This window comes from Hyalella azteca, unplaced genomic scaffold (assembly GCF_000764305.2).
Source record: "Hyalella azteca isolate HAZT.00-mixed unplaced genomic scaffold, Hazt_2.0.2 contig8798, whole genome shotgun sequence".
In the NCBI taxonomy this organism is placed as follows: Eukaryota; Metazoa; Arthropoda; class Malacostraca; order Amphipoda; family Hyalellidae; genus Hyalella; species Hyalella azteca.
The window spans coordinates 30,510-96,886 of record NW_025938883.1 but is presented as its reverse complement, the minus strand read 5'-3'; the positions used below and the strand labels follow the sequence as shown (position 1 = coordinate 96,886).

The 66,377-nt window shown below is 37.6% G+C and overlaps 3 protein-coding genes across 3 annotated transcripts; 1 reads left to right on the top strand and 2 right to left on the bottom strand.

Moving 5' to 3' along the window:
- The first annotated feature begins 16,925 nt into the window (after window positions 1-16,925).
- On the top strand, window positions 16,926-27,997 carry LOC108665988. Its single transcript, XM_018152800.2, has 7 exons — window positions 16,926-17,053; window positions 20,737-21,491; window positions 22,481-22,806; window positions 22,983-23,143; window positions 25,419-25,484; window positions 26,028-26,193; window positions 27,251-27,997. The coding sequence occupies exons 2-7, from the start codon at window positions 20,751-20,753 to the stop codon at window positions 27,450-27,452; spliced, it is 1,662 nt and encodes a 553-aa protein (XP_018008289.1). The 5' UTR covers window positions 16,926-17,053; window positions 20,737-20,750; the 3' UTR covers window positions 27,453-27,997.
- Window positions 27,998-34,419: 6,422 nt separating this feature from the next.
- On the bottom strand, window positions 34,420-38,285 carry LOC108665987 (coiled-coil domain-containing protein 124; the record flags this gene model as incomplete). The annotated part of the gene is made up of 4 exons (XM_018152799.2): window positions 38,127-38,285; window positions 35,411-35,551; window positions 34,601-34,785; window positions 34,420-34,477 (listed from the first exon to the last, which is right to left on the bottom strand). Coding segments are annotated over exons 1-4 (543 nt in total), but the record flags the coding sequence as incomplete, so codon positions are not given.
- A 98-nt stretch (window positions 38,286-38,383) lies between these two features.
- On the bottom strand, window positions 38,384-39,212 carry LOC125178307. The gene is made up of 2 exons (XM_047881764.1): window positions 38,632-39,212; window positions 38,384-38,451 (listed from the first exon to the last, which is right to left on the bottom strand). Exon 1 carries the CDS (start codon window positions 39,157-39,159, stop codon window positions 38,632-38,634), a length of 528 nt encoding a protein of 175 aa, XP_047737720.1. The 5' UTR covers window positions 39,160-39,212; the 3' UTR covers window positions 38,384-38,451.
- Window positions 39,213-66,377: the final 27,165 nt, after the last annotated feature.

Here is a 66,377-nt window from a genome sequence, read left to right as displayed (position 1 = left end):
AACCACCGAATGCCTGCTGGGGCTGTACTATGTCATAGTCATCACAATACCGTTCTTCAAAGCCAATTGCTGGATTAATTCACCTTACTTCGGCTTATAAAAACATGTACGTTAAGAAGAAACGAACAAATTCTATTCGCTTTGCAGTGAATATGTAACGGAGGACTTTGCGAAAATTGTCTGTGCCAAAAAATTTAAACGTCGCAATAATTCATTCCTTTTCCTAAATGCAGAAATGAACGTAGGAAATTTTCTAACCATCGGCAATGAAAATTGAGACTATTGACCGGCTGACAATCGAGACCAAATATAATTCTCAAATGTTACGCAATTAGGTTTCGTCAGTAATTAGATCTTAAAAAGACTTTCCCCGCAGACCATTTTACAAGTGGACCTCCTAATGATCATCGTTTATTTCAGGGATAATCTTTGATCTACGGCAGATCAAGGCGAGGCAGGAACACGCAACGGTAATTGGGCATCGACATCAAAATGCTTGCACTGCGCCCAACGTCGGCCTCAGTTTCTGGTGCTCACTCTGCAGAAATTTTATTGCAGCGCCAATTTGCAGTAAAATTTGAAGAATATTTTTTTACAGTAACTAAAAATGTAATGACCGTTATCAAAACTAATCTCGATACCAATACATATCCAGTATGAAGAAAAAAATTTATATATAAATGATATTCAAATAAAATTAAAGAGGATATATCTAAAAGAAATTCCATCAAAGATTGACAGTCATTTATATTTGTGAATAATATATTAAACATTTTTCAACTATTTATTATGACGATTGCATGACAGTTATTTCCAACGTCAAACCCTATCACGATAATTTAAGTTACTAAACCATGTAATTTTGTTTAAACCAATCCTTCTTAAAACTCATTTCGACTATCAACAAGTGCGGACAAGTTTTTCTACCGCTGATAGTTAATTCTTCTCCTACTTATAAACCGTAGACTAAACAAAGAAACTTCAATTCGAGTGGAATGAAAATGTGCTAGAATTTTTCGTTGTCATGAAAGAAAACTCATCATTTAGACCACGGAATTCACCCGAATCTTCCAAAAATTTTAGTTGCATCTATATTCAAAGTAAAAAATTACTTGAAAATTACCTACCAAAAACAATTGATTTCAAGGAAAGAAGGTCTCGAGAAATTTGATTTGATATCAAAGGTCTCGACGCTGGATATCAAATGCCGTTGATAAAAGTAAGAGAGTCCTCGTCGGTCCATCTCCATTCTATAAAAGTTAATTAATTTGCAACTTGTGATAATGATAGCGCTACTCTGATTGTCATCAATGGTTAAAGTTTGGTTATTTGTCCTCAAGTTCAATAATTATTCTGAATCGCTCTAAAAAGCTGACCCTAACGATACGCTGACTCACTGCTTGCGTGCCGTCCCCACAGCTTGCAATTTGCCGTAGACGAAAAATGAAGAAGTGCAAATGTTGGAACTGAGAACTTTGCAGTATTCGAATATTGATCATCTGAGTATTTAAAAAATAACTTAAGGAGTTACTTGATCTAATTCATTTTCTTGAGGAGTTAGCTAACAAAATTTTATGGGAGCACATATATATATATGGATCTGTTTACTCTTTAGCACTCGTTTTCAGCACAGTAAACACTAAGAATGCATTTTTTATTAAAAAATCTTTGTCTTTTTTCTTACAACGTTTTTGGTTTTATAGAAAGCATCTTAATCGCTTCATAATTTCAATCGTTGCTCACGGAAGCGGCTTGACTTCAACCTTCACAATTACTACGTCGCCGGAGTGCTTCTTTGCCGAGCTTAAGTCGACTCGTGTTTTGATGGTCTATTAAACTTAATTATTTTGCTCTACCTTGACCCGGTGTTGATTAAAATTTTAAATTGACTAATCTGCGATCAATTGGAACATAATTACCAACTGTATGTACGTCGCACTAAAGAAATTTTTGCTCTGATTTTCGTTTTTTTTTTTTTGTTTTTTTTTTGTTTCTTACTTTCATTGAAATCTGATCTTTAAAGTCTAAACTAAACTGTACGGTTGAGACCAGACGGCCGTTAGGGTGAGATGTTTGAGATAAATGGCAACTAGATCTTAGATTTTAACACAACGTTGGTTTCTGTGAACATTATTCAGCATTTAGTCCACATTTTGCGGTTTAAAATCGAGTTGTGTTGTAGAGAGCTACATGGATTTTCCTCGGAATGGCGCTAATAAAATCGATTTTTAGCTGAGAACAAGAATGGAGGATTGACGATAATTTTAATCTGTCATCAGACTCTGTGATGTTCCTTATCTTGTACATAGCAGGACTGGCCGAAAATTTCAAACCAGTAAAGATTTCTAACTAAATTAAATCGTATTCCTATTTATCCTATGTTGCACTATCGTTGCGCGCTCGTACATATAATTAGCACTTCTTGCAGGATGTCCTTGCATGTTCAATACTACTTGGCCTCAAATCTATCAATTCATACATCAACTGGTTGCTGTGACCGATAAAAACGTCACTTTGAAGGGCCACATCGCGAGAAGTTTAAAAGGATGCTTGTAGTTATAGTATGATTCATTATGTATAAGTGAATAAAAGAGAAACTTTAATTAAATTCAAAGTTTAATTAAACTCAATTAATTGCCTTTCTCAGCTGAAGTCCTGAACATTTATCAAGGTAATCCCGTGAAACTATGTGCTGACCAAAAGTTGGTCTGAATTTCATGGTAATTTTTCACGCAGTTGGAAATGTATTACGTGCTCGAGGCTACAAATTACATGAAAATCTAAGGAAACGCATTATGCTTAGGAAATAATTACAAAATTTGCGGATATCAGACAATAATTTCCATTTTAAAGAAACTCGGAGAATAATGTATAACCTCTGCATAACCTAACCCTCGCATCCGTTCGTTTGATTTGGCACCTTTCAGGCGAATTGAGCTCAGATCACAAAGAACCTATGCAGACTGAAGCATGAAGCGAACTCAAAGCATCGACAGAATTATAGTGAATACAAGAGGTTCGTGTCAAAATGAAAAAATCTTCGATATTCTTGATGCTAAGCGGTGGCGTGCGCACATTCGTATCAGTGAATTATTCGAGGGCGCGGAAGAATGGATTCAGATCGCTTCGTAAGACGTCATCGCCTTGCGAATCTCGGGAATAAATTCTTGTTTGGACGCACGGACGATCGTTCAACTTCCCTGAAGTACTTGGAACGAGATTGCATCGGACAGAAATATGAGGAAATTTCTCAATTTTACCTATACTAAATAATTGATAGATTATTGGCCGGTGACCGTTGGCCTCTTTGTGGCCTCAGATAAGCCGGCGAAAATTTTTGAGGGAGGCAACTGAGCGAAAGAAAGAATAATGTTATCAATTCTACGAAGACTCTAAAAAAACACGTTGAAGAATCGTTGGTGCCACACTTAAGAACAACCCCGTTCCAATATTAAACAGTATTTCTCATCAATGTGATATAAAAAATAAACGAAAAGGAATATAATAAGAAAATATATTAATTCAAAATATGGAGAGAGAAATAAGAGAACTCAAACCAATTTTTAGCCCAAGATGTCCTTCACTCTCTGATGTAGGTTGCAGCTTTAAATATGTTGGATATGGCACCAAATATCATTTCTGAAATAATGATATTCAAATTTTCTGACTTACACGTCTCCCATTAGTCGCTTTTTATACACTACGGAGTGGGAAGCGACCATGACCGCAGGGCGCAGGCAGTTTTGATTTTTCATTTTAAAAATTAGGTAATCTATTATTTACAAGCAGGATAGACGGGCGGTACCCGAGCTTGCTAATTCCTGATATTTCAGAATACTGATATCCCAAATGTTATGATTCCCGTTATCCCTAATCAAGTTTAAATAAAAAAATTTTTTATTCTAATAAAATGTAGACCTATTCTAACCCACATCTTTATTATACAGAAAAACACACTCCTATTTTAATCTCCTTTTGAAATTTGAATAAAAAATTATTTAGTGTTATTAAATTAAATTAATCTTGAAAAGTCGAAAATTTCTATTTTTGATCCAATATTTTCCCATCCATTACTTTATCGTGAAATTTCTCTTATAGCGCCCACATGTACATAGTATTCCGTACTATAGTTCCTACTAGTAAGTTACTTCGCTTTAGAACTAATGACCATCGTAAGCATAGACTCGGCTCTTGTACGTTTATAACGTAGTACTACGGTTCTCCTTGTAGAATATAGGTATTCCATAAATTGTGTCTTGATGTGTTTGACTTGTACATAGGAATATTATCCCATGCCGATACCGTTTTCCTGTTATTTAGTAGTGAATGATGCTCCAGTATGTGGCGTTCTTGTTGCATAAAGCTCCTGATGGGTTGCCGCGGCTTTCGCTTACAACACACTATCGAAGAAAGAAATTCCAGGTTGACGTTACTCTCCGAAACGTGATGCATTGTGTATACTACACGCCCGTACAGCCCCTATATATTAATTTTCCAGGCCGCAATCTAACCCTTCCCCTTCACTAACAAATTTTGACGAATATTTATAAGATCTGTGAAAATTTGGGCGTTTGTTTGAAGCTTGGCTTCGTCTAGATATATTATATGGGCTATTCGAGAGCGTGTCCACGATACCAATTTTATCGAATTTTACCAGGACAGGACGTGGAACATTTTTGATGTTGGAATCGAGCGGCACCGCAGAACAAGCAGTTGAGGGCCGAATCGAAAGGTGAAATTCGCCTTCGAGTTTATATCTGTAAATTCAGGTTAGCCTAATCATTATGGGCTGAAATTTTGAAATGAAGGTAAATGTGCTATAATAAGAGGATCTGTGTTTGAATAGTTTCTTGAACAGGAAAATATATTGATAGCAAAATGCAGTCTAGTCAAAATCGCAAAGCCAAATTAACGATGTCCTAGCAATCAAGTTGAGATCGAATTGATAAAAGTAACTTGAACGATACGTGATAGGACGGTACTGACTAAAACCCGGACCCGGACCGGTCCGCCGGACCCGGACCGAGTGACTAAAACCCGGACCCGGACCGGTCCGGCGGACCAGTTTCAAAAAAATAAATGGCTGCAAATCATCTGAAAAGTCGAGAAAACTTTTAATTTCACATATAAAATTTTTATATTTACTTGGAAAAATTTCATCGCACCAACATATTCGGGTCACAGAAAAGTTCATTTCTCGATCGAACTAATCGATAATTGCCTTTCTCAGCTGAAGTCCTGAACATTTATCAAGGTAATCCCGTGAAACTATGTGCTGACCAAAAGTTGTAAAGATGTAATCTTCTGAAACGTCCAAAAAACATAAAAAGTTGGTATCGAATTTTCGAAAATTTACTTGGAAAAATTTCACTTCAGGTCCGGGGAGCCCCGGACCAAGTGAGTCATATATTCGGGTCACAGAAAAGTTCACTTCTCGATCGAACTAATCGGGAAGCCCCGGACCAAGTGAGTAAAACCCGGACCCGGACCCATATATTCGGGTCACAGAAAAGTTCACTTCTCGATCGAACTAATCGATAGAGGATGTTCTGAAACGTCCAGAAAACATAAAAAGTTGGTATCGAATTTTCGAAAATTTACTTGGAAAAAATTCACATCATGTCCGGCGGACCCCTAACCCATGTAATGGGACCAAAGAAAAGTTCATTTTTCGACCGAACTAATCAATAGAGAATGTTCTGAAACGGCTAGAAAACATGAAACTTTTTGCTGGTTTTAAACGTCAAGAAATTATAAAACATTTACTTCGAAAAATTCAGTTTACTTAAAAAATATTTGGTCAGGTTCGGCAGACCAGACAAGTAACCTGAAGTAACTAACACTCACTATCGACTAGTGAATAATAGCTATTTGATCACAATAATCAATTATACGTCAAATATGTCGAAAAAGTAAATTATGTCAAGTCCGGCAGCATCTGGCTTATTATGGACCTAATTTTTCACCATCATTCCCGAAATGTTTGCGCTGTAGGCAAACATGTCGATTTTTAGGTAAACGTTCGCGAACATTTTTGCTGTTAGGTTGAATTTGCATCAACTCAAATATTGTGCGAAAACTATGCTCAGCTTTTGATGCATCGACTTCAAGACAAATTCCATTCGTTTATCAAATGTCACAGATCTCACTGTGTTAGTTTTGCACGAATGAATATGTCAGAATTTGATTAGACTCAGACGAGGCTGATGGCAGCAGAACTATAAGCGTTTCCAGTCAGAAGTTGAACTCAGAACTTCAGAAGTCCACTGGATGCCCAGTTGTTCGGTTGTGTCGTGTTGCGCAATGTATTCTTCGGATGATGCCAATTCAGACGATTCTTTGCGCTCCTACCTAAGTAAGTTAATAGATGATGACTCTAAATTGGGTAATATTGTTGCTTCTAACATTTATTTATATATAACTCTTTAAATTACATCTAATAAATTTCAGCAAGCATTTCTTCCATGAAAAATTAAGGAACTACCAATTCAAACCAAGCCAATCGTAGCTCGGTTAGGTTAGTGTCATACTTCTCGTTTGTGTATAGTGTGCATTGTATTATGACATGGAATCATAAACTTCCCCACAATAGAGGATTATCAGTCACAAAAAAAGATGTAATTAAGAGATGTCATTATAGTTTTCGACCACAAACTTCGTATACTCGGCAGAGTGAACTGCCCATGGATATTAGCCTAATTACTTCTTTCAAATGAGAATGAAATCAAAAATATCGAAGCGGTTACTAACTGGTCGCGGTGGATATTATCACTTAGGATCTTAACACTGATCTAAATTAGAATTATCTTTTGAAAAAAAATAAATATTCATATAAGGCATGAAAAAAAATCAATTATAATGTGATACTTTTATGTCGATGTAGCTATGCCTAAGATTATAATTTGTTACATTTAGATACATAACATTCGTCAACTTTATTTGTCTTGCTCGTTGTTTTCATGGCGAATATGAACGATAAATAATTAGCAACATAAAACGTTCCAATAATACTGATTTTGTGGCTCAGAAACATTACCGTCTCAGAAGCTCGCTGCGCTTCCCTGCACTTGATCACGAGATTGATTTATGACGCTTGACAGCCGCAAACCGGCGCCTGCAATAATGTAATCGCCAAAACAACCTCTATAAACAGAAATTTTTGTTTCGTAACTGTGGCTAAAGGTGCTTATACACGGCATGGTTGAACTACAGTATATAAGGTTGACCCACGAGGATTCCCGTCTTTCAGTTCTGCTTTCTTATTACGTCACTGAGCACGAGAAACTTAAACAATCCCGTCATTCCCATGACGGATTGGTTGACTGGTTTGATCGCATTTCGGTGAATGGCTAATGCCTGTGACGTGACTGACGTCACTTGTTCCCAACTTCCCGGAGATGAAGAACGTGCTAGCGACATATAGTTTTCACAACGACGACGAGCTCCGGGCGAGCGTCACTGAGTGGCTGAGATCGCAGCCACTCAGCTGCGAGACTCGGCGGATTTCTATCACGACGGAATTTCAAAGCTTGTTCACCGCTACGATAACTGCCTTAGTTTTTTGGTGACTATGTAGAAAAGTAGCATATTAGTCACTCTTTCAAATGTATCTAATAAGATAGTTTTCCTCTACCTAGTTTTTTGCTTTATTACAAAAAGTTTCCTAGTTTCTGAATGGCCCTCGTATTAATTTGTTGCGTTATATTGGTGTGAGGCAACTATCAAAACATTTATCCCTGTAACAAATGCATTTTTAGGCTAAGTTTTAATGAAATGTATATGGAGTTTGCAGTGTTGATTTATGAACATTACTATTTCATTCGAGTATTAATCAAAAAATAATGAGAGTAATTTGTTAGTGAAGTATTATTTTAAATTTTGAATAATTGAGTAGTGAAATATTATTCTAAATTTAATTAGTACCCAACTACCCATTAATGTAACTATATTTTAATAATTTTTTTAAATGGTCTGAATCGGACCATTTTCATGATTTTGAATAATAGAGTAGTGAAGTATTATTCTAAATTTAATTAGTACCCATTAATGCAACTATATTTTAATAATTTTTTTAAGCCAATTCGTGAACTGATGGCAAACGCTAACTCTTGATATTCTTGATTGAGTCGTAGCCGAAAATTAGCATGAAACAAATTTTGTATATTTATTATGGAAGATTACCAATATATTGCTTGAAATAATAAAATTTCCTGTCTAAATTAAGTGTTCGTGTCAATTTTCGTGGTAAAAGCGACCTGGAGGAAGGTCGGATTGATGTAGAAAAGGTCACAATCAGCAGAGCTCTAAATCGTACTGGTCTTATGTAAAGATACCCAGAGCTGGGCAGCGCTACTTTGAAATGTAGCGGTGCTACCGCTATCGCTACACCCACTAGATTGTAGCGAGCGCTACCGCTACAGTAAAATGTAGCGCCGCTACAATGGCCAAAATTATTGGAAATCTCTGAATATTTATTGTTCTGCTATTGGGATTTACTCATAAACATTTAATGAAAATTAAACATTTTCAAAACATATCAATGCAACTTTATTGCAATTAACCTAACCGAACTAGTACGGGTTAGATACAGTAAATAAAAGTTACAGTTACTTTTATGTTTTACCTTCCCTACATGGATGTCTACTCTAATCAACCAATCTCAAAAATTATCCACATATACTTATAAAAAACCAGTCTTTTATTTGTATAAAAGTGGATTATTTTTGAGATTGGTAGATTAAATTAGACATCCATGTAGGGAAGGTGAAACAAAAATAACAGTGTAAAAATAATTGTACGCAAACTGAAACATGAAAAAATACCTGTAAGTGGTAACGTAACAACAAGGGGAGCGTCTGGCCAAAATTTTTGTATATGGGCTTTTCTGGTTTTTAGTCTCATCTTAAAGCTGACATTCTGCTCTATCCAACAGTACCAAAATCATTTCTGTACGTTGATTTATGCGTTCAGGACAGATCGTGAAAGGGGGGAGGGTGGGGGAGTTCTTTAACAAATTAGATAGGTGGTAATTATGTTCCCAGCACTTTAAATACAGTGTCTGCTTGAGGTGCAGCTTAGTTACTCTTTTAGTCTCATCTTAAAGCTGACATTCTGCCCTATCCAACGGTACCATTACCATCTCTGTGCGTTGATTTATGCGTTCAGGACTGGTCATGAAAGGGGGGAAGGTGGGGGAGTTCTTTAACGAATTAGATAGGAGTAAATTCGGTTCATAGCACTTTAAATACAGTGCCTGCTTGAGGAACAGGGCCTATACTTTCAAAAAAAGTTAAGAGATCGTAAGTTCATCAGCTAATCATTGACCGCCTTTAGAGCAAAATCCACTAATCATAGACAAGGAAATAGAGCGTAAGTAATTACGTTCACTTAGCGAGTTTTTAAAGTATGGCCCCTGCTCAGTAATCCGCCTGGCTTCGCACGATGAGGTGTGCATGCAGTCGCTCCCACCATCCTTGAGTGGAATCGAGCTCCAGTAACGTTTAGTTTCGTATCCTTGCTACATTGAGTGCCTATTGCAATGCGCGCGGGACTTAATCGGGCTGTAGTGAACATTCGCACTTATTGTCACGGCAAACCTATCTCCTACAGTTTTGAAGCTACAGCAATGAAACATATTCCATTCGATTCGCAAATAAAATATCTATCGATTTATCTTGTCATTTTTTCAATTTCTTTATAGTTTTGGAAATATTTTGAAATAAGGGGGGGTAAATAGGGGAAAATCGAAAAAACTTCGAAAATTTTGCAAAAAATGCTCCCCCATCCACCAAAATTCGAATTTCGAAAAACGCCAAGATAAATCGATAGATATGGTCTTTGCGCATCGAATGATATGTGTCTCGATGTTGTAGCTTGAAAATCCTAGGAGGAGATAGATTTCTACAGTACCCCTTTTTTGGTCGTTTTCTAAGAATTTCACGTTTTCTTTCATTTTTTCAAATGGACATGATTAAAAGCTGTCTGTTTTTCGGTTTTACAATGGTGTACCAAGTTTCAAAGTGATCCATCTGTAAACAGCCGAAAAAAAAGTGGCCTGGCGCTCCCCTTAACAAGTAACAACTAACATGTTGACACTATAGTGACAGGCTGAGGTTGACAACATTACACCGAAATCTTTCGTACAGTTTTATTCTGTAATTTATATTATGGAGGTACCATGCTGGTTTTTAAATAATATTTAATGCTATTGAGTAAAATCTAAAGGCTTTATCTCTGAATGTAGCGGTAGCGCTGTAGCGGCAAAACCTCGTATCGCTACTTAAATATGTAGCGGGCGCTACCGCTACCGCTAGAATTGCTTAAATGTAGCGCCGCTACCGCTACTGAAAATGTAGCGCCGCTACCGCTACCGCTACTGAAAATGTAGCGCCGCTACCGCTACCGCTACTGGAAATGTAGCGCCGCTACCGCTACATGTAGCGCGCTACTGCCCACCTCTGAAGATACCCACGAAAGGCTCCTCTGTCGAAGTACCGGCACGTGAAAGCCCGTCTGAATTATGTTAAAACATTTGTGCAGAAACCACAAAAATTGGGAAATCGTACAAAATCCTGGTCGGACGAAACGAAAATCTAACTTTTCAGAAGAAATTTGATCGAATCATGACATAAGACCAGTACGATTTAGAGCTCTGCTGATTGTGTCCTTTTCTACATCAATCCCATCTTCTTCCAGGTCGCTTTTAATTTCACCACGAGAAACAAACGGGTTCTTCTCGGCCTTTCTGCTAATTCACCTTGCATTACCGTCTGTTAGTTTCCTTGAACTACCAGGTCTTGACAGGTTAGCAGCAGCATGCATGCTCTGATGATATCATCAGGATGACTGCTTCCTGATGATTTTTCCAACTGTACTTAAAGAGAGATCAAGCTTCTTGGACAATCGATGAACTTTTGTCGCAAATCTGTCACCAACTCCCGAATTTTAGCTATTTCAAATTAAATTTTAATGATGAAGCTGAATAACATCTTTTTCTGAACACAAAATCATGTAAGTAGTTGCAAACTGCTCTGATTGACCAATTAGATAACGAACCCTGTGGAAGTCTAGTAGCTACATCAAACTATCGTCAGTCATGAAAAGATCCGGTCAAATGACACGAGTTTAGATCTATGAACAAGGCACGAAAAGGAAAAGAATCGGCGACAGGCCACATCAGGCCTACACTTCAGCGCCGACATCACTATGTTATGTTATGTTATGACATTAGTGGAACGTCTAAAGTGAAAAGCGAATTTTGAGTACCCTAGAGAAGTGGTTTTTGTTCATTTTTGAACATGTACCCAATACTTTTGCGTGGGTACATTTTTTATTTTGTTGAATAAAATCTAATACTGCTTACTTTTCAATATCCTTCCTACATAATGTTTCTAGTAACATTAGCCATATAACGACCAAATATTACGTAAAATGATAAAATCTCGCACTTTGTAAGTTGATATATAAAGAAAACTGTAATGTATCAAATACTTTTGCGTGTCACTGTACTTTTGCGTGCTTTGGGTACGTTTTTCATGGACGTGTTGGTACATATTGCCAGATACTGTTTTTTGCATTAATGTTTTTTTTTCGTAACTCAACGAATTAAATTTTTTTGTACCTACCATCTCATGCCACACCTCGATAACACTTTGATATTTTCACGACAGATTCCGAAACTTCATCTAAATCCTCAGCCTTCGAAGTTCAGATACGCTCACCAGAAAAGAGCGATAGTAGCAGTCTGCCCAGTGAGTATTATGTGTAATTAGTTAATATCTCAAAATGAAGACATTACGGTAATTCTATTGTACGAGAATTGCTATTGGCCCGGCGGAATGATATCGCATTTTATAATTCATAGAATATAACCATTGCAATGTTCGCTTTGTCTAGTCACTCTTATAGTCCGAATAAATGTGATTCAGCTTTCACAAATTAAACTTACCTAGATCAGAGATTGTATTTCATCTAGTGCATAAGATGTCAGAACAAGCTGAATTATGTTGTGAAAATACTTACGTAGATTGAATTAGGAAAACACTTACATCATCTTGATATCATCAACTGCTAGTTTTTAATTTTACAGAAGTACACTGTATAAACGCAGCCGATCTTATGAATTATTACGAAATGTGAGCACAGCAATCTGCCTATAGTTGCCTCAAAAAGCGTTTGTTTCCCTTATTTGATACTCACATTGTTTTCAGAAAATTTTCCATTGGCCATGATTGTTTGATTATTCTTAAAACCATTGTATACACTAATATTTTTCAATAAATCCTTCCTAACAGATAAAGCGGGCCTGATAGCAAACACAAAGGAACCGCTGCATATCGATCAAATTATAGAATATATAGCAAATGCCCAACTGAGCGCGGCTTCGGAATGGCCACACTTCAGCCCCAAGAATGGAGATGTCTTTCTCTTCAGAGGTGTGGAGGAAAAATCCAAAGATTTCGTTTCTGATGGCATGCGGTGGATAAACCAAGGAATAAAAGTACTCCCGAAGCGTGTTACATAGCTGCTTCTACGTTAGCTGAAGCAGCAGTTACATAGCTGCTTCTACGTTTACTGAAGCAGCAGTTACATAGCTGTTTTTACGTTTGCTGAAGCAGCAGTTATGTCCGGTTGTCTTGCGTCACGACCATATCTCAGTAGCATTACACACGTCACCTTCTGTGAAGTCATGGTAGCAAGTCTTTATAAGCTCCTCAAGCATCCCATTTGGCAGTCTCAGACGAAACTGTGTCGCTGTCGGAGCCTGTCCTCTATAGTCTATACCCATCTGCTACAGACGGCGCTGACACTCTCCCATTCACTCGAGAGGGTGTTGGTATAGCTTTTTGATCTATTCCTGCCATAAACTTCGTGTTAGATTCTTTGCAAGTTGAATTTTGAAGGGAATACCTATGAAATTTACAGTTCACCCTTGGACGTCAGAAGACAAAGGTCGCCAAATGCGTTGGGTGTTGTTCGGCTCAGAGATTTTGCTGTAAAATAAGTTAGTTCGCTGCACGACAAGCGTTGTTTTGTGGTAGTAATGATGACTTTCTGTTATTGCTTCGTATGCGAGGAAGAAAGTGGACCCTGGCTTGCTGCAGGTATCTCATTGATACTTCAGCTGTGAATCAAGTGCTCCTCACTAGCTGTATTGTCATTACCGCCTTAGGTCCATGAAACGCACCCATAATTAGTTGGTAAGCATTGCACACTAAACTTCAGAACAGCTAGGCTGCTATGCTAGAAAAAATAAACCAACTGCTTGAAAAATATTTCTAATTGTTTTGTCAACTGGAAAAGATGCCCGACATGCAATGCGCTATAAATGGATGTGATGCAGATGACAGCGGCGCCATTCATGAGCTATCCACTTGTGTCGAAATATAAAGTAAGATATCACAGGAAAGAATAACAAAAGAAAACTATTAAACCCCCGACAAGATAAGAAAGCCTGACCAGCTGCCTTAGTTTTACAACCACTTTGCATTCTCGCCCAATTAAAACCAGTCTGCGTGGAGACCTCATTGAAGCATACAAGTATACTCTGTACTCGTGGCTTAATTATACGAGGTCCCAGAAGGATTACTAGAATTTGAAACAAGAACCAACACTAGGGGCCACGGCTATAAACTAAAAAAATATAACTCAGTGCTCACTGCAGTGAGTGACAGAGAGTACATTTTCTCGTCGACGAAAACATGAAGTCACGGACGGACAGACGGACGGACATGGCGAGCACAATAGTTTTTTTTTTCATAAATGAGAAAATGCGCTAAAAACTGCGTTGTAACACATCCATGCGACAAAATTTCTTCTCGCTTCGAGTCACCGACATGTGGAACAGCCTCCCTGGTAGCATCGTTGACGCTCCGAGTATGAACGCCTTCAAAAACAGACTAGACGAAGCTATGCAGGAGCATATGTTCAGTTTTAAAGTGCCTAGCAAATTACGGACCTAGGTAATAAGTCCAGCAGCTACCTCAATCAATCGTCAGTTATGGAAAGATCGGGTTCAAAAGTCCGGATCCCTTGTGAATCAAGTCACGAAAAATTCAAGAATCGGCAATAGGCCATGGGCCATAGTTTTACTTACACCTTCGAGTTATACAAGTTTTTTGCTGCTGAGCTGCTTTGAGCATCGAAACAGCTGTGTCGACCCATAGGCAACTCCTAAGTTGCTGAACATCGGCCTGTGTCGATGCTCAACAGCTCAAAACTTGCTTAGTGTTCGTGTTGATCGCCACTGTGTGAAGCCATGTCGCCGGTTATTGTTCAGCTGCCTCACCATCCGTTCGTTGAATAACAAGTTTCTTCACATCTGTCGCTCGGGCTCACTAGATGTTGTCTTCCTGACCGAGACCTGACACGACGCTGACTCGGTTTGCATCGCTCGTTTTTGCGCTGAAGGACTCCAAGTAGTTCAGCGCGCGCGGCCTCGCATGAAAGCCGACACCCTGGCCACGAATTACGGTGAGTAGCTACCGTCGCCAGTGGGGACGTGCACTACAGCATTCTTGACATCGGCGCCCGACCCACCACCTTTCAGCTGCTATGTGCTAGGGTCACATGCGCCTCGTACGTATACGGACGTTGCAGTCACCATTTATCGTGGATCGGTTGATGTGACGCGCGATTTTTTTTTGTCGTATTAAGCAATGTCTTAACCAGACTTGTGACTTTCCCCGATCATGTCCTTATCACCGGCGATTCAAATTTTCGACTGGATCGCGTCAACGAGTACGACTCATCGGCTCGTCAGCTGAACTGCTGAACGACATTCTGTCGACCTTCTGCATGGTTACTCACGTAACCTTGCCGACGTACGACATGAGCGGTCTGCTGGACGTTGTCATCACGCTAACCCTTCTTCAAACGCAGTCAGTCGACATAATCGAGATTGCAATATCCGACCATCGAATACTTCAGCATACGGTGCCATGAGGGCACCCGGTGCCAGCGTACAAAGCAGTTATATACTTGTATTCCGTGGCGCGGTCTCAACGGCGACGTCGACTCATGGTTGGCATTATCAGTCAACGACCTCATGCAACTCTACAATACCGAGTTGGCCTGAGCACCCGATGACCTCATTCCTGCACGCAGAGTTCGAGTACCCCATCGAGTCTCCGACTCATGGTTCGAAGATGAATTTCGGGTCTCAAAGGGGGGGGGGGATAGACTGCCCTAGCGGGCTATCGCAGCTATCTTGCTGCTGCAGCTTCTATGGCCTCCACCTGGCGAGATGCTTGGCGCCAACGCAACGACCCTCGAGCGCTGTGTCGTTTGCTGTATAAACTTATGGGAAGAGGTCATGCAGATGCTTCGGGTGACGTAATCACGGAGGAATTCCGTACGGTTTTTTTGAGAATTAAATTTCTGCAGTGCGAATTTGGTAGCCGATGCTTCGTCGGAAACATTTGCGCCGTGCCCGTTCGCCTGCGTGCTCCTAGAATTCACTTGCACCACAGCTCGCGATGTCATCGCTACAGTGCGCGCGCTGCCAAACAAGCAGTGTGCCAGCGATCCACTGCCGACGTCATTGCTTACGGAGTATTTTGTAATCCTAGCACCTATCATGGCCAAAATATCAACCGCTGCCTCACTGACGGTATTGTCGAGGAGTACTTCAAATCAGCTTACATTACGCCTCTTTTGAAAAAAAACTCTCCAACCTTATCGACTCTTCTGCAACATGTCGATTTTGTAGAAATTCCCGGAACGCGTTGTGGCCCGACAGCTGAACAACCAACCATCTTCAGCAGTTCGGTCTCATGCCTTGCCTCCAGTCTGCATACTAGCATACTATCATCTCTACTCTATGGAAACCGCTGTGCTGAAGGCGCTTTCAGATACTCGGCAAGCAGTACGCGATCATCGACCACGCCACTTTATTTGTCGACTTAACGTATCTTTCAGCCTGCACGGCGTAGTGCTGCGGTTGTTCGAGTCTTATCTCAGCAATATATTCCAATGCACTCGATGCAAGAACTCTTCTTCAACGCCATCGTTGTTCACTTGTGGCGTACCACAGGGATCAGTTATCGACCCAATCTTCTTCCTGTTATATACTGTTGACGTGTTGGACATAATTGATTCACATGGTTTAAATCCGCATATGTTCGCCGACGATGCCCAAATTTATGGTCACTGTGTGCCAGCTGACGCTGCAGCGTTGCAGGACCGGAAGTCTGTCTGCATGGACGCAGTCTCAGACTAGATTTCGCTCCAACCGGCTTCAGCTCTGCATTGGTAATAACTAGTTATATCCTGATTTTGAAGCGAATCCGTTCGTAATCGAAGGATTTATGAATGGGACAGTTACGCAAATGTAGCGTTCCAACGTTTTAATAAAAAACGAAATTAGATAGAAATCTGTTATAATTCCTTTCACGCCGTATTGGTAATTAGTTATATTCTGAATTTGAAACATATCTGTTCATAATTTAATGAGTTGTGTTTGGGACAGTTGCCCGGACTAATTCGAGTGCGATTTCACTGGTGAGTTTGAAGAGTGTCGAATGGCGATCCAGTGTTTAATTAAATGTCGCCTTCAGCTCCTATTTGTCGATCCAGTGTTTGATTGTCGAGTTCAGCTCTATCCTCTCGAAATTATAAATAGATGGGCCTGTCACCTCATGTTATTTGTCTTTTCTTGTGTCAATTTAGGTTTTTATCTTCAATGTGAATATCAGTTTTCTGATTGATTCTGCTTGTCTTGTTTGATTTAATAATAAAATCTTTAATTTCGAAGTTAAATTATATATAATTATCATCGTGCTAAAAAAACGTTTTTCGTAAGCAACAAATATTGCAACTCAATGAATAAGGAGTGGGTTACAGCCTTGAACTAAATTTGTTAACCATTGTTCGGAACTTCGGAATATTAACCCTTCAAAACTCGTTAGAAGCCCGTTCAAAACTCGTTACGCACCCGAGGTTCGTTTCGTTCAATCCACTGCGCGGTTCTCCGTCGAATCTCCGAGATAATGCGAGATTCTTTACTCTCAAACACGTGAACAAGTCGATCTGCAATTGGAGGAGGCAGCTTTTGGTATGTATTTCTGTTTCTATAAACGTAGCTATATCTATATGTATTGTAATTCCCCGAAAAATAGTTTCATAAATTCATTTGTGGGTAAAATAATTCATTTGTGGGTAAAATAATTCATTCTAGAATAAAATTGTTGGGCTGTAGGCTAATTGAATCACTCCTCTGAGTCGAAGATTAGGAGTTGGAGTTTTATTGAATTTATTTATATATTGAATCACTCCAGCACAGAATGCTGTGCTCAGTGTGCTGGCAATCTAATTTAGGAGGACTAATAAATTTAACATTCTCATCATTATCTCATGCACTGATGCACATGCAGAGATGCCAAGCTTTGCATTTGTCAAAATATACTTTCATTTTTTTATGCCTATTGCTGTGTGGAAGAAATTACTGAATTCTGAAATGTTATTTGATATGTTGAAAATCTGTCAGACAGTCAGAGCATGACACATGAGTTGCAAGAATGGTGAAGAACCTAGGCTAAAGGCTTGAATTTTGAAAGCATTAAACCAATAAACATGGACAAGGAGTCAAGGACTGTGCACTGTACTGACTCAGTCTGACTGTAGAGTCCATGAGTCCACTGTCCATGACCAACCTTATTGCTGCCTAAAGTTCTATAAATTGCAGAAAATCTAGTTATACTTAATCATCTTATAGCTTGGCAGCCGCAGCATTCCAGCAGATGCTGCTCTCACTCTCAGTGCTCTGAACTTGCTGGGGCTGGCCACTGCTCAGCTCATAAAAGATATGCACACATTGACTCATAGTCATAAAAATACTTATCATATCATCATGATCAAATAATGATCAGAAGTTTATTCAGAACTACCGTCAAACAGGGTAATAAGTAAATAAGGGACGGTTTTGAGCGTTTTTCCTTAATAACTTTAAACTTCTTGCCATGAAACATTTCATAAACGAGTTTGGAGTAATTTTAAAGGTATTTGCGAGGGCTATTGTATGGCATCTTTGAAAAAATTCCATATGCTATTTGTAAGGTGCCAGATGCAAAATAAAAGCCTCCTGACTCCTGAGCCTGTTTTTACCCTGGGAATGGGGTAATAAGGGACACTCAAAATACAACTCATTTTAAAACATTTGAAGCATGCAGATTGCAGAGTGTACTCATCCTGTCATCCATTACTAACAATACTCTGAAGTCTTCTTCTTCCTCCTTTGTAGTTTGTAGATGATGTAGATGTAAAATAAATTATATTTTCTGTGATTTTTACTTGTTTTTCCTTTATTGATATGATATTACCATTCTCCATATATTACTATATTAGTATTGATGTGATATTACCTAATCCATGGACATGCCATTGAGCATTGACAATAACCTTGTCCCCTGCAAGCTTCATATCAGCTGCCATGTAGCATTTCTTCTGTAGGTAAGCTTACAGGATGTCTTGTAATTTTGCATCATTTTAATTGAGTCAAGTGAATTCACTATAACAAAAAAGATTGTAAAAAACATACCGTAAAATGGGGTAACTTTGACCACTTTTTTTTCAAAATGATGCCATTTTTTTACTAGATAAGTTAAACTTAAATTGAAACATGCAAAATACAAGTCTATACTCTAGCTTTACTTACCATAAATTGCTGGCTCCTGCCTCTCATAGTTTTGATGTATCCCCAAATGGGCAAAATGTGACCACCTAATGGCAGCCGTGATGGGGTGACATAGACCGGTTTGGAAATTCAGTTAAAATTACCATATATAAGACTCTGTACAGTCTGAAACATAAAGAAAAAAACATTAATAGGTATATCAAACATAAAATATGTTATATAGGTACCTATGGTAATTTTAACTTAATTTCCAAGCCGGTCAATGTTACCCCGTCACGGCTGCCATTAGGTGGTCAAAGTTACCCCATTGGGGGGTGACGCCCCCATTTGCAAACTATGACACTTTTCTCAAATTTGTCTTTTGCATATGTAACTAGAAGAGTTCTACTACAAAGCATCAAAACCTGGAGTTATTTTACCAAAAAATAAAAAAAATTGGAGGGGGTACTCCCACAGGCTTTAAATAATAGCTCTTTTTTGTGGGTCACATTTTTAATTTTTTAACCTATTAGATATGCAAACTTTTTAAATCTTTCTATTGTGTTACGTAGCTTCAGTATTAGGCCTTTGATGGCCATTGACAAAATTTTGTTGAATCGAATCGTTTTTGAGTTTTGGGGGTTTTTGTTAAAAAAACGAAAAGTGGTCAAAGTTACCCCGCCGGTCAAAGTAACCCCATTTTATGGTACCTGAAACACAATATTACATATTATTATTATTACACAATATTATTATTTTTGTGTATAATACACAAAAATACATATTTTTGTGACAACCATCATATTTTTTGAAAAAAAAAATTGTGGTTTAGGTTAATCACTTTTCATTCTATGTTGCCCGGTGCACAATTGTATCTATGACTTTCTATGCACAGTTTGGTGATGACTGATGATGCCCTAATTTTTTTTTGTCAAGTGAAATTTTTTTGCTGAGCAAGGTAAAATAATCAAAATTCTTTGTTTTTAATTTATTATTTTTTTTTTTTTGTTAACTGGAGCCTTTGCTAACCAAGGCTCTACTGTAAATGTGTTTTTAGGGGTGTCTCTTATTGCCCCGTCATGCAGAAATGACTGCATTTTTTTCTGGAGTGATATACTCCAATTCTGTCAATCACATTTTTAAGTCAACACCTGTGTGCAACTTTTATGTGAGTAAAATTTTTTAATAAGGAGAATTTTTTTTTGCTTCAGACCTTAGCAGAGGTACTTTTTCAAAATCTCAATTTTTACCCTTTTTTTCAAGGATTTTTTTAGAGGTAGTAAATGAACAATTTCCTAACTTGCTTTATGCTACATAGATAGGAAAACTGTTGAACTTTATGCCACTATTTTTTGTTTTGCAATATTTTAATTAGCTTAGCTGCTACATTATTTCTATGGAATGTTGGAGCACTGTCCCTTATTACCCCGCCCGTCCCTTATTACCCCATTTGATGGTAGATTTTGTAAGTTTCAATTACCACAATGAGATATATAAATATCTGTTTCAATCTTGTTAGAAAGTTTGTAGCATTTTACTTTTGTTTATAAAGTACATAGATTATTTCTAATGAAGATTATCAAAATTATTGCTGTGGTGTATTGAGATAGTTGGGTAGCATTGATGGTGGTAGTATAGTTCTATGATAGTATTTCTAGGTGTTTTTATTGATTAAACTAACTATTTAAAGTACTATTGACAGTCGCAGAGCTCTGTAAATCAGAGGGATAACTGTAATAAGTTTATTCAGAAGATTCCAATGTTAATCAGATCAGAATGCTGTTACTCTAGAATTAAAGTGATCATGTATGATGGTATTCATTTTTAAATATTGTTTTGAAGGCAAACTTTTTATTTGCTTCTTATGTTATAATTAAAACTTTGGAAGTGTTTTTGCCTGATTCTAATTGATAATGCCCACCGGAAAAATGAGGTTGAAGATTTGAATCCAATGTTTTATTGAATCAACGTTGATTAAACATTGTTTCAACATTATTTACTTGGTAGTATGGGGTAGTAAATTGCATGTGTACATTTATACATTTCCCTGACCCTGAGGATGCTGAATTAATTCCCCCCTCCCCACTTTGCACTCCTTTTTTAATTTTGTACTCTTATTTTTTCAGATGGGCTGAGAAGAATGAATGTACAAGCTCTCTGCAACGTGTGTGAGAACACATTCAATAGTACCACTCACAAGCCTCTAGTCTTGCAGTGTGGTCATACTTATTGCCTAGCCTGTCTTAAAGACATCGAGACTTCGGGCAAGAAACTATGTCCGTCATGCAGAGAAGAGTGGCGGGGCAACTCGAATAAGCTACCAATTTGCTACATGCTGATACCTGGTGCAAACATGGCACCTAAAGCTGCTGGTGATGCAACTGGCAATAAAGTTGACTATAACATGTGCTTGTTGCACTCGTGCACCATAGAACACTGGTGCTGCCACTGTCAAGTTGCCACCTGCAAAAAGTGCATTTCTGAGATGCATTATGCTCATGGACAGGTTGCTTTTGAAAATGTTGTTGGTCAAGAAATTGACATAGAACAAATAAAGCAATCATTAAATGGAAATCTTGGGAACAAGTTTAAAGAAGGCCTGAAAAATTCAATCAGCCTATGCAATGAAGGACTGGCATTGATGGAGTCAATGAAAGAGATTGAGACTAAGCTATTGTCATGGAAGAAACATCTCCTGGCTCAAGAAAAGAATTTGTCAGCTTGTATGGAGGATTTAGAAAACACAAGCGAAGCAGCATTGAAAGCAAAGTTTGATGCCTTCTTGAAAACAATGTCATGGTGTGATGTGGTTAAAGAAATTCTTTTATCAGAATTCCAATTACCTGCACTGAAAGTAGATGACTTTGGTGGAGGACTTCAGGTAATTATTAATTTACTGACATTTAAGTATTAGCACCTGTACCCTTCTCAGCATTTATGCTTCTTGAATCAAATCATTTAATTGGATTTGGTGTCATTTTTACAACACTTCTCTTTAACTTCACTTCTTGTTTGTCTGTCTGTCTGTCTGTCTGCTACAAATCTTATAATCGAAATTTAACACACTCTACTTATCCTATCGATCTGAAATTTTGCACACTTGCGTAAAGTTGGAGACAATGCATGAATCAAATGACAAAATAAATGATTTTAAAAATTATGTTTTTTTTCATTATTAAAAAAATTGAAAAAATAATTTTATCAGGCACAAATCTAATAACTGATATTTGACACACTTTTACCTGTCAAATTGATCTGAAATTTTGCACACTAGTGTGAAGTCGGAGGTAATGCATGAATCAATTGACAGAAAAAATAATTTTGAAAAAAATTTTATATATTAAAAAAATTGAATTTTTTTTAATAATCGAAAATAAAATGAGAAATTTATTGTACATCTTTAACATTGGAGACACTGGATTCTTCAGAAGTGTTGTCTTTAAAAAGTAATATTTAAACATATATTTTTTAAAGTTCATCTACAATATCACGGGAACAGGCAAATAGATCATAAAATTTAAAGATTTGCACACTGACAACTAACTTTAATATATACCTGTTACTTACGAGTGTAATTCAAGTAGAGGGTTCTGTATTGATGAGTAAATAAAAAGAAATATCAATGAAAACCATGTGTTACTTTAATTTTTATTAATGGCAATTTATCTAAATACTCATAAAAATTGCCCTAGAGATTTTTTGTTTGTTTAACAAATAGCCCTTGTCCTTGTACAAACATATCTGACATCATGCCATTGTATCTTAGGCTCTTGCCTAGCATCCAGCATTTGAAGCTAATTGGTTTCTTGAAGTAGAGTTTTAATGTTACTTTTTCTTCATGACTAATACTGGTTTAAAATATTTTTATAGTCACTAAATGAAGATCTGGAAGCTGAGAAGCGACACCTGCTGCCAAAAGAGTTACCAGCATTGGCAAAAAATGTTTCCATTAATGGAGAAAGAATGAGCAAGAAAATTTTGCAAGTACGGCCAATTATTCCAGTGGGTGACAAGGCCACAGTCACAGTGGTATCCTCTGTGGAGGACCCCATCACTAGCCTGCAGGATCTTCTCTTATACCTGATGAATGGTCGCACTGTTATACACCTGCGGTTGTTGGATTCTTTTTTCAATGGGAACAGCAGCAGTGCAGATGATTTCATCAGACTGCAACTTTTCTTGCACAAAAAATTTGGGTAAATGTAAAACCAGTTTATTGCCAATTAAATTCTTTCAAATATGATTTTTAGTGTACATCTAAAAACTGTCAATCATAAAGTGAATTCACGTTGCCAACATATCTTGGTATTGATGCAACCTAGTGAAATACTGTGTAAGTTAAACCAAAATAACTAGAATAAATTTCTAACAGGGCACACCTAGCATCGTTCTATGGTCACCTTGTATACTCCACTTGGGCAAAGATTGATGTTGGATTGCCCCAACTTGGGCTGCACCTCCAGTCTGGAGCTGACGTGGCTGATGTCAACAAGATCCTGAATGACAACTTTGATGTAAAGAACGTTAAGCCCGGTAGGTTCAATGGTAGAGCAAATAGCTTCAATTTTTTAAATGCTGTTATCAATTTCATAAAATATGCAACTTGATTTGAAAACAATAATAGATTTATGCTACTTCAAAGTACAATCCTCTACATTATCCCATGCCGATAGTGGCATGTGATTCAAAGGTTCTACTTAAAATGTTCATATTTCCACAAATTTACAGTTGTACATAAAACAATGAGTGAATTAACTGGTCACTGTTATGCTTAGTCTGTTGGTGGTTAGTTATTATTTTTGTACTATGTTACAGGAGAATTAACTTGTAATCCAATTTAACTTAGCTGTGGATGCTGAATTGGTCCAATAATGGTGTATGTAAAAGATGTATCATATAAATTAGATTATTCGGGATTTAAAGGCGTGCCGAGAGTGTCAATAAATAATAATTATTATTTAGCAGATATCACTGTAAAATTTAATGTGATAGAATGGAATTTCTAGATAACAAATTTTAAGTTTGGGAGTGAGAAGCACAAGCAGTTGATGGCTCACAAGCTCATCAGGCTGCTGAAAGATATTAAAATACTAATAAACTCCACTGCAGTAACATTAGAATCCTTTTATTGTATGTTGTGATAATCTATCACATCAAAACTTGGATAAGTAATTAACAGACAGGATTTTCAAATGAAGTTCTAATTTAAACACACAAGCAAGTTTTAACTTTCATTATGAGGAATGAAAAATTTTCATACACTTTTATCACCTTAGATCTTGAATATAATATCATTTCAGTATCGTTTTTACGTGTTGGTACGGTATAACAATTGGCTTGTATTGAAAGTGCAGGTTTGTGAAGAAAATCAAATTCGAAATTGTGTCTAGTGTACCGTAGTAGACTTAATTACAGAACATGAATAAAAATGAATTGATAGCATCGTTTACACCAACGTAATGATTGTGAAACAGCACACAGGAAACTGCTGCGGTGACTAGAGTGGAAGCTGAATTACCACTTCTTCAAATGCAGACCTAAATATGAGAATTAAGATAAGCAGAGTAACTTGTCTGAACGCTGGCTATAGCTGAACTGACTGCCTGAACTCTAGCTAAACTCATGGTTGAACACGAGCTGAGCTTGTTCAACCATGAGCTGAACTAGTTCAACCATGAGCTGAACTAATTCAACCATGAGCTGAACTTGTTCAACCATGAGCTGAACTAGTTCAACCATGAGCTGAACTTGTTCAACCATGAGCTGAACTAGTTCAACCATGATTGTATAATAGGGTGGGTCAATAGCATGTGTATAATAGGGTGTTTCAATAGCATGTGTATATGTAATAGGGTGGGTCAATAGCATGTGTATAATAGAGTGGGTCAATGGGATGTGTATAATAGAGTGGGTCAATGGGATGTGTATAATAGAGTGGGTCAATACCAGCTGAAGAATAGGGAAGGTTATTATGAGCATTGAACTTGGATGATTATCAGTAGGAACTGTGAAATGGGGCGGATCAATACGGCTGCAAAATAAGATTGGTTAATACAAGTGTCCTGATAGAGTTGATTAATACAAGCTGCAAACTAAGACGGACTAATACGAGCTGTAAAATTCAGCGGGCAATTAAGAGCTGCAAAATAAGACAGGCAAATACGAGCCCTTAAAGTGGGCATACATAAGCTGCGAAATAAGGTGGGCATATACGAGCTGCAAAATAAGGCAAGTTAATAGATGTGCAAAATAAATGAGGTGGTTTAGTTCAGGCTGCAAGAAGTGAGTGTGTTTATGCAGGCTGCAAGATGGGTGATGGTGAATACGTCAGAACTTGACGGGAACTGAAATATTGGTGGCTCAAGCCTCAAACTTGATTCAAATAAAGAGAGGGAAAATTTGTGGGCCTTGATGGCCTCACCAAAACACCTGAGCACCTTGATGGCCTCACCAACACACCTGAGGACCTTGATGGCCTCACCAACACACCAGAGGACCTTGATGGCCTCATCAACACACCTGAGGACCTTGATGGCCTCATCAACACACCTGAGGCTGTCTCTTATACACATCTAGATGTGTATAAGAGACAGGAACTAGTTCAACCATGAGCTGAACTAGTTCAACCATGAGCTGAACTGACAGCCGACCTAAACTACCACTTTTAACCAACGGGACACCTTGAATTCGACCTGAAATGCAATAACCAATTTTGAACACATTGTATTTTTTAAGTGACAAAAAAAAACTTTCGATGGTGTTAATAATTTCCTCCAGAATGTGATAATTGAAAGTAATTTGCTTGCAGCTCCCGGCGAACACTCGAGTAGCAATGGAGCCTCGGCTCTGATGACCGGAGAGCCGTTCATAGCAGGTCAGTTCTTAATTGAATTTGAAATAAACGTTTAAAATGTTCGTAAGGTTCTGCCTCCTTGACATTTTAACTGGAATAATTATTCGAAACCTTCATTGCTTGCAAGTCCCCCATTTTTAATTTCTGATGGACGTCTGCAATTGGACAGAGTTTCAAGGAAAATTTCAAAACACGAGATGATATGACTAATGGAAAGCTAAACTATAGGAAAAATGTATTAATTGTTATCTCCCCACCTATAACATGCACATATTTCGATCCTGGATGTATGAATGAGAAGCAGCTGTTATCCGTCAAATTTCCAAAATTACCAACATATTTGCAGTCATTTGCGAATAAGCCATAGCATCTATGAGAGACTTTTTTATCCCGCTATTAACATTGTTTCCATTTGCTTGTCATTTTCATTCGAATTGAAGTAAAATTATTGGATATAGATTGAGAAAATAATTATTCATATGATTCTTTTATTTTTTGTGACTTGTTCACAGAGATCTAAGAACTGGATTTTGATCAGATATTTTCAAACTAATGCCCATGCAGATATTGCCATCAACAAAAGCATCAATGAGAACGATATCGTGGCGCGCCTGGAGCTGAAGACTAACAGGCTGTACCGACTGCACTTGGTGAAACTGGAAGATGGAGACTGGGACAGATGCAGCGGCGTGGTCAGACGTTTGCTCTCATGCACTCTCAATGGCAAGCTGTGAGTTACTTATATGCTTTTTGAAGCAGTGTGTTCTGAAGCAGATTAGTGACAATTTCATGCTTCCGGTAGTAATTTTCACTCTATGCCTATATTTTCCACTATATATTATATTCCGATATATATTTCTCTTTATATTCACCGCTAATCCTGTAGATAGAAATGTGCGTCGAAATAAAATGTAAAAATTTACCTAGAGCAGTAAGTTTTCATTCGCATTTCATACCAACTGTTTTACGGAAATATAATTAATAAATTTATTATGACATTTTTACTATGCTCTGAGCCAAGTAAAAAATGTCACTGAAGAAATTAATTTGGTGCAAATTACTTGGAATGTTATTTTACGTGTTATTTTTTACAACACTTCTCTTTAACTTCACTTCTTGTTTGTCTGTTTGTTTGTCTGTCTGTCTGTCTGTCTGTCTGCTACAAATCTTAAAATCTATTTTTAACACACTTCTACCTCTCCAATCGATTTGAAATTTTGCACACTTGCGTAAAGTTGAGACAATGCATGAATCGATTGACAGAATAAATTTTTGAAAATAATTTTTTTTCAATATTAAAAAAACTGAAAAAATAATTTTGTCAGCTACAAATCTTATAATTAATATTTGACACACTTTTACCTGTCCAATTGATATGAAATTTTGCACACTTGCGTAAAGTCAGAGACAATGCATGAATCAATTGACAGAATAAATAATTTTGAAAATTTCATTTCTTTTATGTACTATTAAAATAATTTAAAAATTAATTTTTTAATAGTCGAAATTAAAATTAGAAATTCATTGTACATGATTTACATTGGAGACACTGGATTTTTTAGAAGTGTTGTCTTTAAAAAGTAATTTTTAAACGCATATTATTTTTCTTCAATATTGTAATAAACGATTTTGCACGAATTTGTCCTTGTGTCATACATGTGATATCATATGAGCAAATAACGACAAAATCGTTGACACCGGCTTTATGTGTTATTATTGATGCACGTTCAGCAATCATTTGCAATATCCATTTTTCTTTCAAATCCTGACATCATTTCTTGCCTCAGGGACCACGAACTTTGGATCCACGATTGCAGTGGCTTATCAGCAGGCGTCATGGCGCAAGTTGCGAATTATTTGTACAATAACACGAGTATTGGCACACTGAGAATGAATAATCATTCAATGGAGGAAGCCCAGCAACATGAGGTGGCTGCACAATGCTCTCAATGGCACACCACCATACATTTCAGCATTCCGTCTTTTTAAAGTTTTCTGTCAACCGCTGGGAAACCTGAATGTTAAGTAAGGACGTACGTAAGTTTTCTACCGCTATGTTTACATTAAGATCGTTTTTTCATCTACTCCTATTTTTGATGGAGATTTTTTATTAAAGTGATAAATTTAGTTAAAGCTTAATGTTTAATATTTCGTTGGTAAACAATATTTCATACATGCCTACTAGCAGGATTTCAAACTCTAGCAGGTGAGACTTGTAGCTGAAATTTCGTTTTTAGCAATCTTTAGTGTTGTTAAATTGACTTATGTGCGGTATCAACATTTCGATATGCGAAGCAGCCTGAAAAAATTTTTTTTCAACTGTGAATTTCGGTGGATACGTTCACCTGTCTCAAACATTTGATCAGAACACGCTTTTTTACTGTCAAGCGTTCTGCTGCGAATTAGAATGTAAGTTTGATCAACTGGATGGTTTAAGTTTGTTTCTAAGTAAAGGCATTAGCTCCTAGAATCTTAAAAATCAACCGCTAAATATTTTTTTGTGAATGAAATGGATATTATGGTGCCAATAATTAATCAATATTCTCAGTTCGTGTTTGGATTACTTTTTTTTCAAATTTGCTTTTTGCTTTTCATTGTTCCCTTCTTTATGTACTGTTATTTTTGATTATTAGTACGCATTCAGACTGCAATCATCTTTTCATTTTTATTCTTGTTGATTTTTATTCAATTAATGTTACAAAGCTTGACCGGCAACTCGAAAAATTGATCTTAACTAATAATTTTCATCAACTGTCACACTGATAAGTGCATGGTTTCTTAGTTCAAAGTTCAACCGTGGATAAGTGTTTCTAAGAACAACGAGCGTCACTTCAATAGGGGCGAGATGGCAGAAGAGGCAAGCGAACATGTCCCTGTGGCTGAAGCTCATTCATTATTATTATTCCTTGGGAAACCGTGATGACGTGAAGCCGCGGTAGGTGAAGCGCGTTATAGCGAAGAATTACTGTAGTTGCCATCAAATGGTTGTGTGCTGTGACATGGATTGTAGACGAGCGATCATCTCGATATGGTTGAGAGTACGGCATATGGTTCAAAATGAACGGGTCCAGAGCGTGTAATCGTTCAACTCGAGCTACTGGCAGAAGAGGCAGGCGAACAGGTCCCGGTGGCTGAACCTCCGCTGCAGTCACGGGTACATTTGAAATATTCTGCAAGCGACGTGAAGAACACGATGAGTAGCGAGATTTATTTAATGATACTTGATTAGGACGATGTCAAATGTTTGTTAGAAAGCACTGGAAATTCAAAAACATCCTACCGGCTATTATGTCATTCTCTTCTGTCTCTTTAGATAAATTCAAAGTTTAGACCCGAATCAGTTTTAAGCGTATTTATTCTAGAAAATTCCATTTTACTCGCGTAGTGTCAATTAATTCACAAATTGCATCCGACAGTCGTAACGCGATCAGGATAACTAACTTTAGGCTATGGAGTGAGGTTCAACAGCAATTCATTCAACTGAAGCGAGGAGAAAGTAGTACTGTAAATTTTTACATGGATATTGCCCTACCACTGCTCGGAAATAAGGCAGTCTCCTGAATACTGGATCATTTGAATCGAGATGAGGTATGAAAAATGGAAGTCCATACAAACTAACAAATTCATTAATACCCTAAAGAAACGGCAGAAAATTAACATTAACCGATTAGATACTGGGGAAAGTAATGCAAGAATAAACCGAACTCTGTCATGAAGTGAGAAAAATAATACAAAATAGGCCCTGATTATGCTACATTGAATGTCCCACTGAATCTATTTGGAAGGAAGATGTTTAAAAATATTCTGATACACGGTTATCAATACGTTTGGAAGTTGGATGACTATAATATTAATTCCAGAATGTTCAGTTTGAATTGGTGGGTTTAATCTAGGTTTTGATTTGGAGAGGGTTTGTACGGTGAAGTGATCGATTAAAAGCAAAAATAAATGGTGAATCATATTTGTAATTGAAACTTCAGTTCCCAACAGCTAGAAAAAAATTTATTTCAAATTATTTTGTTAACTGGAAAAAGTGCCCGTCATCCAAGGCGCTCTAAATAGATGGCATGCAAGTGGCAGCTACGAGATATCAGTTCTGGGTCAAAATCTAAAGTATGTGATCAAAGGAAAGGATAAAAAAAGAACATCAAGCCCTCGATAAGATAAGAAAGCCCGACTGGCTCCCTTATTTTTATAACCACTTTGTGTTCTCGAAATTGCAAAACCCGTTCCACAAACAAATAATCTGCACGCTCAGCATAGTTACCTATGATCAAGTCCAGCAGTAATGAGTAGCTCGTGTCTTCGGGAGGTAGAGACTGTCGGACTACATTGCTTGTCACTTCCAGTAGCTGGCCACTTCCATGCAAGACTCGATGAGAAGGAGCTTGTCTGTCGTCCCGATTGTTTTCAACGACCGCACGAAGTTGCATTGCACTTTAAAATCCAATTACAAGAGATACAACATCTGCGGAGTCAATGCCTGCTTTGTTTTGATTGCAGAAAGTGGTTCTTTCATTCCAAAGACACTCTGAACACACATGTATGTAAAATTCCAGCGGGTGATATTTGCAGCGATGAACTTTTTTTAGACGAACTCTGTAACCTCTGACCCCATGGCAAGACGATGGTTCCTGTTCATAAGTGCAATTACAGCCTTGATCCTGTCAATGGACTAATTACTCTTGTGCGTCCTTCCTGCTAGCTTTTGAGCACGAGTGAGCACATGGTTTACTGTTATGGTGGCGTCGACAGTGTCCTTGATGACCAAATTTAGCGTATAGTCCACACAAAGCAAAGAATTGTCAATAAAGTCGCACTAGGAGTTGTAGCTTTGACATTGGCACCATTGACACTGGAACTGTTCCTGGTGCGAGATCGGCTACCCTAGAAATTAATATAAAATCAACCAAAGTATCATCATCAGGAATTCAACGCAATCAAGTATAAAATAACTGTAAAAATCAGAAATTACCACAAAAAAACGTTAAGGAATCATATCAAAGCCAAAAGGTTTGTTTTATTTTACCATAATATGACCTAGAGTCTGCATTTCTCTAGAGTAAATACTTTCATGAAGTAAAGTTCTACACTTGAGACGCAGTCACCGCACACAACCGTGCTCTAAATATGACGATGCTGACATAATTATCGAGGGAGTGGTATGGAGAATTGGCCTTTTTATTATAAGCTTTAACAATTACTTTAATGATCTAGTGTTCAAAAACCGAAACTTTCTCGCCAGACTTTCAGCTACGGGACACATCGAAAACATGAATGCCATCAGAGGATGGCATATATATGTATATATATTTTGAACGTTCTAATTAATTAAAATTCAAAGCTAATGAAAATACAGCTAAAAATAGCCGTATCATTTTATTTAACATTTACACACTATTTAGAATAAGGTGTAGACTTTATTTCGTTAGAAGATTATGCTGCCTATTCTTATCAATTTATTTTCTTTTCAATTATTTTAACAGAATTTTATCGACACCAATCATAATAATTATAAAGGCGAATGAACTGCAATTACGTACAAACGCTGAGTACAATTACAGCAGTAGTAGTAGTAGTTTAGTGGTCATACAAAAAGTACAATAATAAGATATACGCAACTGTCCACATGGTTGGGTAGTGGAACCAGTTCACTTGACTGTATTTACTCTAGGGCATGGAACCAGTACATAATTCGTAAAATTAGTCGGAGAACCAAAGCTATCGTCTCCGGAAAATTATCAATGGAGAAATTCATTGCAATTGCAATTTCTCTTTCTCATTCATCACGGGGTTCTTAAACATTTTCGTCCTTGTATTATCTTCAAGATGAAAGAATACACATGTATAGTCGGCCAAAAATGTGGTCACAATCGACATACAAAGCTATAATGAATATTTCCACACATACAACCCGTCATTATCCACAAAAAATTATGAAAAATTTGGGATTTCCTGATCTAGGAATAACATCGTTTTTACAAGTGACAAGCATTTTGAAAAGCAGCTAGTTAGGTACAAAAACAAACCATTCGGACATTATTTAAAATACATATGCTAGATGAGTAGGTGCAACTCGAAACATTAGGAGTTTTTTCGAGACATCAATAGCTTTGACACCAACAGCTGTGGCGATCATAGCCCTGGCAAAAAGAACTGTGGCGCCAACCGTTGTGGCACCAACAACAGAGGCACTACCAGCTGTGGCACCAACAACAACGGCACTACTAGCTGTGGCACCAAAAACAACGGCACTACCAGCTGTGGCACCAACAACAACGGCACTACCAGCTGTGGCACCAACAGCTCAGCACCAACAACAGTGACACCAGTTACTAAAATTAAGGAGAATGACCATCGTAATACTTATCAAGAAAAGTCGACATTTTACTAGGTGCTTTTGTGCTTGATAGCGAAGTTCGTCCGTGACTGGAAAAAATTCGCAACAGAGAGCAAGCAACACCAGGCTATTTCATGGCGACGTGACGGTTATCAACACATCAGACAAGGTCATAGTCAAACATTTTGAGAAATCCAGCATAAAATAGGTACAGCTAACTGTCCCTAGAAATAACAGCACTAAAAATTTATCAGGTAACAAACTAGGAATTAATTTAATTTAATTTAAATTAAATTTGAAGTAACATCCATCTTGTTAACCGCAACAAAATTAATCGTTTACCGGTATCCACACGGCACAAACTAGATGCACTTAAGGGGACCGACTACCCTCCGGAAAAACTTCTACAGTTATTATCCGATCATCATGAAACTTCACATACATACGTAAAATGTAAAAAAAATAACATTTTGCCCATATGAATTTTTCGAAAAAATTGATAGAAAACGTGAAATTCATAGAAAACGGCTAAAAAGGGGTACTTTAGAAAATCTATCTCATCCTACAAATATCATCCTACAACATCGAGACACATATCATTCGGTTCGTAAGGACCATACCTATAGATTTGATGATCATTTTTCTCATTTTCCCCTTAGTTTCTTTATTATGCCCGTTTTATCCCATTTTTCTAATTTTTTCTCATTTTTCCCCCCTTCTCCCTCATATAAAAAACGAACCAGACAGAAATTCAAAAAAATTATCATCAGTTCTATAGGTATGGTCTTTACGAATCGAATGGTATGTCTCATTGCTGTAGCTTGAAAACTGTAGGAGGAGATAGGTTTGCCGTGCAACCAATCGGAGGTCTTCAGGACGCCCAAAAAACTGCCGGGCGGCACGTAAAATGACGTAAAAGAGTCGAAACGTAGCTAACTTACCGCAACCAAGCCTTAAAACTAAGTGAGGAAGGCATAGAGCGAGTGGCTGCACACCTTTCACCTCGCTGTCATGATGGGCCCTGAAAGACCTGGCTGTATCTGGCAGTATATCAAGTCACGCCCCGTAATTAATGCCTTAGGAATTTGTTAAGGCCGCCCCCCACCGCCCCCCGTTCCATGGGGCGTGGTGAACGTAAAAATGGAGGTAGAAAGATGATTCTGCTACCAATGGAATCGTCAGAAAGTAAGCTTTAAGATGAGTATAAGCACCGGATAATGCAATGATTGGCCGCTTTACGTCAGACGTTCCTTTTTAGTGTGTCCACCCTTCTAATTAATCCCATAGGCTTTAGTTAAGGGCTCTAAAAACTCCCTCCCTTTGGGGGGCTGTTACGAAATCATTTTTCGACGTAGAGGGATGATTCTGGTACGGTTGGATGCGTCAAAAACTAAGCTTTAAGATGAGCACAAAAACCGGAAAACGCCAAAATTGAAAATTCTAGGGTAGTCGGTCCCCTTAAAGCATGCACATATATTTAGCCTTGTAACTCTTAGCTTACATCATAAATTAGCTAATAATTTAAAAGCAAAAAAAGAAAATGGGAAGGAAATTCATCAAAATTTAACTGAACGAGCCGCATTCTCCATAATGTCATACATAACTGATTCAATTATTACATACAATTGATGAGGATACAAATTTTAAAGTAATTTTTGTACGTGTGTTACATGCCAAGTTGTGATAACAAAGTTCTTATTCTGAAAAAAATATCGATGACATAAGAGTACCTTTACATATCCAATTTGTCAGTTCTATTTGCCGCTCAGTACTTATATAACTGGCGCTATCTATATCTATAGAACACTATCGGTTCCCTGAAGTAAGAAACACAAATTTCATTCCATACTCAACAAAATTTGCGAATCTGAGTATAAGATCCTATTCTTCAAGCAAAGAATTTAATTATGACAACAACTCTTACAATTAGTTTCCAAGGTCGTTCAGGGTTCACATTTGAAATAAATATATTAGTTATTTCCTACTGCACGGCAGAATATAACCTCTCCAGCCTGGTTGAGTGGGCCACCCACATCAGCTCTGCGCCTGGTTGAGTGGGCTACCCACATCAGCTCTGCACCTGGTTGAGTGGGCTACCCACATCAACTCTGCGCCTGGTTGAGTGGGCTACCCACATCAGCTCTGCACCTGGTTGTGTGGGCTACCCACATCAGCTCTGCACCTGGTTGAGTGGGCTACCCACATCAACTCTGCGCCTGGTTGAGTGGGCTACCCACATCATGTCTCTTATACACATCTAGATGTGTATAAGAGACAGTAACATGGCANATAAGGCTATAAGTAGGTAGTCTTTAACTATTTGACTACTTGTTATATATTGATTACAATATACAATTTAAATGTGTTAGATAGCTTATTATACAGGGTGGGCCAGAACTGATTAAACAGTTTTGAGGCGAAATAAAAGAGAAATGGAGGTACACGAAGAAGAAAGTTAATTTTCCTCAAGATTAGCATCTGTCTCTTATACACATCTAGATGTGTATAAGAGACAGCAACACACCTGAGGACCTTGATGGCCTCATCAACACACCTGAGGACCTTGATGGCCTCATCAACACACCTGAGGACCTTGATGGCCTCATCAACACACCAGAGGACCTTGATGGCCTCAGCAACACACCTGAGGACCTTGATGGCCTCATCAACACACCTGATGGCCTCATCAACACAACTTAAGGCGTTGATTGCCTCATCAAAACGCCTGATGGCCTCACCAACACACCTGAGGACCTTGATGGCCTCATCAAAACGCCTGATGGCCACACCAACACACCTGAGGACCTTGATGGCCTCACCAACACACCTGAGGACCTTGATGGCCTCATCAACACCTGATGCAGACACGACGTCGTCCAGTTTATTTGTGTTCTCCACAAGCAGCGCCGCAGAAGCTCGTGCTGCGGCTGCTTCCTTAGCTGCTGTTGCTGCAGCCGCTGCTTCTGATTGCTGCTTCTGCTGCTGCTCAGCACAAGAATTTGTCAGCACTGATTTGAATTGATATAAAAAATCACAGTTAAACCATGGGATTAAAACTTATTAATGCTTTGGTACTTCATCCAATAGAAATTTCAATGTGAGGTGAAGCCCACAGAAAATATGTTTAGTTAAACAACAAATAGTGATGAAATAATCAAGATAAATCAAGCAAAAACATGAAGAAATCCTGTATTTTTTCCTCTTTCTTCTGCCATACGAGTGGAAGGCACAGATTATTTTTAATTGCATCATTTGATTCTAGTATGACAATCACAGCTCAACAATGGTTTCATAATAGGACAAATAGAATCAATTTTTGCCATAGGGTAGTGCATATATGTGAATAAATATTAAAAAATCCATAAAGAGAATTGATTATTGTACGACAATCACAGCTCAACAATGGTTTTATAATAGGACAAATAGAGTCAAATTTTGCCATAGGGTAGTGCATATATGTGAATTATTAAAAAATTCATAAAGAGAATTTTTTTATGATTTGGTTTTCTAATTCAAACATTACTTATCACTGCAGCTTATAAAAATTATTTTTCATTGTTACTGTGAGGTAAGGACACCTTGCTTGCAAAACAATTCTGCGTCTAACCTGCACTTGGAACCTGGTGACTTTGGCAGGTGGTGGAGGTTTGCCAGCAACACCCCCAACTGACGCAGCCTCCTGCTCCGCCAGCAGTCTAATCTCTTGCTTGCGCTGTAGCTCCTCCAGACGCTTCTTTTCCCGCTCTTCCTGTAAGAATAAATCAACCTTATAAAACTTGATGATATCTACTTTGAATAGACTTGTTAAATCTATTGGTTACTGTTTATTTCAGTTTTTATTGTTATCTTTCCCAACAGATTGGATGATTTACAGTAGATTTACTGATCTAGATTTCACTACAGCAATGATTCCCATGTATAAAATTCATTCCATCGCAGATGGTTGTTTCTACCACCAATTGTTTACAGGTTTTATTGAGGATAGCTTTAATCTTCCCTCTGTATAGTAGAGTTAATGTCCTAGCTTCATTATCATGAGTCAGATGGCATCAGAGTCACTAACTCAATCTTTCACTGATATTAACTACACATACTTGTGCCAGAAAGTTTAAGTTATATCACATTGTTCTCATTCTTGACTAAATTTATTGAATTGTGCTCACTAGATTCTTCAATTTTAACTCAATTTACTAAGTAACAAATAATTTAGTATATTTTTGTATGCCAGGTTCAACTCAAAGAGACCAATATAGTATAATAAAACCTAGTGGGCCTAATAATTCCTTTACTTTATCAAGGCTAAGCTCTATAATTTATTTCATACATCAAAATCTATTTTTCAAATTATTTCACACCTTTTCAGAGTGGCAAAATTTTACAACTTCATTGCTTATTGAAAAACTACACTGCTGACTCTAATAAATATTCTGTTATAAACAATTCCATCAAAAAACACTAGGCACAACATGAAGACTTTTACAAAAAAAAACTGAATGGAAAATAAACTTGTAATTTAGAGTTTAAAAATTTAATGTCATATAACTGTAAATGTTTTTCTGTACCGTCAACCGGGGCTACTCGGGACAAGCGGGGCTACTCGGGACAGGCCACCAACATGGCGTAAAACTGTTGTAGTAGCGAAACTAATTGGAATATTACAAAACTAAAAATAGTGGCGTAAACGTCAACATTTTTCCTATCTATGTAGTATAAAGGAAGTCGAAAAATATTACATTTACTTGCTTTGAAAAATTCCTGAAAAAATGGTGAAAAAATATATTTTGTAAAGTTACAACTGCTAAGGTATGTAGCAAAAAAATATTCGCCGTATTAAAAAATTTTACTTACGTAAAAGTTGCACCCAGGTGTCGGCTTGAAAACATAATTGACAGAATTTGCCTATCTCATTCCAAAAAGAAATGGCAGCCATTTCTGCACGGCGGGGCTACTCCGGACACCCCCAAAAACACATTTACGGGAGAACCTCAGTTAGCAAAGGCTCCAATTGCGAAAAAAATTGATTAAAAACAAAGAATATTGATCACATTTTCCTTGCTCAGCGAAAAAAATTTCACTTATTGAAAAATTTGTGCATCATAGGTCATCACAAAATTGTGCATAGCATGTCATGTATAGAATTGTGCACTAGGCATCATAAAATGAAAAGTAATTGACCTAAACTATGATTTATTTCTCCAAAAGATACGTTGGTTGTCACTGAAACATTCCTTTCTGTTTCAGGTATGTTTTTCACTATCTTTTTTACTATAGTAAATTCACTTAACCCAATTAAAATTATGTAAAATTATGAGCCGTCCTGTAAGCTTACAGATACCAAAAAATGCTATAAGGCTGCTGATATGAAGCTTGCAGTGGACAAGGTTGTTGTAAATGCTCAATGGCATGTTTATGAAATGTTTCATCGTAAGTTAGTTAGTTAGTTTAGTGGCCAAATGTTTACTAGCACTTCAGCTATTTAGCTATCTCGCACCGAAAGTCAAGATGAACATCACCATAGAGGTGGAAGGTCTCAATTATTCATCACCCACAAGGGGCGGAAGGTCTCAATTGTCCAGCCCGCTGAAGCTGGCTCGAAAGAAGCAGCGTTAGCATCTCAAAAGAGACGAAGTGACAAGGAGGGACAGGTGAAAAGCATCAGAAACGAAGACACTCGAACAAGAGGTTGCTTACACGGGATGTCGGCCGCCCGCACGAGAGAGACAGAGAAGGGAAATGTAAGGAATCCTACCTACATAATAACTTAACCCCACAACTGAGACCTACAGACACCGCGAGCTCAGCGGTGGGGTGCTCAGGAACAATCCCCCTAGGAACGCGAAATCCTATAGGACTTCTGATGAGCACAGACACCCATCAGAAGTCCCCCCTGAGGGGTGTTTCATCGTAAGAAGTTATTAACAGTTATTAACAAAACAACGATCAAATCTGTCCCGAGTAGCCCCGGTTGACAGTATGTGAAGACTTCGGCTAGACACACACATTTCTTACTCCATGGCTATTCAACAAGACTTCATGGACAACAGTTCATATCCCATTGTTCAATAAATCACAATTCAAAACCTCATTTTCAGGGATGCCTTCATGTACAAAAAACATAAAATGAAAAAATGTACAAACAATATATAGAGGTCTAATTGTTAAATTCAGCAACTTGGCTTAGCTTCACAGTGTCAATTTGGAAACTCAACAAGGTTTAATCACTCTTATTTTAAAACTGATCTTACTTTGCAAATACAATCATAATTCAATTGATCAAAAACTAAGATGAATTACATAATTATTAAATTATTTGAATACCTCACCTTTCTTTGATTTTTCTTGGCCACATTCTTATCATCATCTTGCCACATGGCATCTTCTGCAGCTTTCACCATCTGTTCTTTGACTGCAGCAGCTTTGGTTGCCTTACGTTCCTTGGCACTAACTGCCTTGGAATTTTCCCCTTTAAACTTTTTAGGCATTTTTTTGGATGAACTTTACTAAAACTAATCTATCTCACTAGCCACAAAATGAACTTAAATTGCAATTAATCTAATTTAGGGTGTACATAGACTAAAATCTGATGTCAAACAGGATTTATTGAATGACAATGAATTTCCATGTAATTCTTGGCAAAAAAACGCCTCCCTGCAAAGCAGAAGAAAAATTTATGGAAGTGGAATAAAAAGATAAGTTATAAAATACAAGGAAATCACTGTTGTTAAAAAATCAAGTTTTAATAATTGCATCATAAATCATTAGAGGATTCATATTATGGGAGAAGTATTTATAGACAAGAGACACCTTTTATCTCTATCAGTCCCCCACCTAGAAGTCGGCATCCACAGTTTTGTCTTCAAACCGTGTAGGGATCTTCAGCTTATGAAGCAAGAACTTTGCCTGAGTTTGAACTGAGCTGAGATGCTCAGCTAGTTCTTCTTCAGAATTACGTCCCAATGCAAGCCACATCCGATGGTTGCTTAGATCATCCAAAACTCTGTTCAATGAAGCCTGTTGTCTTGTAGTCAATACTTTGTGAACAGCACATCTACCATTTGAAATTTCTTTACCATCAAGGGATGGATTTTCAGTCGTTACAACCGAGGTAGCAGCAGTGGCCTGGGTGCTCATTTCATCTTGCACTGGCTCTGTCTCGCACTGGCAGTTGAGTGAAAATGCAGACAATATGGCATACAATGAACCTATTTCATGCAATACATGAGCTGCTTGCTGCCATCCTTTAACATACCCATCAGTGTATTGCCTTTCCTTCCCAGCCCTGGTCCCATGAGTCTCCCCTAGGATTGAGTGATCTTGTTCAAGAGCCTCTACTGCATCAAATAAGTCATCACTCATCTTAGTTGGAGTGCTGCAAATCAGGGAAGAACATTAGCAAACATTAAAATCTGTGTAAGAAATATATGACAGTAATATAATTTACATTACAATATGAGCCAATACTTGAAATTAATTAATATTTCTATAGCAGAGAAAGGGTCTGAAAGTATCTTTTCAAGTAACTAGTTGTTGCAGGAGTTACTTGACTTGCAATCTTATTCATAACAAGACTTTGAGGTATGGTATATATTTTGACGAGATGAATGTTCAAGAAAATAAAGCCAAAGTGGAAAACTGCTATTAAATACAGAAATTGTAAGGCTCATCAATGAAATATTGTGAAAAAAGATAGTGAAAAAGTGGCATCAAAACAAAGCACAGCTGAGCAAAAAATAAAATAAGTCATCTTCTTAGTAAACAAGGTGACCAGACTGATAGGCAAGGGACAACAATGGTGGAGGTTGTCATTTCATTACATATGTTAAAAAAGACTGCTCAAGTGCAAATTCAGTGGTGAAAACACTTCTCCATATTTTGCAATTTACAATCAATATGGCTAAAGACAAATAAAGTGTAAAAATAAGATTTACTAAAATATTGCAGTGCCACGATCACTTCAATTATGGTGGCAATGAAATCTTACCGCTCTAAAGTCATGGTTTGATTGAAATATTGTGGCTAGTAATTGTCAGATTTCATGAAATTTTCAACTTTTGCAGTTCAGTAAAGTTGATCAATTCTGGAGAGGTATTATATAAACAGGTTTATACATGTCTCATATTGGATTGTAAAACATGAAACCAGGCATTTCTTATATAATGCAGCTAATATTTTGGCACTGAGCAAGTTAACAGGCTGGATTAATCTTTAATGTATGAACCAACACCCCATGAATTTCTTCTTTTATAATCAGTACCACACTCATATCAAAATATCCTGCACTCTGGCCAGGGTGCAGATCTTTGGAAACACACAAGCAGGGTTGGCATTGATTAAATCAAACTGATTAAATTATGTGATTAAATCATTTGATTTTTTTACAAAAAAATTATGATTTTTTATTTTTTTTTTCAATTTTTTTGATATTTTTATACATTTAAATATATTGAGTGGCAGTCTTTAATTTATTTTGAGGTATTGTTATTCATGGTTTAGTATAAATGTACTATGACAAATTGGAATATAAACTTGTTGCCTTTAATGTGTATTAGGTTCCAATGAATTGTATGTTTTTGGTGTAGTGGCATCAAGTGTTGCAATACATTGTACATACCTGGCATATTAGCTAATTCTCATAAGGCTATAAGTAGTCTTCAACTAACTATTTGACTATTTGTTATGTATTGATTACAATATACAATTTAAATCTTTTAGCTAGCTTATACATATGGTGAGGCAGAGCCAATTGAGCAGTATTGTGGCAAAATAAAAGAGTATTGGAGGTACATAAAGAAGAAAGTTTATTTTCCTTGAGGTTAGCATAACATACCATTTAGAATATACTTATGTTTTGAGAACAATATTTTGAAGATGGTGGGCGTTAGCTGCAACACACTGTTGGAGTTGTTCTCGGAAGAGGGAGTAACCATGACAGTGAATTCCAATTGCTATGCTGCAATGTTGCAAATTTCTTGCAGCCCAGGATGGAAAACATATTGAAAATGAAGCATTGGGACAGGGTTAGCAATGATTAAATCAAAATGATTAAATCATGTGATTAAATCACTTGATTTTTTTATAAAAAAATCATGATTTTTTTTTATTTTTTCGATTTTTTGATTTTTTTTTTCATATATTTAAATATATTGAGTGTCAGTCTTTAATTTATATTGAGATATTGTTATTCATGGTTTAGTATAAATGTACTATGAATGACAAATTGGTACATAAACTTGTTGCCTTTAGTGTGTATTAGGTTCCAATAAATTGAATGTTTTTGGTACAGAGGCATCAAGTGTGCAAGACTTAGCTAATTCTTATAAGGCTATAAGTAGGTAGTCTTTAACTATTTGACTACTTGTTATATATTGATTACAATATACAATTTAAATGTGTTAGATAGCTTATTATACAGGGTGGGCCAGAACTGATTAAACAGTTTTGAGGCGAAATAAAAGAGAAATGGAGGTACACGAAGAAGAAAGTTAATTTTCCTCAAGATTAGCATAGCATACCATATATATATAAAATACTTATGTGTTGAAAACAATATCAGGAAGATGTGTCCGTTAGCTGCAACACACTGTTGGAGTCGTTCTCGGAAGTTTTCTACAGCAAATTCACAGCCTTAGCTGTGGTAGGGTGTGAGGGCAACTTCTGAACCCCTTTCTTTTAGATGTCCCCAAAGAAAGAAATCACAAATGCTCAAATCAGGTGACCTTGCAGGCCACTGTAAATCACCCCTCAGAGTCTGGGAACATGTGTTTCAAAACATTGAGTGACATTCGGGCTGTGTGAGCTGTAGCCCCATCCTGCTGGAACCACATGTCTCCCAATGTTTCATTTTCAACAATGTTTTCCATCATGGGCTGCAAGAAATTTTGCAACATTGCAGCATAGCGATCAGAATTCACTGTTACGGTTACTCCCTCCTCTGAGAATGACTCCAACAGTGTGTTGCAGCTAACGGCCCCCATCTTCCAGATATTGTTTTCAAAACATAAGTATTCTCAATGGTATGTTATGCTGACCTCTAGGAAAATGAACTTTCTTCTTTATGTACCTTCATTACTCTTTTATTTTACCTCAAAATTGCTCAATCGATTCTGCCCCACCCTGTATATTGAGAGGTTGAGATTGTATTGACCTTTTAGGCAATTAGAATGATTTTTCACCCTAATACGAGTATTCTAATTAAAATATTTAATTTCAATCTTTAAATATGTGAATTTAAAACTAGAAACAAAACAATTACAACTATAAGACTATATATAAAATATATATAGAGAGGGTAAAGTATAAAGTGTATAGAAGGTAGAGTCTGGTAGATTTATAGGACATAAAACTAGTAGATCTATTGATAGTGCTGTGCACTGTGCTATCAGCTACCTATCTGTTATGTGACTCTTCAATGTTTAGAAGATCTGCATTCCTGAAGTGTTTTTGTATAGTGAAGCCAGTTAAATGGTCAATATTTAGCTTGTTACCTTGCTCCATACAAACTTTACAAAGCTAATGAATAGACTTATCAATAATTGTTTACCCAAAAATCCCTAAGTGGTAAACACCACCTTGTCCATTATTGAAGGCAATAAGTGCCCTTTTTAGCCATCCATTATGACCTATATACTGTTATTGTTAGTAGGCTAATTGCAACATAAAAAATAACACTTCAAAAAGACAAAAAAGCTGAAAAAATCAAATAAATCAAAAAAATCATGAAAAAATCAAAAAAATCATTGATTTTTTATTTTTTTGATTTTTTTTTTAAATCAAAAAAATCACCAACCCTGCATTGGGAGACGTTTGGTTCCAGCAGGATGGGGCTACAGCTCACACAGCCTGAATGTCACTCAATGTTTTTAATCGCATGTTCCTGGACTCTGAGGGGTGATTGACAGTGGCCTGTGAGGTCACCTGATTTGAGCATTAGCAATTCCTTTCTTTGGGGACATCTAAAAGAGTGGGTGTTCAGAGGGTGTGAGGGGGTCCCTCACACCCTACCACAGCTAGGGGAATGGATTATTGCAGATGTTATGGCCATACCTTGCCATATGTGTGAACCAGTGAACGTGCTGCAGGAAACTTCCGAGAACAACTCTAACAGTGTTATGCAGCTAATCGACACCAATCACACCATCTTCCTATTCCTAATATTGTTTTCAATACCTAAGTATTTTAAAGGGTAATATGTTATGTTCAGCTAACTTCAAGGAAAATAAACTTTCTTCTTCATGTACCTCCATTACTATTTTATTTTGCCTCAAAACTGCTCAATCGGTTCTGCCTCAGTGGCCTCACCATGCATAAGCTAGCTAACACATTTAAATTGTATATTGTAATTTGTAATTAATATATAACAAATAGTTAAAGACTAGGTACTTAGGCAGCAGTTAGGCCTATAGCCTTATAAGAATTAGCTAAGCTGCTAGCTAGCTATGTACAATGTATTGCAACACTTAATGCCTCTGTACCAAAAACATACAATTCACTGGAACCTAAAAGCAAAGAAAACGCCAAGAAAATTCACCATATCGATATTGAAAACGTTTCGGAGTCCAGCTCCATCATCAGTTCGACTAAACTAAAAATGAATAAAATCACTTTATCGAACTGATGATGGAGCTGGACTCCGAAACGTTTTCAATATCGATATGGTGAATTTTCTTGGCGTTTTCTTTGCTTTTAAATTCCTTGTGAACTTGCGATATAAGCAGACTAATGATATAAGTACTCACTGGAACCTAATACACATTAAAGGCAACAAGTTTATAGTCAAATGGGGTAAGACAGGATCGCAGCCATCATGGGGTAAGAAAGGACCGGCCCATGGCGTGCATTCTAATTGCACTGAATTCAATTTGACAAAAGAATATGTTAGAACAATCATTGCCTGTCATTGCAGTGTTTGTGGCAACCCTCTTCTGCAAATAATGAATTTCTGGCTAATTTTTAAAGAAAACCTATGGAAAGAAGGGTCACAAAATAGTTAACCCTGTTTGGGAAATAAGCTCTGTCTAATGACAAAAAATTTTTTGGCCAGGTTTGTGGATGTAGGCAGGTAACCTCAAGTAATAGGCAACTTTTTAGACATACTAGGCATTCCTACCTGCTACCATCACTGCCTGACATGCATTCTAGAATGGGGTAAAAAAGGACCGGACATGGGGTAAGACAGGACCACTAAATGATCCTGTTTTACCACACAAGTGGTCCTATCTTACCCCACAACTGGTCCTGTCTTACCCCACAAATGGTCCTCTATTACCCTACAGTTTATCAAAAATAGTTTTTAAATGAATATATTATTGTGTAGGTAGTTCATGGAGTATTTTGGTCAAAATTTTCATCTTTTGCTCAAACTTCATTATAACTTGTTAGCTTTTTTAATTAGAGAAATTTAGTGCACTATTTTAAATTGCATCAAAGGGATATAGAAAATAGGGATGTCTATTCCCATTAGTGGGCTGCAGAACTATGTGCAAGATTGGCTGCGGGAAAAATCTTTGCATGAAACATGAAAAATAATTATGATCACAACTCTGTGAGAGGGCATGAGCTATGTTTGGTGAAGTGCACCACAAATGCAGTTAGCAAGAAAACACATGACGTCTGACACTTAAGTTTTTATCCATTGGTTTTATTAACAGTTTGATAAATTTTTCAGACGACACTAATGGAATATACATGAAGCATTTAGCAGTGCTCTACAATGAACCAAAGCCAACCCACTATTGTTATGCTTAACAAAGTTTTATCATGACAAAAACTTCAATGTGACTGATATTAGAGTTGACTTCTCGCAATACAAAACAGTAACAAGTGGTTGTTTAATCAAATAATGTGTTTCTAGAAGGGTCAGTGTGGAATTCTGTATAGGTAATATATTCTCATGTCAATATAAGAAAACGTATTGAAATACCAACCCTACCACCGCGTTACACCACCTTCCACTGCAATGAAAATTGATAAACTGAGCTCATTTGAAACAGCTATGCTTCCGAAATCGCGCGTGGTTTGAAATCCAATCCCGTGTTGCCAACGACTAATCAAGTTAACTAGTCGTTTATCTGTAGGCTAGCGGAAACATTTTTGCAATGAATACGTTCTAAAATGGAAAAAAACACATCCAGCTTTGTAAAAAATTCTCACAATTGGACAACACCCACAAAGTTTTCAATTTCACACAAAATTATGAGATTAATTTTAAAAATATAATCAGATTTTTAATTCAACATTTATCTAATAGAATTTAATTCTACAGCATGTACCATCTAGTGTATTAAATAATAAATTTTGATTTAGTAAAATTTAATTTTATTTAATTTTATTTAATTTTTTAATTTAATTCTTCAGCTTCAACCGGTAAAAATGAGCATCATAGGAATCAAAGTAAAACTGTCGTTCATACATCACAAATTGAATGACATTGGATGGATTTGATAGGTATTTTATTAATCCTGTTTATATATAAGAACGGAAATGATGCTTCTATTTCAGAATGATAATGGAAATGTTTCTACTATTTCAGAAACTTTTCTTGAATACACTTCCAAAAACTAAAGTTCTGTAATCAATGGAGTCTTTGAAATGACAAAATCATTCGATTTAAAATTTTTAGCTATAAGAGTAAGATCGCCATTTGTCAATATGAGGAGCATTCATTCGTCATTCCTGAGGAGCTGTAAGAAAAAATTTGTTGTTTTTTATGTAAAAGGATGTTTTTCAATTAAAAGAAATGCAATAATTGATTTTTGGAAATACGATGTTAAAATTAACGATTCGTATTAAAATTCAATAGACGTTACGACTTACGATTTCAGAATTATCTTCAAAAAGTTTGTTGTCGTTTGTTTGATCAGAAGTTTTTGTTCGTTTGATCAGAAGTTTTTCATTCATTTGATCAGAAGTTTTCGTTCGTTTGATCAGAAGTTTTGGTTCGTTTGATCAGAAGTTTTTGTTCGTTTGATCAGAAACAACATAATTATTCATTCTCTTGCATTAAGTATACAAACAATTAGTTAATTTGTAATTCGTATACAACCGTATACAAATTAAGTATACGATTGATCATCCCGCTAGATCACCGGTAGCGGGAAAGAAGTTAGGTACCTATTCAATTCAGTAGCATGTTAGCTCACGTGTTATGAAGTTTGACCCGTCTGAACTCTGAATTGCGCGTTTAGTGTGCAACTGTGCATGATGGAAAACTCTGCCTAATGATTACAGATTACTTAATGAAGTTTAGTTCATTGCGGTCAACTTAAGAGACAAATTTTCAACTAACTAATACTTTTTATAAGTCTAATTTTAATTGTTGAGTGAAAGGTGCAGACTTGCAACTTCCAAGTGATTAGGTACTTTATAGAAACTGAGCAAGTTAGCGTACGTGTTTTAAGCCTTTAAAAAGTTCATTTTTTGCCTCAAATAACGATGTTGGATTGAAAAAGTGGTCTTGGTGGATGGAAATAATATATGAACCTTCGAAATTAGAATTCCATCCTGACTGAAGGGTAATATTGAATATCATATTTGTACTTTTATTAAAAGCCTTGTAACATAAGAATTACCAGTTGGTCCTTTCTTACCCCAGCGGGCGCCGGGCCCAGCCTGGTCCCATCTTACCCCAATGGGGTAAGATGGGACCAGCTCACTTTTTTTAATCTGTACAGAAAACTATGTTAGATGCAAAATGTCTGAGTTGTAGCTTAAAAGTCCATTGCATAACTACACCTTGTGATAGGTTTAGGGTTTTTTAGTTATTCATGGCATAGATGCTACAAGCTTGTTAGTGATTTTGGTCCTGTCTTACCCCATCTGACTATATATTACAATTTGTCATAGCTAGTACATTTAAACTAAACCATGAATAACAATACCTCAAAATAAATTAAAGACTGCCACTCAATCTATTTAAATACATAAAAATTTTCATTTTTTATAAAAATCAAATGATTTAATCAATGCCAAGCATGGTCTGCAGTGACGCAGTCTGCCAGGCGCAACACGCAAGCAGCGGCCGCCGGCCGGCTTAGGCTAGGACAATGAGGATAGAGGACATTTAGGGTAAACGCGGTATATTCCGACACATTAAGGACGCATCGAGAAATGAAAAACTATAAAAAAAAACCGTAGGGTAAATGCGGTATATTCCGACATCGTAGGTAATTCCGTCACCTCTCTAGCTTTTCCTTTATATTAAGCTTTGTTTTAGTTCCATGCGTTTGTTGATGGTTGAAATGGTGAAGTCATGCATTTGCGAGTCAAAATACTGCCAAAATACTAGGTCTTGGCCATCTAGTGGGAAAATATTGAGATCCAAAGAGAGACAATGCATGCCACGTGGTGAGATCATCGAAAAATGTGTCAAATTTGACAGTTGACATGGCTCTACCAAATAGTGAATAACTGTTTTTATAGGAAGAATATTATGGTTTGAGACTTTTAAATATGTCTGTGAATCCTGTCTCTTATACACATCTAGATGTGTATAAGAGACAGGGCCAAGACCTAGTGTTTTTGCAGTATTTCGACACGCAAATGTATGACGTCACCATTTCAACCATCAATGAACGCATGGAACTAAAACAAAGCTTAATATAAAGGAAAAGCTGGAGAGGTGAGGGAATTACCTACGAGCTACGATGTCGGAATATACCGCGTTTACCCTACTGATTAGTGAGGGCAACATAAGCTCCTTCCTTAACTACAATAAGTCTGAATAAGATATGGCAAAAAAGGCATATAAACTAATAAAGGTACAATTTTTGGATCTTTAATCTCTTCAGCTGTCTTTAAGTTTATGACAGACGGTCGATTATTTCGACGAACACCGGTCACCGTACAAGGCGCAGAAGCATCTAACACACAACTCTTCTTCTAGTTCTTGTTTAATGGGGGGCTTCGAAGACACTGCCATGTAGCCCCAAGACAGAAAGCTGCAGCATGCACAGCACACCTTTCAAAGAGAACATGGTGCGGCAGAGGCGCAGAACACAGCAGAGCCGCTGGACACCTATCTGCATGACAGAACACATAACTCTCTTACTCTTTTTTTTTTTTTTTCAAATTTGCGGGGGCCTCTGAAGACCAGTCCAATGCGGCCCCACGACAGAGTTTTGAGTTATAATTGTTAATCACTTTAATAACGCTAGCTAGTGGGAAAGTTGATGAAATATCGATTGCAAGATTTGATCATCACAGACAGACAGACACGAAAGCGAGCTAAGAAAAACGTGGTAAAAACGTACAATTTATGGGCCGATACCCATTCAGTTGAGTAAATTTTCCAAGTTTTATCAATTAATGAATAAAATTTAACTGACTCGAGTTTTGACGCTGCATAATTTGGCTATTTATGACATTGCAAACAACTCTCCTGATATTCAACTGTTCTTTTCTTCTATAAATGAATCTAAGTACTAAATTTGTTATATAGCAGATTCGTATTTCAGCTTTGAGATACAACTTCGTGATTTTTATCATTTTTAAATTCGGTTAGGTGCGGCTGATAAACAACGCATGTAGTGTTCAATACGTGGAAATATGAGTATACATATCTGAAAAATTTGCGCACTGCGCTAAATTACGTGACATTGCGTCAGTTGAACACTAATATTACAATATAATGTATAAATATATTGATGTAAAATAATCATTACAATGTGATCGCAGAAAACGCTAGCGGATTAAATTTGGTCCCTACTACGTCTGCTTTGATCTATGTAAGAAAGAGAATCAATGACCTGTTTCGCAATTGGTATTCGGCAGTTATGAAATGTATCCCACGACATTATAAAACTATTTTATTTATATATTTACAGTGCAGAAACTCCTAATCTATTTTGCCTTCTGCGCGACACCATTTTTTAATATTCATGGGAGCCTCTGAAAAAATTTTCAATGTGGCCCCACGGCTGGACGGTTTGGTTTATTTGTCGGACCTTTGAATATCAGCAAAGAATTTTGGGATCTCCGAAGACACGTCCGATCTGTCCCCACGGCAGAATGGTCAAAGAGCTGGGCCTCCAGGGTGGAGACCAGTCCAGGGCGGAGAGTCCCACGCCAGGGCATAGAGTCCCACTCAAGGGCAGAAAGTTCCACTCCAAGGCAGAGAATCCCGAATCCCACTCGAGGGCAGAACGTCCCAGTCCAGGGCAGAGAGTTCCACTCCAAGGCAGAGAATCTCACTCAGGGCAGAGATTCCTACGCTAAAAAATGGCGTTGGGCTCTCTGCCCTGGAGTAAATATGGCGCCGGCGTGGATATCTCCGCGATAGCGTTGAGCAATTTTGGCTTTGGCACTTTGGGCACCGTGCTCTGCTGCTGGCGATTCAAAAAAATAGATTTGGATTTGTAGCGTTGGTAACCCTGAAAAGACGTTCAGAGTCAGTGGCCTCTGTATTGGCTAGCTGCCACGCGTCACATACTCAGTCAACGTGACCCCCCAAAAAATTAAACCCCCCCTGGAAATTAAATAAAATTATTTTTAACATGAAAAACTGAACTAACGTCGATAACCACATCACTTTTTTGGAATAGTTGTAGCATCTATAGATAAAAATACTACCATGAATTTATATGAAAAAGCATGTATATAACCATGAAAATATAACCATGAATACCATTCACGAGCAAATAAGCGTCAAATCGAAATTATGTCTCTGCTATAAAATGTGCTGTCCCAAATCTGATGTGATCAAATGTATTTATGAAATTTTTATGGTAATGCTAGCTATATATAACAGGCATAGCGTGCAACAGGAACATGTGTTGTATAACAGGCATAGCGTGCAACAGGAACATGTGTTGTATAACAGGCAAAGCGTGCAACAGGAACATGTGTTGTATAACAGGCATAGCGTGCAACAGGAACATGTGTTGTATAACATGTATAGCGTGCAACAGGAACATGTGTTGTATAACAGGTATAGCGTACAACAGGAACATGTGTCGTATAACAGGTATAGCGTACAACAGGTACATGTGTGTTGCAACAGTAGGTGGAACATTCAATATTTTTTATTTATTTGTGAGGATTCATTTGAATTAAATTTTCGAACCACGAATTATAATATTTATCGTTATATTAAAAAATTCCATTATTTTTAATTCTATGCTTGCGTTATATGGGACTACTTCAGAGAGCCCTGCTGCATTTTGGGACACAAGATTTAACTGAATACTAAACAAGTATACATATTTTAATCATTCTTATAGTTGTCTACTGTCTTTACTTTAATATGCAAAGGAGATATTAATCCTTTGAGTACTGGTCGTATATGACTATTTGTTGAATATACGTTCATTTAAATGATGTATGGCGAGCATCTTAGTATATTTTTATTTCCTTAGTATTACCTAAGAGCTTTAATGTATACGTTCAACCTGTTGAACTCAGTATTTAGTTAGCCGATTGTTTCTTCAATTTAGAAGTGTAGTAATGCAATGTTCATACGGTGGTTATATGAACTAGAATTGTTCTGGCCCCGTAGCCTATCAGCTGATGGTGAAACGGCTGTCGTTAAGAAGTCGGTGTGGTGTGAGATAAAAAAAAGCCTCTCCCATAAAATAAGGAAAGGCTTCTGTACGGAGTAATATATAGATCTACGAATAGTGACGGAGATAATGGTGCAAAAGTGAGTGAGCTTTTTAATGAGGCACATGACAGACCGCACGTTCGATTTGTCATGACTTTAATCATTCTGAAGTCGATTTGTTAGTTGTATGCAAGCCTCAGCCGTCAAAGGCTCTTTTCTTGAAGAAGTTGGACATGAGGTCATACTGATAAAAAACTCATCGCAATTCTCTTCTTTTCCGGTTGAACTGCAGTGCGATGGTCTCCCAGCAAGGCCCTGCATGAGCGCCTCGTTTATGCTAAGGGACGATTTAAAACTTGGCCGATGGGGGACGTCGATGTGATGAGCGAGATTTTGGACGTATGTTTGCCGAGTTTTGAGGGCTTTTTGGTACTATTCATGCTTTAAACGTGCCACACGTACATGTGTTGTATAACAGGTAGAGCGTGCAACATGTATATAGGGTGTTATCCCGACGACTGAGCCTGGGTCAAAGAAGAAAAAAAACGCTGTGGGTAAATGAGAATGTCTTAAGTAAACTGAAGGCGAAGAGACAAACATACCGGACATGTTTTTATAATTGTGATGGAAAAACTACGATTTATATGCAAGAGTTCGATCGTGACCAGCAAAGAAGGCTTGTAAGGATACTGTGACGGGGGTATAGTGAGGTCAGTTGCTGTGAAGGCAGAACTGAACCTGAAGGCTTTTTACGCCTACGCACTTACTCCTTAGTCAGTAAAGAAGCCAAAGTTTTGAACAAATTTTTAGAAGTCTTTTCATAGAGAAAGATGGTCATTAGATCCCAGATTGTGCACGGCGGGATATCATAAGAGAACTGCAGGACATGAATGTTGTGCGTATATATGAAGTTCTGAACAAGTGAAGAGGTTAATTCCTAATAAATCAGCAGGCCTAGACAGACTATACTCTATACATCATTAAGAGTTGTGACGGAACTTCCAACAAAAATTGCTGAGCCTTTGGTTCTAGTTTTTCGAAAGTCCCTTAATTAGTGAGGGGAAGCTACTGTCAGCCAGGGAAGAAGCGCAAGAAGTTCCCTTTTTTAAGAAGGGCGACATGAGTAAACTAAGCAACTACCGGCCAATCAGCTTGACGAGTATTGCCAAACATGAGTATTGCTCGTAAAATATTTGAGTATACGATCCGTGACAAGATAAAAGAACTCCTGCAAACTAACTGTCTTTTGCCCAACTTTGCATCAGTGCGCAGTGGCGTGCCACAAGGAAGCGTCCTGGGGCCTATTTTGTTCGTTGCTTTTATAAATGATCTGCCAGAAGCAGTGTCCAGCGTGTGCTCCATGTATGCCGACGACACAAAAGTTTATATGTTCAGATTTGAAATGCCTAGCTCCTTATCGAACCCGGTGGAAGTCTAGTAGCTTCTTCAAATTATCGTCAGTCATGAAAAGATCCGGTCAAATGACACGAGTTTAGATCTATGAACAAGGCACGAAATGGAAAAGAATCGGCGACAGGCCACATCAGGCCTACATTTCAGCGCCGACATCATTATGTTTATGTTATGTTATGTCTGCATGGGTTTGCTCTTGGCCGATCGTGAAACGGTGGCAGACCCTGGTAAAAATATTCGAACCTGGATAACGGTAATAAATTCAATACGTAGTCCTAATGTAGCACATCAAGTTGATTGGTAATGTGTAATGGTTCGTATTGTGAATCTAGTGCTTAGTCATTTTATCCGTTCCCATCCTTTCTTGTGTCTATTTATTTTTCGCTCGCTTTTAATCTTATGTGTGACGTGCCCTCGAAGTTCGTGTGAACCTGACGGCACGATGAATGCTTCGTAGAATAATAATAATAATAATAATAATAACAATATCAATAATAATAATAATAATAATATACTAGTACTAGTATACGTTACCGGGCTTTGGTTTAACTAAGTTATGTTCTGTTTGTATTATTACCGTAATTTGTTAACCAAAAGTAAAGTAAAGGTGTGTTCTACTTTCCATGATATGCATTTGGAATTCGATTTCATTCGTAATATATTTCAGCTTAATGGTTTTCCATCGTGCCTTGTGTATAGTAAAATCAAACGCTTCTTATCTAACAAATTTTCTGAAACTGTGACTGAATGCGATAGTAAGAAAATTATTTATTGCACATTGATTTTGGTAGTGCGCCTATTTTGGTAGTGCGTCTGAAACTATGTCCAAAGAATTAAAAATGCTGTGTTTGAAATATTTTCCATATATAAATTTGCATGTTTTACTGGTAAATAATTTCAAAATTGGTTCTTTCTTCAGGTATAAGGACGTTATTCCTGCTCGGATGCGATCAAACCTGGTCTATGAGTTCTATTGCGCACGCTGTGCATCTACGTACGTTGGAATGACGTCGTGTAACTTCTACATCCGGGTTTCTGAACACCGTGGCAGGAGCTATCGTTCTAACTTGCCTCTCGCCAAGCCTCCTCATTCTTCCGTGCGCCTCCATGCTGAACATTCATATAATCTGGAAATAGTAAATCGCTAGGATTTTATATTCTTGTCGTACCCCTAGGACTAAGTTGTTCATAACTAGTCCTGTTTATTTCGATATAATGTTAGGTCTTGTTTAGGTTTTATCATCTTTTATGTCTGTCTTTGAATTTTGGCTTTTAAAGTGATTTTATTCATTTTTAGTTTTAGTCGAACTGATGATGGAGCTGGACTCCGAAACGTTTTCAATATCGATATGGTGAATTTTCTTGGCGTTTTCTTTGCTTTTAAATTCCTTGTGAACTTGCGATATAAGCAGACTAATGATATAAGTACTTAAAAGTAAAGTGACTGAGAATTTTAAAACTATTTGGCGGAAATAAGACAACAAATCACAATTGAATAAGGCATGGACTGAATTCATTCAATTTGTTATGCACTCATTAAATTTGCTGTTTAAATATAACTCAATGTTGATCCGAGCATTTGGTAATCCACTACAAACTCTAGTCAATTCAAATTGTTGACGCATATGCAAATCGCATTTTAGAGGAAATTCTTGATAATGCAATTAAATTATTTCTCTATGCTTCAATAAATGATCAAAATTAAGGCATTATAGCGAAAATTTGTGAATATATGGCCATAAATGTACGATAATATTCTATAGCATTTATTGTATTAGGGACTTGCGTAACCGATATGCTGTACTGCTCTTTGATTTGAATATTTTTTTAAAATTAATGATGTCATGAATATTTTGAATATTACGTTTAACACACAATATCACACATGTTTCACCGATAGCTAAAATTTTGTATATTTTATAACATTCATTTTTCGAACGCATATTGAATGCGTAAATGACCCCCTGAAGCGGCGCTAGTGTTGCATGTGTCATATATTCGGGTAGAATTGGTCAATTAAAGGCAGTGGACAACCCACGAACAGATGTCGCTCCTCGCAGGGGTGCCACACGCTGCATCCGCGACGGCAGTACAACAGGAATCTCTTCAGCTTCTCAGTTGTGCCTGAGCGGCCGAGCTGTGTGGTGGTGCAGCAGCCGGGGCTGCGGTACCGGCTGACCTGACGCTGGGCCACTGTAGCGAAAATTTCGTTACTATTAAATACATAATGAATTAATTGCTACAGTTAAATTTTATCCTATAACAGTGACGTAGTCAGTATAGGATTGAGATCTTATTAAAAAGCGCCGTGTAAATTAGAAATACTTTTTATATGGGGGTGATGTATGCCCCAAATGAGTTGGCCAAAAGGTTTTGTTTACTTCGGTTGCATACTTTTGAGTAGAAGGACTTCCCCGAGCTCGCTCTTGCAGTATGCTTGGCTTGCGCTTTATTGGCCACGAAAACAGTGCTTGACTAATTATTTCACAACGTGATAAATGAACCTTAGTTACATGTGTTGAAATGAGTGGGGTTCTCGAGGACGTAGACAAGAGGCCGCGGGCACCACGTGTTCTCATGATATTGCCACGTCTACGCGTGGATTAAAGTGGGGATTATTACTGTCTCAGTCAATCTTGTGCGGCGACGTACGCTTGGAGGGGATTTAGCTTAGACGTACCGCTATTACGTCGTGTGTGGGCGTAGCTGTACTGTGCGGGTTTTTGATTGTGCAACGTGAATGTGAATACGCAATCTTTTTTGGTGCAACTTTTTTGGACTGACATCTTTAACACTTCTTAACAAATGGTACGATATTTTCATATACATATTTTTTGCGTCTGGGATTAATATTTGATACTTATGTAATTAACGTGACTAACACTTAAAATATCAACTATATCAGCCCTCATTACGCCGAATGCAATTTCTGCATCCATACCAAATAAAAATGTTTAATTTTACTTGTATTCTTCATACAATTTTCCCAATACAAAAACAACTTTATTTTCCCTCGCATAATTTTGTAAAATCGAAACCAATTTTAACATATTAAAAAACGGATTTATTTTTTGACATTACTCTCATACGAACGTTGTCGGAAAATTTTTTGCCCGCTTTGTTCCATAATTAGCACGCTAAACACTAAATTCTAGCACGTTTTTCATTAATAAGTTTTTAAAATCGGAGTTAATATTGACCTAATAAAAAAATGAAACTTTATTCTAGCACGCCCCTTTGCAGGCCAACTTAGCGCTTAGCAAACAATGTAAAAACAGCGCGGATAAAAATAATTCTGACAACGCTCGCGGGAACGTTTCGTGAATAAATAGCTTCGTTTTTGATCAGGTCAAGACTTATTTATTTTGACTAAATTTTGCATAGAAAACCTGCTATGAAAATTTGTCTAAAAAATTTGTTCCAAAAAAATGCGACTTTTGTTTGACGTTTAAATTCAATTTTTGAGAGAGTGAAATATTTTGGGACGTACAATCATTGTGGTTACCGCAAATGATTATAACTAAAAATATTAGGAATTTTAGCATCCGCAGGGCCGAATGCCGCGCAATTTTGCGCAGTTCGAATTAATGAGTTAGGGATTGGGTTGGGTGCGCAGCCGTAGACAAGCAAATTAACTCTAAAATCAGCCCTGGAGAATGCCGGCCTCTGGCATGCATCCCATTGGGTTCGTGTACAATTCCGCAGCGTTTAAGTGATGAAACGGAAATAAATATTAAGCGCAAGTGTAAATCAATTACGTATGAATTTTTCTTGGGCCAATAGAAGTGATTCCAGCCTACGTATGCTTTTTGTTGCTTTGGTTTGTGTATCACGATCTGTTAGACTGTTATGATTTCGTATTCCATATATCCACTCGGACCCGAGGGCCGCAACCTCTTCCGCTAATGAACACAACATGCGGTTGCGACCGTTCAAGCGTGTTGGATTGCGTGCATAGGCCTATGCCTATGGATAATGAAGATCTCGGTGAAAAAACTTTTCTTGCGGGAATGATCGTCATTTTAGGCAGTAGAAGCGGTATTATTGCAGATTAACTACATCCAAAAAAAAGGGTGTTTTTTTTTTAATTATATGTTTTTGGGGTGTAGATTACGAATCTGAAATCCATTTTTGGCGGTCGGCATCGGAAAACCGATTTTTTTCGCGACTTACTAACATGGGGGTTACGTAACTTACATTACCCACTCACCTTTATTTACTAACATGGGGGTTACGTAACTTACGTTACCCACTCACCTTTATATAAAGGGTCGGATTGTTCATCGAAATTTTACAAAAAGCTCTTAGGTTGGGTTAAGTCAGCCAAGTTCCTTTTTTTAGATAGCATTTTGATCTAAAAGGAACCTGGGCGAACCAACCCAACCTGCGAGTTGGCGTTAGGTTGTGATCTCTCGATGTGGCAATGTATCTCCAGATTTATGGACAAAGAAGAGGAAAATGTTACCCGTTGCAGTGCAACGGGTAACATTTTCGTCTTCTTTACCCGTTGCAGTGCAACGGGTAAGTTTCATTCAAGATGTCGTGCGCTACGTGTGATCGGTATTATTGCAAAAAATCGGTTTTCCGATGCCGACCGCCAAAAATGGATTTCAGATTCGTAATCTACACCCCAAAAAACCTATAATTAAAAAAAAAACACCCTTTTTTTTGGATGTAGTTAATCTGCAATAATACCGTAGAAGCATTATTTTGATGGGTTTTAGTTACATTTTACTTGCCATTAATTACTTTTTAAGGGATTTATCTAATCTATTAACTTATTAAGCTTACGAGTTACGACTTTTGTCTCGTAGAAACATACAGTGGGGGGAAATAAATATTCGTACACTTGAAAAATCGTATTTTAATGTATGTAAGTACACAAACTTAACAGGAAAAGTGATTTTTTAAAATAATGCGGATTTATTGTTTTGTACGAATACTTTTTTCACCCCGAAAAGTGAACATGTTGCATTGTTTTTTGTTGCATTGAGATTTAATTTCTTTTGATAGTATTTTTGAATACTATGCGTCTCTATACATAATTTAAATCACTTTTCCTCTAAAGTTTATGTACTTACATACATTAAAATACGATTTTTCAAGTGTACGAATATTTATTTCCCCCCACTGTATGATATAGACTCGTAGTCGGATACCGGTACTTGGCCTCGGCCCTCGGGTTACGGTTAGCCGCTGGCGCATTCAACTCAAACTCAAAGCGAAACCAGTTATTAGTTAACACTTTTATAACAAACAGAAAATAGTGGAATTATTTAGGTTTTCCAAATTTCGTTGATAATAATGGATTTATCTTAATTTTTAGCTAAAAGCTGCATTAACTTCATTACTTATATTAGAAAATAAAAATCTGCTTGCGGTGCCTGTACAAGTTACTAAAGTTACTAACATCACTACATCAGTGCTTCTTACTTACGTTGCCCACAGGCCACAGCAGTCAGCACTTATGTCGTCAGCTTTAAAAACAATTATCTATTTTGAAAACAAAACTAAAACATTCTAGTAATTTAGAAGCAGATTTGTAGTTACAGTAATTATAATTTGGAAATTAAGCCCTAAAAGACATTGTTCATAGTTTTTCTACTATCATACTATGACCACCAGTATTATAATATAATGAATAGTCTATAGTCAGGTGCAGTATCTGTTGAGTAGCACGGCTATAGCACCTTGTGGCTTGTATGTCTATGTCATTGATGGTATGATATTTCGTATTTGTACCCAATGCACCGTGGTCCGTGACCATTGATATGATGTTACTAGACTTAGTTTTTTATCTGAGATAACTTCTGTATATCAACTAAACTTAGTTGGACAGTGGCCTCTAGGTCTAGGACTAGGAGTCTAGGTTACCAAATATTGCTAGGTACATAGGCTCATAGCTAGTCTGCTTACTCTGCTAGTTAAACTTGGATTGAGCAAGCAGGCTAGAGTTCTTTTATTTCATGAAATTTGTGACTGATGCAGAATATCTGCTATTATACACACTCTTTACTAATACTATGTACCTTAATTCAGGCTTAAATAATTTAAGAAACACACACAAATAAATCACTTACTTCAATAAGAATAAGTTACATGTAATGGTTCACATATTTGCCCCTTTTAGTGTCATCATGTGAGCCTGTAATGTATAACTTATTATTGTTCATTTGTGGCAAAGGAGAACCTGAGAATTTAGAAATTTTTACTCCTTGCTACCATTTTTGCTTGCTACCCCATTATATACTGCATTATCCAGTCTGCCCTAATTTGTTTTTACTAAACAATGTTATAAATTTCAATGCTAATGCCATTCATATTGAAGAAAAACTTTTTCCAAACCATGTTTACCATTGTACTTGCATCAACTTCTCCATGAAGTTAGATAACATGACTTCAATTGTTAATGTATTAATCAACATTACATGATTATATTTATGGAATTGAAAAATCTAATTTGATTTGTTTGATCAAAATTCTTGCTCTCTTGGTTTTGGCCATGTTTTTGATGCTACCATTAAAAATAAATCTAAAGTTTTCATCTAAGTCTTTAGTTATTCTTGATGCCTGCCTTCGAACACTCTGACTAAATTTTTGACCTTTTCAAATCTAGGTGATCATGCAAGTTTGCTAAACTCCAGGTGCAGGCAAACTATATAGTATATAATGCCATGATCAGCAGCTTCATGCAGGGTAGCCATTTATCAGCTTTATTGTCCAGTTTCATTTAAATTTTCTAGTTTGGCTTTAGATCTGTGATTGAAAAGGATACTTTGATATTATGAGTGGTAATTCTGTTAAGTCCGTATTGTCTTATCAAGTCATTATTTTAACAAAGCCTGTGAAATAAGTTGATAGTAGAAGTTTTCTCTTGACAAATATTAATACAAGCAAAGGTTTACTGTCTGTCTTTCATTTGCAGGTGTGGTTCATTCCTCCTGTTGCAGTGAAGTGAGAATAAAGCTAATTGTGACCCTCCTTATATTACAATAGTGTATGTATTAATCTGAAGGATATTAGGTGGCACAGCAGTTTACAAGGCATCCTGAATTCCTGATGTCAAAAAGTTATGCTAAAGAATCATTCGACAATCCTAATCAAGTGCATTTCATGAGTAGTGGTGTTAAAAAGAAGAATGTTGTTTGAAGTGTGGAATAGTTATATAATTGTGGTCTGTGAGTAATGATGTATGATCAGTAAATATATATACTTCTCTAGTATTGAACATAGTTAACTAGTACTGAACATATTTACTAGTACTGAACATACTTACTAGTACTGAACATACTTAACTAGTATTGAACATACTTACTAGTACTGAACATACTTACTAGTACTGAACATACTTAACTAGTATTGAACATACTTACTAGTACTGAACATACTTAACTAGTATTGAACATACTTAACTAGTATTGAACATACTTACTAGTACTGAACACACTTACTAGTACCGAATGTACTTAAGGGTCTCATAATATGTGTTCTCAATGACAGTCTCATGTCATGAATACTAAGCCCAAAGTGTACTTGTGTGGTGTCATGTGTTCTATATTGAATGCCACCTGAGTGTGATGTCTAAAAAATAGCCTGAAAACTCCTCTTGTAATTTAGATATTCCAAAAATACTGTAAGCATTTGGTGAAAGTGGTGAGGTGTTGATGGCTGCATCCTCCTCAAGTGTAAACATTGGAAGGCTTTGCTTACTAACACCCAGCAAATGCTGATCTACACACTGCCTTCTCAAAATAGTGTGGGCACCTGCATCCCCAATTGCTATCTATTTATAGTTTTTTATATGTCTAGCTTGGATGGTCTTTGTAGATTGTCATTTGTTTTTCAGTCGCAGGATCTAGTTTTGTTGAATGTTTTAAAGTTCCTAGATTTGTTGTTAATTTGGATTGCTTACCTGCAGTAGAACGTTTTGTATATCACTCTGTTATCAATGCTATTCTTACCTGAAAGCTTTTTATATAAGGGTATTATCAGCGTAGGAAGTGTTGAAGCTTTGCCTATTCATATATTTGTTACCCGTCTTCAACGCAACTGTTACCTAAAGGCCTGGTAACGAAGGCTACTGTCAGTAGAAACAGTGTCAACTTTTTTCTACGGATATATTACCTACCGGCAATGCTATTCTTACCTAAAGGCTTGGTAACGGTGGCTACTGTCAGTAGAAGTAAGGCTAGACGCTAAACGGACCGCTTTAGCCGAAAGGCTAAACGTATACGCTGCAACGCGCGCGGCCAGTACAGCTACGGCAGGCTGAACAATTTATTGCTTTCAGCTAAAATAGTTGTCGAATTCTATTTTTATTGTAATTAAATAAAATTATGGTAGTCAATTTATTTTGAGTGATATAGGATTTTGTGTGTTATGTTTCATCGTTACTGCTTTATCTTATTTCAATAAGAGGAAAAGTGACGACTTTCGATCAAGTGAAGTGAACGTTTTCTATCTCTACTCTTGCTCGCGTTGTTTCGTGTATCAATATTGAAGGAATCTTTGTGACGGTCATCAAAAACTGAACTTTGTCTCTGTATGGCCACCGAAAAATCAACCATGTGAACAAAAAATATGCAGCACGTGGGGCTCGTGATCTTGGCTCTGAGGGCAATCTTATCAATCGAGGTGTGAAGTGCGGCGGCTGCCCCTCTGTTGTTACTTCCCTTCTACCTCGACCTCCAACACTGGGACACTACTGCCTGCTACCACCACAACCACTACCACCACAACCACTACCACCACAACCACTACCACCACAACCACTACCACCACAACCACACCCACTATCACCACAACCATGCTGTCCCGAAGACTTCAGCTCGCGCCGCTGCTGCTGCTGCTCCTCGGCGCCAGCGCCGTACTGCAGGTATGTGACGCTTCTTTTCACGTCCACGATCTATCTATTTATTGCTTTTTATTATGTTTCTAATTGAGTTCCTGTATTTTTATGGTCTATGGTAATTGATTCCAATGTGCAAGTTTTCACCACGTTACATCGAGCCGTCATTGACGAGTGTAACTGTACCTATACCTAACGAATGATGGGTGTAACTAAGTATAATGAATGATTGTTGTAGCTGTAACGATGATGGTTGTAACTGTAACGAATGATAGGTACAACTATAACGAATGATGGGTCTAACTGGAACGAATGATGGGTCTATGTGTAACGAATGATAGGTGTTACTGTAACGAATGATGGATGTGACTGCATGGTACCTAATGACGGGTATAACTGTTCAAATTGATTAATAACTAGCGAATGATGATTAACTGTTTCAAATGATGAATAACTGTTGCAAATAATGAAAAACTGTTGCAAATAATGAATGACTCTTCCAAATGATGAATAACTGTCCCAAATTATAGTAACTATCATATAAGAGTTAAGTGTACCAAATGATGAGCGACTGCAACTTTTATGGATGTAACTGATACGAGTGATGGGTAACTGTAAGGTTAGTGCTGGATGTAACTGTCACGAACAAGTTGTGTTAATAATTTCCACTGTAATTCTTAGGATCAAATTTCGATGTGTAAGAATATGTTCAAAATCCTGACCATTGCCGCTTGTATAGTCAAGTCTCTGATGAACTGCGGGGCGGCGAAAACGGGTTGTAGATGTAGGGACTTGCCTATAGCACTGATATGCTGGTTTTGCCATCGTAATGCTGCGGCAGGTAAGTGCGGCCTTCATCGGTATCTCGTAGCACGTTCACTGCGACCTTCATCGGTATCTCGTAGCACGTTCACTGCGGCCTCTGTCTCTTATACACATCTAGATGTGTATAAGAGACAGGTATCATGTAGTGCCTTCACTGTGACCTTCATCGGTATCTCGTAGCACGTTATCGGTGTCTCGTAGCACGTTCACTGCGGCCTTCATCGGTATCTCGTAGCACGTTCACTGCGGCCTTCATCGGTATCATGTAGCACGTTCACTGCGGCCTTCATCGGTATCTCGCAGCACGTTCACTGCGGCCTTCATCGGTGTCTGTCTCTTATACACATCTAGATGTGTATAAGAGACAGGTATCTCGTAGCACGTTCACTGCGGCCTTCATCGGTATCTCGTAGCACGTTCACTGCGGCCTTCATCGGTGTCTCGTAGCACGTTCACTGCCACCTTCATCGGTATCTCGTAGCACGTTCACTGCGGCCTTCATCAGTGTCATATATATATAGTGCTTTCAGTGCGACCTTCGTCGTTGGCGTCACTGAGGCCTTCACCAGTTCACTTGCATCGTCCAGTCGTCGCCTTTATGCAAGATATATGAATCGTCGCTGATTATTCATCTATCGTTTGCATTTGGTCTGCCATGTCTAGTTGGTTCGTTCGTCGCTATCTAAATTTTATATCTTATTTGTATTTTCTCTTCACTGTTGTCGATGGCTGGAGAGAAGAAAGATGGGACGCTGTTTTTAGTCCCCATCCTGCACTCAGAAAAATAGGTCATTTTGTTCAAATAATGGCGCTCTTTCTTACCAACAGAAAAATACAGACGTAGCACTCATGAATATAAAGTTGTATTGATAGATGAATACTAGTTATTCATGTTTGTTCATGCATGATAATATTGAAAAAGGTATGTTAGTGGTGATCCGGTTGTATTCTGCCAAGGTTTAAAATGAATTTAGGTCTTCGCGTAAGAAATTAGGTCTTCGCGTCATTTTATTATCAATTAATGGTGACGCAAACTTATACCTGGAGCTATAAAAAACATTTTTTGTTTGATTTTTTTATCCCAGCCTACCTATACTAGCAGAACTGTGAACATAATAGTATTTGTGACGCGTCTTTGTTCAAGATCTAACGTTTGGCTGCCGCACTCTACTGCGCTGAAAGCAAATTTCGCTGTATAGTTTGCATTTGAAATTAATAATTTGCAATACTTTATAAAAATAATAATTCGCGTACAATTTCATTTTCTTGTATGATTAGTGCACGACAAAAATTTCTTTTACTTAATCGATTTCACTTATGAAGAATAATACCTACCGTACACGGCATCGAATTTATTCATCACAGTTGCTTTGCCTCCATCGAATTTATTCATCACAGTTGCTTTGCCTCCATCGAATTTATTCATCACATTTGCTTTGCCTCCATCGAATTTATTCATCACATTTGCTTGGCCTCCATCCTGCTCGCTGTCACTGGCGCCACCATCGCGATGTATGCACAAGGATATGGTGTAGGAACACACCATCGCTGTTGTCACACATGTGTTGTTGACATAGATATGTGCTGTGTACTTTGTGTTGCTTGGTTATGTGGTGACAAGGTCTCAGTACACACATGAAACTGATACACGCTGTGTCCCGCTGTTGTACACTTTGTATACTATACATACTTGCAGCTTCTCCATACTGCACGTAATGGATCTCACCGACTTGCCTACGTACACTACATACAGTATTGTATTTAATTTGTGTGCTTACGGCTGCATGTATGGAAGAATTGTGCATGCAGCTTCGCACATTAGCTACGTGACCTGCAGCATATATGGCACTACATTGTATGCAGCTACGTACATTAGTTACATGCACGGCAGCATGTATGACACGTCTATGTGTGTAGTTACATATATTTGACACTCAGTGTTCATATACGTATATGAGGAATCGACGAATTAATATATTTAAAATAAGTAAACATAAATTATTAAAACATAAGGCAGCCAGACCTCGTAAATAAAGTTATATTATTACTATACTTAGCATTCTAGCGGAGGTAATGCAGATCTCTGACATTGAAATAAACTAAAGCTGGCACTAGCGATCAGGTATTGATTAAAAACATTCACTTGTTAAGAAACTATAAGCGACTAGAGCCGAGTTTATTACGAAGATTTAAGCTTGCAAATATATGAGCGTTTTGAGCGGGTTTTGGCTGGCCGACCGTCGCCGGCGAATCATTAGCCAATATTGGCCAGCTGGCAGGAATGCGTCGAATCGGCCCGGGTAATTGGCTAGGGGTGATTTGCCGTTACGCATCCTTGTATTGGCCGCAGCTGCGTCGGCGATATGCGTAATTCGTTGCGTTATCTGAGCCCGGGGGACGACATTCGTTACGCTGCGTATCATTACGCAGCCGCATGCTGTGCGTACGGCGTGATGTGTGTTGCACCGCCGTCTCAGCATTTACTGTAGCACAGCGTCCAGCGGACATTCATAGACCATTGCAGTGCTTGTGCACACCGTGCTATCCTAGCTATCTGGTGCTAGGATAACACGGTGTGCACATCCTATCCTATCACGTGCGAGGCGAGGTGTCAACCGTTGCCGATCTTTACTTCACATTACTCTAAGTCCGAATCTATACTTTCAAGTCCGATCTTTAATTCACCTAATGTTAATTGATGCCATTCAATATTTTTTTGTTGGGTAACAGTCTAATTTAAAAAAAAAATTAGTTTAATTTTTTTATAACTTTTACAATTTTTAGACAAGGAATTTAAAAGCAAAGAAAACGCCAAGAAAATTCACCATATCGATATTGAAAACGTTTCGGAGTCCAGCTCCATCATCAGTTCGACTAAACTAAAAATGAATAAAATCACTTTAAAAGTCAAAATTCAAAGACAGACATAAAACCTAAACAAGACCTAACATTATATCGAAATAAACAGGACTAGTTATGANCTCCGAAACGTTTTCAATATCGATATGGTGAATTTTCTTGGCGTTTTCTTTGCTTTTAAATTCCTTGTGAACTTGCGATATAAGCAGACTAATGATATAAGTACTAATTTTTAGACATTTCCGTCGGAAAATTAAATCGGAAAATGACTTTTGGTTTGCTTGTGAAAATCGTTCGATCTTCTTAATAAAAATGATTGCTGATCGTCAAGTTTCTAAAGAGGCTGTTTAAAAGTTGAACGAGCTGTGTTGTTGACCTGTGTAGTTGTAACTCCCGTGTTAGTGTGTATAACTTGGATGGTGTTCGTAAGAGTAGTTCTGGTGTAAGTAGTAATTACGGAAGCAAATCTGTAAACCGGTTCAATTTGAGTGCACAGGAAGCTACCTGCTCTCCCTGGCTCAGTGATGATCGAATGCCACCCATTCGATCATCAGTATGTACATTTTTCATCAGTTCATTCGATCTCTGAATGTGCATTAGAGATATATGTGCATCCTATCTGTTAATGTACTGTAGAGTAGTACAGTCTATCTCTGGATGTACATTAGAGATATATGTACATCCTATCTGTTAATGTACTGTAGAGTAGTACATTCTATCTCTGGATGTACATTAGAGCAGTACATTCGATCTCTGAATGTACATTAGAGCAGTACATTCGATCTCTGAATGTACATTAGAGCAGTACATTCGATCTCTGAATGTACATTAGAGCAGTACATTCGATCTCTGAATGTACATTAGAGCAGTACAATCGATCTCTGAATGTACATTATGGATATATGTACATCCTATCTCTGAATGTACAGTACAGTAGTACATCCGATCATTAAATTTATATGATAGCAGTACATTCAATTAACCTCTGTATGTACAATATAGCAGTACATTCGATTAAAACAGGTCACTCGATCTCTAAATGTACATTATAGTAGTACGTACATCCTATGTATGAGTGTATTTGTTACTGCAACTTAATTAAGTCTGAGCTTAATAAATACTGGGTATCTAAATCAATTTTGAACCACACTCAGAGCAGCGGGTGACAGTCGCGTTGCGTGTGCATGCATGTGTGATGGGTGTATTCAGTTCGCTTGTTCAGTGTTGAATTTTGTGTTAGTTTCGTTTCGATGCGTTAATTTCAGTCAATATTTAGCGTACTTCTGCGCATGGGAGTACGTTCTGAGTATTTGTACGCATTTAAGTTCTTTTATTCGTGCAAAACAATTGGGCATCGTTCACATTATTAAAAAATTTCTTTCCCGTTACAAAATTGTATCAGGACATTGACATCTAAGTTATGCTCGAACTAACGTAGACACTGTGTATAGATGCTGAATACGAGTAAGAAGTTGTGCGTAATGCGTATACCGCGAATATAATGGTCGTACTGATGAACATGAAACACCAGTTATACTCTATGCGCATACATAATGCATATTTGCCTTCCTCAGGGTGCACTGAACCTTTTCCTCTAATGCACCAATTGATCCGGCACCGTTCGCCATGTTTGCTCAAGGGAAAAAAGGTGGGTAGCTGGGGGTGAAAACGACTGAAAAAAAGTTAGGATAAAAAGAAAACCTAAAATCAAAAACAAAATAGGAGGAGATGAAAAAAAGAATGGGTTGGGTGTGTGAGCATTGCTCGACGCATGACATCAGCCAGATTGCTCGTGGCGGCCGCCCGTCAGGTGGCCGCCCCTAATCCGCCCATAAATCATCAGCTGTGTGTTAGGATTAAGTCAAATTAAAAGCCTGGGTTTTGTGATGAGAGTTTGGCCGCCCACCTGTGATGCTGCTGTGGGGTGCTGCTGTGGGGTGATGCTGCTGTGGGGTGCTGCTGTGGGGTGCTGCTGCTGTGGGGTGCTGCTGCTGTGGGGTGTTGCTGCTGCTGTGGGGTGCTGCTGCTGTGGGGTGCTGCTGTGGTTGGCTGCTGTGGGGTGTGGCGTTGGGGCGCTGCTGCTGCTGTGGGGTG

Coding starts and splice junctions, on each gene's coding strand:
- LOC108665988 (XM_018152800.2), top strand. CDS start 20,751: ATGAATGTACAAGCTCTCTGCAACGTGTGTGAGAACACATTCAATAGT. Junction 22,807..22,982: donor TTCTTGCACAAAAAATTTGG/GTAAATGTAAAA, acceptor AATTTCTAACAG/GGCACACCTAGCATCGTTCT. Junction 23,144..25,418: donor TGTAAAGAACGTTAAGCCCG/GTAGGTTCAATG, acceptor ATTTGCTTGCAG/CTCCCGGCGAACACTCGAGT.
- LOC125178307 (XM_047881764.1), bottom strand. CDS start 39,159: ATGAGTGATGACTTATTTGATGCAGTAGAGGCTCTTGAACAAGATCAC.